Source organism: Bactrocera oleae, chromosome 6 (genome assembly GCF_042242935.1).
Source record: "Bactrocera oleae isolate idBacOlea1 chromosome 6, idBacOlea1, whole genome shotgun sequence".
Classification (NCBI taxonomy): Eukaryota; Metazoa; Arthropoda; class Insecta; order Diptera; family Tephritidae; genus Bactrocera; species Bactrocera oleae.
This window is the reverse complement of record NC_091540.1, coordinates 17,638,761-17,710,849: the sequence shown is the minus strand read 5'-3', so window position 1 is coordinate 17,710,849 and position 72,089 is coordinate 17,638,761. Positions and strand designations below refer to the sequence as shown.

General features: G+C 36.8%; 2 protein-coding genes across 2 annotated transcripts; both read right to left on the bottom strand.

Moving 5' to 3' along the window:
• Positions 1–18,562: 18,562 nt before the first annotated feature.
• LOC118680588 (uncharacterized) lies at positions 18,563–49,055 on the bottom strand. Its single transcript, XM_070111418.1, has 2 exons — positions 48,228–49,055; positions 18,563–18,592 (listed from the first exon to the last, which is right to left on the bottom strand). The coding sequence occupies exons 1-2, from the start codon at positions 49,053–49,055 to the stop codon at positions 18,563–18,565; spliced, it is 858 nt and encodes a 285-aa protein (XP_069967519.1).
• Positions 49,056–51,397: 2,342 nt separating this feature from the next.
• Positions 51,398–52,588, bottom strand: LOC138857734 (uncharacterized). The gene has a single exon (XM_070111417.1). It carries the CDS (start codon positions 52,586–52,588, stop codon positions 51,398–51,400), a length of 1,191 nt encoding a protein of 396 aa, XP_069967518.1.
• Positions 52,589–72,089: the final 19,501 nt, after the last annotated feature.

The window sequence follows — 72,089 nt, the reverse complement described above, 5'->3', positions numbered from 1 at the left end:
ATAAAATTTAAAAAAACAAGAACGTTTTCAATTTCCGTGTATACTCGTATGTTTAACCGAGAACTCTTTTAAGTTAATACGAGTTTTTATTTTCAATTAAATGAATAAATTAAGCGTATTTCATATTTTATCGCTTTGATATTAAAAAATGTTTTTTTTTTATTTAATAGATTATTAATAAACGCAAAGGTTTCTTTTATTTTGTATTTTATTTGGATGTATTATGTGTCCGTAAATCCTATAGGGATCAGCTATATATAAGCGGATCAGCTGATACATATGTACAAGTATATGCCAATATTTGCATATATTGGTCAGAAATAACAACTTTTTTTGTTTTGTTTTATTAGATTCCAAATTGCCGCCGCTTAATTTGTTTATTAAAGTATAAGAACCGTGAAAAAAAAGCAAATGTTGTACCCAGTGTCAATAGGGTATATATTTTTTTTTCGATGCTATTTCGCGTATATGTTTGTAAACCTGCGCCCGTATGTATGTATATAAATGCGAGTGTATACAAGTATAAGTTCGCAGTGCGAAAAGACCGCGAAAAGGAGAATAATTTATCGCAGGTATTCTCGTAAAATTTATGTATATATGTGTATCACGTTATACAGTTGTGCGGAATATATGTATATATAGCGATTATTAGTAAGATATGTATGTTTTCATACATGCAACATTAAGATGCAAACGGAGGTTTTCTCCTAATATAGTGTAAATATTTTTATATATGTTAAATATAATATATGTATATGTATGTATAGCATAAATTGGATTGGCCTTCATATATGTGTGTTTAAATTTATCTTGTAAGTTTTCGCTCTTTTTTTTTGCTTTTGATTTGCCTTTGCTTATTTTACGCAATCCTGCTTATACTTGATGAAATATAAGGGGTATTGCCGGAAATAGGTGCAAGTAAATAATTGAATTGTTTTGTTGTAGAGATATTTTTATGTGTTTAAACACAACGGTAAGCAGTTACGCAATCAAGAGTTCGTTATATATTTGGATATATATTTTTTTTCCAAACAGCTATTTCAGTTTTTACCGGAAAATAAACCGAAATATTGAAAGAGTTTGGTAACCGCTCTTTTTGTCTTTGCTTTTATGAAAACGGATTTATGCAATAATTAAACCGCAAATGCATAAATTTTACATACATATAATATTAGAAAATATACAAATACCTAAAGGAATCGATACGACTCACTTTGGGTTCCACCAAGGGGTTTTGGAGACAATATTGTATACCATATGTGTGTATGGTATACTTATGCGATGTTTTTCTGCTTGTGGCTCTCTCGCAGTCTCTGCCTGTGCTGATTTAGGCTGGTGTGGTTTATGTTGTATCCGTTGAGGTGATTATGTTTTTTTTTCGTTTTGACTCGCGCCCGTTATTTTTTAATTATATATGTACTTTTGTTGTTTTTTTTTGTTGCTATTCGCGCCCGATTTTTGGTGTTTTTTTTTTTTGGATAATTGTTGTTTTTCACCTCTTGTTTGTGTCACTCCCACTTTTTTTTTTTTTAAATCAACTTTTTAATTTTTTTTGTTCCTATGTGTATATGTACGTCACTCCACTTCACAGGACTTTTTAGTCACTTGTTTGATATGTATTTTTTTTCGTTTGTGTGTATATATTAACGTTTAGCCACTTCACAGCATTTTTCGCTTCACTTAAGTTACACTACACTAGTTATTTTTATTTTCTTTGTTGTCTTTTCTGTTTTCGGTTTTATAGGTTTTTTTTTGTTCACACCATAGTGCCGCTCACTATGGCTCGAAGAACCACGAATATTTTCTTCACTTTACACTCACCTTTTTTGCACTTTAGCACTTAAAATCAAGCGGACACACAATTCAAAATTTATTGTACCGGTTTATTGCAAAAATATATAAAATATAAAAAAGGCTTCCGATTAGTACTCGGGCGAAAGTTGCGGACGTCTTTACGGCTCGAAATTCGAACGAAAAGAAGGCCGTCTGGTCCTGTGTTAGTCCCTTTTGAGTATTGGATTGTGTAGAGTTGAAGGTCTAGATTGAATTGCATTATGTAAGCTTGAAAAAATATTTCCCCACATTTTTATCAAGGTAGCTCACAAATAGAAATATATATGTCTGCCAGGATAATGAAACTTACTAAGTGTAGTATAAGGAAGCGGGGGTTGACCGATTTAACAAATATTGAGCATTAAGCTATAAAGTATCCAGTATTAAAGTTTACATCATTTTCCTTCGACAACTTTCATAACGACCGATAAATGAAATATAACATAAAGCCAACAGAAAGTTTCAAAATGCTAATGAGTATACTAGGCATATGGATCAAGAGAAAGTATTGACTCGATTTCGTAAATTTTGGACATCGCGATACAAAAATGTTAATATTAGGTATATGGGTACAAAGGAAAGTATTGGCCCAATTTTACCAATTTTTTCACAAGGGCACATTATTATCAAGAAAACATGTTCTCGAATTTGGTTAATATACCTTACAGATTTATCGATATTTTCGTAGATAATTCGGGGGCGTGAATACATCTCGTCAAATGAAAAGGCTTTCCATGCAAACACTTGATTCCGATTGTTCAGTTGTAGTGGTGGTATATCAGCTGAGGAACTAGGCTGATTGGATATGGCGTGAATAAAAAAGATGAAGAATTCGGTTTATTGATTAGAATACGAATTGTAAGAAATTTAGGGGATTGCGAAGAACAGAGAAAGACAGAGAACAGTTATTTAGAATTTCTAAGCCATCTCTACAGCATCACTACTCTGACGTCAAAATCTTTGCGGATGGTAAAACCCAGTAAAGAAGCGTTGAAAACAAAATCAACCTATAAAGCAGCGTTGAAAGTCCACAAAAGACTTAGCTGCAAGTCTAACCAGACGAAGGAGGAGGAGTAGGAAAGGTTGGCGTGAGCTAAGGCAAAAGTGGAGGAAAGCCGAGCAATTTATACAAAACCATTGGAGCGGATACAGCGATTCGCTATTCTCTACATATGGGAGCGCTAAGAACCACTCTAAAGGCTGCATTAGGCAAGGCTACTACAAGATATAGAGGATTCAAAGTGACTAATGAAATTTCCGAAAGGGCTGACAGGTGGATCAAAGCGAGATAGAATGCCTTGAATACATGCAAGAACGCCAAGATCATGTGCAAGAGCCGGGTAGGAAAACTCTCATGCTTTTTACTCACTCGGTTTCGAAAGGATCGTCGAATGTTTGTTGACCTCTTGACAGGTCACAACCTACTACAAATCGTCTTAAACTAAGAGCTTCGCAGGACAAGACGAAGTATAAAACTTAGATTGCAAGCCCCTCTTAAAATTCGCAAACATGTATGACGAATACTTCACCCCAAATCAAACAGTACCTCCATCTGGCATTACTAAGGACCAGTAGGTCTTTGTATGGTGGGACTGCCGACCAGTAAAACCTAACCTAACCTTTATGGAAGTCATCATGCCAACAAAATAAAAACAACTGCGTTTCATTCTAAAGTAAATTTGTTTTATAAACAAACTCCGATATTCTTCCATTGTTTTCAATATTATTTTTAACAACTTAACCCAATCTCTAACAGGTAGACGAAATATCGAATTCAAATAACTTTGCAATTCACCACAAAGAGCTTTATGCAAATTTTTGCGCAAACAAATCCATACACCTGTGCGTTAATATTATTGTGGTTCTTATTATTGTTGGAAAACGAAATAACGGGAAATTTATTTATGCATTCATAGTATAACAACAAAACAATAACGATAAACTCCAAACTAAATTTCATAAACCAGCAACGAAGCAAAACGAAAACAAAGAGACGGCAATAAAATATAAATTGTTATTATACAACAAAAAAAAAGATTTGAGTGGATTTTAAACGTAAAGCGTTTAAAAGAATTTGAGGGTTTTAGGTACTTCAGATAAATCATATAAATTTCGTCGATTTAACCATAAACTTAGTAGTTGAGTGTAACTTGAAATCATGATCTCAACGCAACATTCTGCTGAAAAACATATTCATGAAGAAAGTATATATTTCCAAAGCATGCTTATAAACTCAGGTTCAAATATATACATACGTGTAGCAGTACTTCGTAATAATATTTTTTTTTCTACTGAGAACAAACATTTTTTAGACAAACTGACGTATACTGAAACAAAATTATGGTTAAATTAAAAGAGAATATAGCAGAACGTTTTTACAGACCACCTTTCCTATATGGTTCCGTTGTTTATATTTTCGAACAAAGAACTCTCCACTGAAGTCAAAGCGCGTTTCTCGAACTTTGTTAGTTTGTAGGAATTATAGGAAACCGATCACTTATGCATTTCTTACAGCAACAATATGTATGTATAACTAAATCTGAAAACGTAACCGGCCAACGGAAAACGTTTGCTAGTATTTTCCACCCATATTGCGTAATTTGAATTAAGCTTACATAAAAAGGAAAAAAATCGTTAAAAGAAAATTATCTTTATGTTGATTTTGATCGGTCAGTTTGAATGGCAGCTATGTGTATGCTATAGTGGAACGAATGCCGGAATAGTTCGTGTATATAAAAACAGACAGCTAAATCGACTCAGTACGCTGATCATTTATAGGGGTTCCCATGTTTCTGTCTGGGCATTACAAATCTCGTCACAAACTTAATATACCCTGTTTAGGGTATAACTAATTAGTAAGCCTGAGTATTTTGTTTTGAGATTTAATCTAGATAAGGGAAGAATTTATTTTTTTTCTTTTTTATGACTTCCGTCGTATAGAAATCCCCAGAAGTTTTCCTTAATCTCAAAATGTTAATGGATGTGCATTGCTACTGTTGATCTGTAGTTTAAAGCAAAACAATTCTTTGAAGCATGTGTTTTTTTATGTGAACTGCACGTTTGAACTCATGACGATAAATACACAATTCATTGGCAAGGTAAGATGTAAAGGATTCCTATTTCCTATTCTATTTCGTTTATAAACGGCCACCTTAACCACTTTACCTATATTTCTATATGACCTGTGCCTATATGATTGTGCCTGTGTCTACGCCAATGGAACAATATGGTTTTGGAATCATTTTGTATTTTTTCTTCTCTTTATGAAACGAACAGTTTTGTCAATAAACAGTATCAGTTAAAGGATAACTCTGACTGATTTCAATATTTGTGCAAATTTCATATACCTGTTCAGTAGGTAATATTATATTTTAGGGCGTGATAATTAAGTATTATAAAACTTGGAGAGAGTCCAAATTTTACCGTAATACATCACGCCCTGAATCGGCGGTAAACACCACGAACACAAACTGCTACCTGAAGTTCTAACTTATAAAGACCGCTTTGGTGAACGAAGCAACAATTACAACTTATTCGAGCCTTAGTAAAGTTGTTCTCTAGCTGTTAGCAATTACCTAAATATCTTAAAACTATGAAATGGAGTTCTTGCCTACAATATAACTTATACACATATCGCATGGAACTCAGACGTCGTCGGCGACGTGAAAATATATTAGAAACCACGAAAGCTGCTATAACGGACCAGCTGAAATTTTACCAACCAGTGCAAGACAAAGCCGTTCAAGTAGAGTCCATGGAGCGGAGATGTCATCAGCGGCATGACGATATATTACCAGAGACAAAAGCTGTTATAACGGACCAGCTGACATTTTACCAACTGGAGCCAGAGGAAGCTGCTCAAGTTGAAACCGTGAAGCTGGTGGAGACTAATGAACATGATTTTCTCGACAGCATCCCAATTAATGAGTTCAATGCGAATTTCGATAATGTGTTCAAAATTGACGCTCATTTAGCATTAGAGGAGTTCAATAGTTATTACATTAATTTTTGAACAATAAGAATTATTTAATGTAAATACGAGTATTTTAAGATTATATATTGTAAATTAAGAAGTACACTAGTTTATTTATTGTTCTAATAAAAAAATAAAATTATAATTCTGTAGTTTTTCCGAATATGCTATATATTGTATAATGTGTCTGTGACGTAAGCAATATTTTCTCAGTCTTTTAAATTTTATATTTTTATAGTTCTCTTTTGTGGTGTGTCACGTGTAGAAAAATATCGGCACTTCACACTCTTGTTTATTTAGTTTTTGTTTCAGTTTTTCCTCTAACTGTGTTTTAGTTTTGAAAATTTTCTAAACGTCACTGATTAGACTTTTGAGAATATTCATTTGTTTCTGTAATGTATATTACAAGAACAATATTATTGGAGGCGGAATGAGAAAGAGACACGTGCTTAACAAGAGATTCTGAGAGACTTCTCTGACTGACTAGGGGATGAGGACCCTCTGATCAATAGAAAAAAATATTTTGGAGAGTTAAGCTTAGTTGAGCCGCTAATTCACGTTTCTTTATTCTGGTGATTATACCCTGATGAACAGCGTGTATTAGGTATGCCACGAAATCTGTCGAACTAAGCCCACTTATCCATGTGCGTCTGTCTGACTGTCCGTTCGTCTGCCACTATAGGATAGCCCATACAATCTGATGGAATTGGTATCTTCACGACATTTCAATCTCCGAACACATTTTATAGTTCGGACTGAGTAATCTATGTCAAGATAAAGATCTTCATATAAGATATTTTTTTTCTGATTAAATAACTAAAATTCGACTTGAAGGCTGTTTATATCAAACAAAGTGGCAAAAACGAAGCAGCAAATCGTTTCCGGTTGGTTGAGACAGTTATTTTAGTGTTCTCTAGAATTGCAAAAAATATATTTCAACAACCGATAATATATCCAAACGACGTCCTCATTATAAATTCAACGTACACTCAGGTTCCATGTTAAAATTATTATCCGAATGAAATGTTTGCATATTCAAATGTTGGGGTTTAAGAAGAATATTTATGCTCTAGTCCCATTCTATGGTTAATACGCACAAGCATAACATTTCTCAGATAAGATGCTGTTTAAAGGTTTCAAAGGAAGTGTTGTAAAAATTGGGCAGTTGGCGTGTACCGCCAACCTTTAGACGAAATCTTATATTTTAGGAGCTAGCATTGATTGTGCATTCATAAATTGAAAAAATTAAAATTTATTAAGTTATGTTATTATCCCTACAATATATTATATTTGGTGAGAAAATAATAATACCGTTAAGTTCTCTAGTGGATTGATGTGTTTATTAAAGATACGATGAAGGCTTGCTCCAAGGTAGCAAATCAAGATATGGCAAATAGCAGCTTTGTAGAAATATTCGTATATACTTAAACATTTGTATTTATTCGGACGTATTCAGACAAGATTACATGTCTTTGCCGTATTTTAAATGCAAGAATAGCAAACTAATTACTTTCATTGCACTCGCCAGCAGTTTTCGCTACAAATCAGCTTAGGTTGCAGAGGCACGTACTATATACCTGTACATATAGATACTATATGCACCTAAGTATACGTATGTGTGACTGTGTGTTAATGCGTGTGCTGCATACCTCTGAGTGCACACTTGCATATAAAAGCTGTAAGTTTCCGCAATGCTCACATGCAAATTCTGTGCTTTTCCGCCTCTTTAACGCTTATCTCAGCTGCATATTTCTGGTGTGCTTTGCATTTTCATTTCCGTTCGCCACTTTGATGCATTTTAAGCTGCTATCGTGTGCCCAGTTACTCAGCATATTTTACTTTATTTGCACCTACAAGCACATACATACACACATACACGTATTATATGGGATTTCTTTAGTAATCTTGCTGCTGACTCCTGAAAGTATGCATTACAATTGCCGCTCATTGCCAGGTAAACACATTTTGCAACGCTTTATATCAACTTCCAGGTATAAAAGTATGCATATATACATAGCTATGCATACACTTTTACTAAAACTACTAGAATATCGCATTCGCTGGCGACCAAAATTTATTTGCTTTCACTTAAGTTTGATTTTTTTTTTTTGCGGAACTAGATTTGCAAGAAATCTGGTTTTAAGAGGAATTAAAGTAGCTTACACACATGCATTTACTAATTTGCATGCCATTTCGAAGGGTTTAATCTATATGTGAGCAAAAATGTATTTGGTATTCATCGCTGTAGTCGAGGGAGTTGAGTGGTGTGTGAAGGCCAGCAAGAGAGACGTGAGTGCAACCTTAAATTATGCAATGTTTTCGAAAAAATTTCTATAAAATCCATCGATTTTTATAAAGGAGCAATCCACTAAGAAATTTAAGATAGACCTTGTGGAATATATTTTATTAACCCTCTTTGGAATTCCGGACTCCTACATTAAAGTGCTAATATACTCGTAACAGACTACACTAAAGAAATTAAAAAAGACTTTCTAAGTTTAGTGGTGGTAAAGCAGACAGTAGACAGAATCTCTCAACACACAAATTGCTGCCCCGATAAAGATTATTTGATAGTCAATATAGAAAGTAATGTCTTTTCCAAAGTAGAAACGCTAATATTAATAAGAGGAATACCTGTTGATTTAGGACAGTTCCATTAACAGCTGCTCTTATCGTCACATGTTTTAAAAATCTTGGTAGAACCAAAGTACATACTTGCCTTGTCGTGCATACGTAGAAAAATGGTAAATTAGGGATGGAAAAGTTTTATATGGAAGTAACCACGATCTTTCCTTGGATTGATGGAGGTTATTACAACAAGTAAGGAAGGGCTAAGTTCGGATTTAACTGAGCTTGAGGTCACTATTTGGGCAAAGTATTTATCTGATTATATCCCACGATGGGTAAATTAAGCCCCAGAGCACAAAGTCGAACTACACGGCTTCTGTGACGCTTCTGAAAAGGCATATTGCGCAACTATATATGTTCGCACACAAAATGACACTGCGACCACATGCTACTTACTAGTAGCAAAAGCAAAAGTGGCTCCTTTAAAAACAATAAGTCTGCCACGACTTGAATTATGTGGAGCGCTACTACTAGCCAAACTCGTGTCCATCGTACAAACGCATTTAAACATGGCACAATATAAATTATATCTATGGTCCGATTTAGAAATTGTACTAGCCTGGTTAGAAAAACCACCACATGCATGGAAGACGTATATTTCCAATCGAACGTCTCAAATCCTTGACCTAGTAGGATCAGCCACTTGGCGACATGTAGCCAGTGCTGACAATTCTGCTGATCTAGGTACAAGAGGATGCAAACCCCTGCATCTTGCCACCACCACCCTCTGGTGGAATGGCCCCCGATGGTTAACAGAATCTCCCGATTCTTGGCCACAATCGCCCATGCGCAATATAATTGCCCCAGAAAGTCGAAAAATCGACTCTTTTCACACAACAGTGGATGATACTGACATCCTCGAACGATTTTCATCGTATCCCCGAGCACTCAGGGTAATCGCTTACATGCTCAAGTTCATAGAGCGACTCAAAATTAAACTTAAGGGAGTAACTTCATTACACTCCCAATGCAATACAGTGAAGACTTACAAAAAGCAAAGGTCGCTCTTATCGCATCTACGCAAGCGCGTAGATATATCACTTTTGAGAGAATCAAAACCTATTGACAAGAGAAGTCCCCTCTTAGTCCTAAACCCATTCCTCAACACGAAAGGTCTTCTTCGTGTGAATGGTCGGCTTGCCAATTCAAGCCTGACGTATAACGAACGCCATCCCATAATTGTTCCAGAGAAGTCTCGATTTGCCACACTACTCATCAATTGTGTCCACATATTAATGCTTCATGCCGAACATCGCCTCATGCAACATATGGTCCGTCAGGAATTTTACATTTCCCGACTTAAGCCCCAAATAAAGAAGTGCATTTTCTTGTGCAAAATCTGTACCATGCACAAGCAAAAGATGAGAACACAGATTATGGCAGCACTTCCCCCGGTACGCTGCAACTTCGCTCTGCCTTTCTCCATCACAGGTGTCGACTTTGCTGCGCCTTTTCAAATAAAGGCGTCCATGTTAAGGTCTCCCACTCTGATGAAAGGCTATGTGGCTGTTTTTGTCTGTTTTACGACAAAAGCAGTGCACCTTGAGCTTTGTACTAATCTGACAAAGGAGGCTTTTCTTGCGGCATTTGCTCGCTTCGTCGGTCGACGCGGGTTTCCATCGAAGATCATGAGCGATAATGGTAAAACATTTATCGGCGCTCAAAGAGCCACCGAAAAATAATTTGAGGACTTTATCAAACAAGTCTCACCTGAGATTGTACAAAAGTACGCGCCCCAAGGCATTAATTGGCAATTCATCCCCCGAGCGCTCCTCATATGGGTGGTTTATGGGAATCAGCTGTAAAAAGCTTCAATTCCCACTTCAAAAAAGTAGCTGGAAATTACAAATTCAATTACGAAGAATTTACAACATTACTAATCCGTATCGAAGCCGTTCTCAATTCAAGACCACTAACGACACTCTCGCAAGATCCCTCAGATTTGACAGCCCTAACTCCAGGGCATTTTCTCAAAGGAACACCCATTTTGGCCATAAATGAGCCAGGCGTGGAGTCGCTATCCTTATTAAATCGATGGGAAGGAATCAAAATTCTCCATCATGACTTTAGCCGTCGATGGAAAGAAGAATATTTAAAGGACCTCCACAAGAGGTACCGCTGGAAAACTCCAGAAAAAGCGCCAAAGCTTGGAGATTGCGTCCTAATCCATGATGATTGTCTTCCTCCTACAGAATGGCGACTTGGTTGCATAGAGAAGCTACATCATGGTTCCGACGGTCATATACGAGTAGTTGACCTCTGTACTCGAAACGGAACGCTAACCAGACCGCTCGTTAAACTATGCTTCCTGCCAGTCTCAAATAATAGCGAAAACGCATGTAGTAAACCATCCGTTCAATAATACCTTCAAGAAAAGAAATAGAAATATCCGTCTAAATAACCGAAAACAGAAATAAAAAACCGCAAATATAATATGACAAATTACAATCATATATACTAACAATATAATGGGTAGACTAATACAATCACCAAACCAAATAAAGTTGGTCACATATAGAAAGATATCCATACTCTATACCACTGAATCGTAACTAATCACGCCTCTTTCTCCATACAGATAGATATGGATACTGAAATACATTCCACCCCAAACGCCAACAATGCGATCGGCCATCACTGTGCCTCACCTTGGGATTATGCCAACCGCGGCGCCCCGAACACCAGCCGCAACCGCACCGTCAACCACCGCTCGTAATAGTATTCGAGCATCCGCAGCCGTTCCGTCTCCACCTGAGGCGCCCCATCGCATCCGATGCCCCCTTTGTTGCCATCCACACAAGTTGCAGCACTGTGGGCTCTTCAAGGGCATGTCGCCGACTCAACGCCAGCAGGTTGCCCAGGCGCATGGGCATTGCAACAATTGTCTGGCACATACACACACGATGCAGGAATGCGACTCCGGTGCTTTGTGCCAAATGTGTGGCAGGCAGCATCACACGTTGCTTCACCGTACTCCGAGGCGAGAGGTCAGTCGGCAGCCTGCCCCACGAATCCGCGGCGCAAACCGACCGCAGCAAACCAATCGTGTGGCACGTCGCCGAAGAACGGCACCCCGATCGGAGTCCCGTCCATGGCGTCAGCACAATGTACCACCGACTAGGCGTAGGCCGAACTATCGCCGCACGTCCGGACTCAGCAACGTTGTGGCAACGTTGCAACAGCTACAGCGACTGCTAGGCTGAACATTCGCCTAGGGGGGCCGGGATGGCCAAATGAGTTAAAATTCCCGCCCCGAAGAAGTCAGACACACCACACAAGGATCTCTACACAACACACCGAACAAAACATTTGTCCTCGAAGCGGACAGCTCTCTTCTCTCAGCGACTGTCGAGTACGAAACACCATTTCTTTGGCGTCAATTTCTCCCGGCTATCAACCACGTTTTACTACCTCTCCACTGGTATGCGACCAGGGAGTGCGTTGAGTTTGTAATTATCAAAATAATTTGTAATTATTGCAATTATCAAAATAAATAAAGTTTGTGAATAATTTTGAAACGAAGAAACATACGCTTCTGATTTGCGGAATAAAGTGACAAGTAAGTGGTGGTGTTAACAAATAATATTTGGGTAACCTCACGCACCAAACTTGGTTAAAATTGGTCAAGTTTCATTAAGATTTCTTAATTTTTACTCAAGTTATCGCTTACATGGACGGACGGACAGACAATCACTCGGATTTCAACTAGTCTCATTGTCCTGATCATTTATATATATAACTCCATTTCTATCTTGATTAACTCGATTTCTTCTAATTAAGACTCAACTAAAACCTCTTATATACTTATAGCGCCTCTGAAGTGAAGAAAGATGTGTCGTCCATATCTCAAAAACTGAAGAACTAGTTCGCATTTATGCAGATAGATGAACGGGTAAGGTATTTTATTTATGTATGTAAATTATATGGTATTTTGTGAAGTAATTTTATTTCAAATTGATTTTACTTTTATTAAGGTTTTTGGATTTAATTCTCCCCAAGAATATTTTCTTAATTCTTAATTAATTCATAAAGGGGCACACCTAGTGTGACTACCTAAAAAAGTAGATTTTTGGGAATTAAAAAAAACTACTATATCGATAGTTTTAAAATTTTAGGGTTTATTTATACATGTATCACATATACAAAGTGAGTTTTTTGAAAAGTCAATTATAGGACAGCCCGACAACTGTGAAAATGTTGTTCGTGGTATGTATTCGTAACTTCCTACCTTCCAACGAGAAGGTACAATATTTTGATATACTAAACCAAGATAGTATCAAATCAGAGAACTGTAGCATGAACGAAGTCTTCTACACATACTATGTTCAACTCGAAATGAATCTCATCAAAAACGTAAATTATTAAGTTATAGGTAAGTAACACTTTATTTAAAATTACAAAGCTACACTCTACATTTTAAATTCCTGCATACTTTTAAAAGCGAAAATTTTTTCTAAATAAATCTATTGATAAATACTATATGGATATCAATAATAAACTTTACGGTATTTACAAACAATATTTTTCTAACCCACATCTCTCGTCATTATATCGACTTCATTGGTAATTTGTGGTCTGAAAATTTTTGTTTAAATTAAAAGACTCCAAATCGATGGAATCGAGAAAGTGTAAATTCATGTCCATATCAACCTCCATGTCACAAGTAACATTCGTTCTGCCGCATAAATAATTTTGTTGCTCCAGCAATTTATCTCTAAACGTCAACTGCCTGCTGAATGCCTCGATGTCTTCCTGATCGCATTCCCACAGTTTCTTCGCACAATTAACGATCAACTCTTGCGTGATGTCGATTTTCATCTTGTTAAGGGTAATAACGTTATGCCGACGACGACAAAGCTCCTCACGGTATACGAAAATGTTATAAGGTAAATATGATTTTTCGGAAGTTGGGTCCATTGTTGTTATTTAATGCACAGCTTAAAAATACTGGAGAATTTAAATGGTTACTACTTCGGCTTTCTTGCACACGATTAATATCGAATGCACATGGTTTCAATATGAAGGCGTGATATATATAGTTTAATACAGGTAGTTTGTATTCGAAAGTTGATATACCTGTTCAAGGAGATTAAGTTTAAGGTCGAATAAAGGTCCGTTACCTGAGTAAGGGCTTAATTTGGGTACACTGCCTTTGTTAAACAAGTTTACTTAACGCTACCCAAAAAATTCCAAAATAAATTTAGAAGTGTTTATACTATTGAGAAACATAATTAAGTCAATACAAGAAAGAGTGGAACTATTTTAAATAATCTTCAGAAAAATAGAATATTCTCGAGTAAGGATTTGTTTGAAGATTGTGGTGACAAAATTAATAGTTCTCAAAAACTCTCTTTCTCTCAACGGTTTGCATACAAAATTTATTCTCATTCTTAATCAGTTTTTTATTGAAATCTATTACCGCTTATTATTTAGCGCATTAATGCTGACCTCTTTAGGTACCTAATTGCAGAGGCGCCGTAATTACCCAAGTTTTCCAGAAGTTTGTTCTTGAGCATTTCTTGAAGCATTTTATCTGATTTTTTCAATGACCTATTATTATGGAATGAAATAGACTTTATATGTTATGTGACTTCAGCATTATCCAAATTAGTGATTATATGGAAACCTAAATCCTTTTAAAAATCTTGTTTATTCCGTTATATTCTTTCAACAGTCTGACAATCAATAATTCCATTTTCATCTCGAAGTCATCTTAATTGCTCATTTGCTTAACTGATACTTAAAATACGCTTAAAATCGCAGAAAAATTTCCGCCAATAATCGGCGAGATTACGAGTGATCACAGGAGGAAAAGATATAAAATTAACGTAGGTATTATTAGAGATTAGAGTTCGTGGAATGTTCAAACGAGAACTACGAGAATCAACTAAAGATTTACGAAAAATATCACAAACATTAATTTTTTTTTTATAAAACTTTTTCATTACTAACTGCTTCGTAAAGTAACGATCGCATTCGGCACCCTTTGTGTATTTAACGAACCGAAAGCGAATTCATGTAAACTTTTGTAGCCTTCACCGGCAGTATCTAACAGCTGACATAAATGTATATAAAGGCTGAGTGACGACGAGGTTAAGTCAGTTAATTTATCAAACTTAAACGCGATACTTAAAAAAAAATACAATAAAATAAATATTTCACGATGGAAACAACTACAAAAGAATCTACACTCGCTTATAAAATGTTGCGTTATAGGGAGGAACTTCGACGCCCTCGATCTATCGCAAAAAGAATTATCGATACAAAGCTTGACTTGACGGTTGGATTAATTGGAGAATGTTGCAATAATATTGAGTATTGTGACTGGAATGACTTGGATGCTTTTATAAGACAAGCGAAGTTTCGAAAATTCCTATGTAACGCCAGGGAAAGCTTGTGGCCCACAGGACAGGTGTGCGATGATAACGAAATTGAAGAAACCGAGGAAAAGAGACAACTAAACAAAATTGTTTTGGAATGTCTTCAAAAAGGCATAAAGAAAATGGATTTTTTATAAATTGATTAATAGCTAACGCTTAATATTGTATAACTTGTTATTTTATTGTAATAAATGTTTGATTATGTCTAAATTTCGTTTTTCGCATCATTTAAGCGTAGAAATAATTCTTGACTCTAATTTGGCTTCAAGCGGCACACTTAATGACAGCTTAAAACAGGCGATATTTAGGAATTGAAAGTAAAATTGTTAGGGGTATATTTATACATTTATTTATTTATATAGTGTAAGAATAAAATTAATAAATAGTAAAATATTTGAAGAAAAAATTAAATATTTTTTAAATGGATGAAACAAAAAACAAAACTCTCTGTAGAAATATCATTTATGGTTGAAAAAAATCAAAAATTGATCAAAAGTTGAATTTTACCCAAAATTTTATTCGATTTAGGCCTGCCAAAATTCGACTTTTGATCAGATAAAAAAAATTTCAGGTGATCGGTTAATTTGTGTTCTAGTATCACTGCAGCAAATTCGAAAAATTATGTTTCGAGAAAAACGCGTTTCAAGATATGTCAGCTTATCTTTGAGCTGAGCGGCTACACTTTAGGAGCCTGTAACTCAAAAAATAATGGCAAAGGTATAGTATTTTTAAAGGTATAGATTATTGAAATATGCCTAAAACCACATATTATTTTTTAATCTAATACCGTTGTACCTCCTTTGGAAATTTTACGTTCGAACATCCACGTTTAAAATATTTGGTTTTTTCTTTTTTCTATGCTTCCAGCCGTGTGTAAATAATGACTGGTATAGACCCTCAGCATGTAATTTTCGTGCATAAAAACTTTCCAAATAATATTGTCATGAAGTTAAGGCTCCGAAAAGTATACTGTTTAATACTATAAGTTTGCTTTGGTGCTTTTAATTTTTCTTGAGTCGCCCTAAAGTATTAAAGGCACATACTTTTTAAGACTTCGGCCGCTGGGAGATCAAGAAAGCAGATAAAGGAGAACTGTGTTGTCATGATCAGTCTTAAAGAACACTGTAGTGGAAAAATAAGCTGAATTCATAATTGTTCGATATAAATTTTCTAGAGAAGTGAATCAAGAATATTGTCTGACTTAAATACCTCTCCGTTTTTCTTAAATGAACTAACCAAATGAGGAAAGTATTTTTATCCGGTATATAGGACCGGTATAGGACTAGAGGTAGGCATGGATTAATTGCACCAATCTTTTATTAACTTTGAAATTATAAACTAATTTTATTAGATTTCTTAAATACTAATACGCTCTGTTCTAGCAATAGTAAACATTTCTCAAACAATTTTGGGAACACAGCCGAGTTGTCAATCCTAGGCGGATAATTAATCCGATTCAAATAAAACTTAAACTTTAACTAAACTTTAAATATTATATATTTTAAATCAAATTGTTTTAAGCTTTCTTATTCCTAGTTTCATCTATACAATATATAATTTAGTTTGTTAAATACATCAATACATTTAATAGAATCATCACAATCATTTAAAAGCCCATATCCTCTAGAAATTTATAAATAATTTATAAATGAGTTGAATTCCTCTGTGGCTAAATACGTTTCTAAATCGCAATTTCTCTTGGAATCCAAGTTGGAAGCCAAACAGATTGAGGCATTCGGATTGGAATGTTCACACATTTTTATGAGCTGTTCGAAATTTACACTGAAATCATCATTTGTTTCGTTCAAGAAATCCAAATTAATATTAAAGTCATCAAGTGCAATATCATCGGCCCAGTCAGCAAATATAGTATTCTCATTTACTTCATCATTGCTACTAATATTGTTCTCCGAAACGACAGTGAAGTGGTCCATGAAAACCCCGCTATCATTCGTCTTCTCCTTGATGTTGCAGTTCACATCTTGGACTTTATTACAATTCGGAACTTCATTCGCTACTAAATTTTGATCCAATACGGCTTCGTTATTCGTAACAGGGACGACTCTAAAGTTATTTTTTGACACTTGGACGACTTTCAAATTAACATTCGCTGAGTCATTACTTTTCGGCATTTCATTCTCTGAGGAATTAGCATTCGTTGTGGCTTGGCTTTTCGGCACTTCGCTCGATATTAAGGGATCCAATACGGATACACTATTCGTAACGGAGACATTTAAATTATTGTAATTCATTTGAATATCACTGAAATTGGCACCATTGCTTTTAGGCAGTTCGTTTACCCAGAAATTTTCATTCACCGCCGCTTCGTTATTCGTAACAGGAACGACAGTAAAGTGACTATTATTCAGTCTAACGACTTTGAAATTGGCATGCGCATCGCATTTCGGCGTTTCTTGTATTTTCAAATTTCGATCCACCAAGGGCTCATCAATAATATCAAAATAATGTTTCAAATCCACACCATACTTCTCTTTGACGTTTTCGGTGCCGACGTTCATAACCGAAGTATTACTTTCGTGCGGCACAATACTCGTGGATTTAATTTCCGTCGAATGAGAAATGTTATTTTTTCTTTTATTCAGATAATATTGGTTCTTGGACTGTCTATCTTTTGTTGTCAGTGGATGGCTGAGAGTTGCAATGTAAGAATTTTGCTCAAGTCCAGCAACGCTAGCCGATTTGGGTTTGTTCATTTTATTTGGGCGTGTCTCTTTATCAATTGAGTTTACTTTTCGGAGTTTAATAATACTTTTATTTGCATCATTCGGGTCTTGTTTTTTACGTTTAATTCTATAACTCTCATCACATGCTACTTGCGAGAGGTATTGCTTAAAAGAGTATTCGAAATCAAATTTACTTTTCGGGTAAAATGCGTTACCTATTTTGCTGTCGGCTAACTTCATTTTGTTTTCAGCTACAAAGTTCGTCTCTTTCTCTTCCAAAACTTCGTTTGCAAGGCTATTTAAATTGCACACAGGTTCATACTCTTCAAGACATTTATTTGTTTTTTCGTGCAAATCTTCGAGTTGCACGGGGTTCACTTCAACCGGTGAGTGTGATCTTTGTTCGATAAACGTATACCTCAATGGCACACGGCGATTAGAGATTGTGCAGCTCTGGTGAATATTGCCACGAACATTACTCACACGTAGATTTTCGTGCATTTTGGTCAGGGGTGTCATGTACCGTCGTTTGTGGTCAATTTCGTTATGATAATTCAACTTGTAATTTTGCATAGAGCTCGTGGAATTGTATGTTAAAGTCATTGAGTTATTCTATGGTGCTGCTATTGACTAAAAAGTGATTGTTTGTCTAATTTTACTTATCTGTCTTTAATTTAGCGAACATTGGAATGATTTAGTTTTCAGAGTGGCGTCGTTTATATAGTAAAACTTTCAGGTAGAAATTCAATTTCTCCGTGATAATTTCCTGCAGATGGCGTGATTAGTTCTTGCGCGAAAGGTAATCACTATGATTCTTCGTTATTTTCTCAAATAGACTCTTTGTTCCGCCAGCAGGTATGCAATAAATACTTAAACTCCTAATCAAGGTGATTCCAAGTTCTAAGTACCATAATATATGTATGTAATTCAGAGCCGCCGGATAGAATTTTCTTTTTACATTTTAAGTAAATTCCCTAAACATCTAATAAAATCGATTCTTAAATGGATTTAAATATTGCCTCAACCGAGTTCTGAACGAAAATCTGTAGAATGATAGTCAGTCATTAACTGTCACTGACCTTCGGCGGCTGATACTGAAAATAAAAAGCAAGGGAAAACAATGAATATATCTATATCTCCCTCTCTCCTCTTTCTATCTAGTTATAATGTGTACGAAACAAAACATTCTCTCAGTCTCTATCTTTAATACGTTTTACGATTTAAGTCATCAGATTTATCGACATATTATATTAATGCTATGAGCCTTAACAAATTATAAAATTACAATATTAGATTTATGGGGAGTTTATTGAGTTTTAAGTATTCTTGTTAAGCAAAAGCACTCCGATTTCAGTCCTACTGGTAGTAATTTATTACTGTTTTAGCATACACTGAAAGGAGCATCCCCCAAATTTCAGAAAGTTCCCGTTGCTTCGGAAGTAGTCAACCAATGCTATTGTCCATTACTATCTTCATTACAGAAGTAATAGAGAAAGTAGAAGAGTTTTTCCTAGTTTCTTAGGGCCGCAACAAAATATCTACATTGTTTACGATTTTTCGATAGGACTTTCAGTTCGCTGTATGTTTTGCCCATTGACTCAAGTTCTTTTTCAATCGGTCGTTTGTCTTTAGGCCTTTAACGCTTCCTGCTACCTTGTGGGTCTCATCCTAGCATTCAGTATTTAAAGCATTCAGTTTTAAACCAACTTTGTTCGACTCGGCGATAGGGTCGTTGATTTTGCTCTACATGTCAGATTCTCTCGAAGAGATTAAGCAGATATCGTCCGCATAATCAAGATGCTCAGTGTACAGTTCTTAGAGGTTGTTTTTTGTCTCGCAAACGAAGGCTGCTATTATAAAATTAGTCGACGTCATTGTAACACCAACTTAAGCCTTTAGGATTCAGAAAACCATTTTTATTGTAATACAAAATAATCGAAGGATCGATATTCAAGGATTTTGATATGAACTTTGTTATTTATAGTGACTTGGCCAACACATGAACTTTGGATTTAGTTATATAATAAAATGGTAGAGGAGAAACGCAACGAATGCAGCACAGCTCTTCACCGCCTCCTTCAACATCCATACTTGTCTATCGGAAAAGGATAAGACGGCGTAATAATCGGTTCTTACTCACAAATATAAAAATTGACCTCACTGAACGAATGAACATTGCATACTGAAAATGATCTGACAAATCTTATTTGTTTCTAGAACTCTTTAAATTATATTGAATTCAGGTTTACAGCTTGCTATCTACGATTAAAATTCAGCGTGGTGAAAGTACATGCCTGCACGTAAAGGTTTTAGCACAATTTCTTCATAGTGAAACTGGGTGTAATAAGTAAATAATCACGTCCGTTTTCCAGATGCAGAATGACAAAGATTTTACAGTCTGATTTTTTCGGATCAGTTAAAAATAGTACAACAAGAGCGACATACTTTTAGGAGATGTTGAAAACGTCAAATGCTGCTTGGCGTTGATTTGAACCAAATTTGATAATCTAAATATCTTTTATAAAATATTTTAGATCAAATGTGATTAAGGCCTATTCTAGTTACTACCTATCATATTAATATTTATAATAACAAGAAGTTGTTTTCAAAAAACATTGTTTCCTAGTGGAAAAAACACCATAGATGCAAAGTAGTAGTATACTACTTCCAACATAATAAAAACATTCGATAAACAATATTATTGTGCAATATTGGATCGATTAGACGCTATGATCGCAAGACCAAAGATCTTTTAACCCATATAATAAGCAGACAACTCGTTTCGCTTAGTTAAAACAGTGTTTTGTGTTTTCTTCGTAACTGAGTTATGTATCTCATCGGTGTACTGTTTGGCCTCTGATTTATTTTGTTTCTAAGATAAGGCCACAGAAATAAATCTAATCACAATAACTAAATATTGACATAGATATGGGGTTCTCTTCTATGGGCTGAGTCCTATCTTTAAAAATAGAGTTAGTTATATTGTTTTCAAAAGTTTCGGAATATTTCCTTGTCCAGTATCCTACGGATAATTGGTTCAATTAACCGGGGAATCTATTAACCGATACTCGATAAATTGAACAATTCGTTCAATTACAGCAAACCCTCTAAATTCGAGGAGCATTTTCAATTAAAACAATTCATATGTGCACATTAAGTATTTATTTAGTTTTTTATAATGATTTTTAAATAATATTTTTTAACTTTAAATGGAAACAGAAGCACAAAAACAAGACAATGTACTTATATATTTAGAGACTATTGTTATAAAAAAATCAACTTAAAAAACAAAAAATGCATATTATTGTACGTATATATGTATGCAGCACTTGCGTTCACATATTTAAAAATCGTTGCTTACATTTTTTAAATGTTAGTTTTAGGAAGTCTGTAATTTTTGTTTTTATGTTGTTCTATTTACGTAAAATAACGTGCTATTCGATATTCTTTAATTTACACAAAAACTTGTTTTCTAAATAAAAATATATTTGAAGTTAACTTTCTTGTATGTATTTTAAAACTTCGAGAACTGACGGATCATATTCTTTCTTTTACTCTTCAACATCAGCACCATCTAAAATATTTTATTCAATAAACATATGTTATCAATTATGATTTGGTGGTTTGATGGTAACTGCTGCTTATCACAAATGCTGCGAAATATGTATGTGAGGCAATGCCAGATAATTTTTGTGCAATTAACCAAGGGAAATTAAAGGTATATTTTTTTTCAGTAACACATATTTTTAACCAATTAACCGAGTTCAATTAAGTGGGAAAATTTACACGTATTTTGAATGCATTATATTTTTGTTGTAACCGATAAAGTGGTTCAAATAAGCGGGAAAATCAATTTATTGGGAGTCAATTAAGCGGGGGATACTGTATCTCATCATCAGAGTCCCATGTGGATTACCATATATTTTCTTGTTTATAAATTACGTACGTTTAGGAATTGAGTCATGATCAGAAGAAGAACGCTAATAACATAGAAGCAGCCGCTAACTTCACCACACCTTTCTATATTAAAGGGTTAGTGTCAAAATTTTAGTATTGTATGTAATAATAATAAACACAGCATTGGACTCCTCCCCCGAGTAGCGTAATCCGCATACGTGCGGAATTTGACAAATCATGAAAGTATAAATAGCTTAACGTTTTTAACTAGAATTGAGTGATTTACTTTATTGATGCATTTGTATAGTAAGCTTATTCTGTCTAAACCCCATCGATTTTTTTTTTGCTTTGCTAGAAGTGTGAGCCCGGTGCTCCTTAAATTTAAGTTTTGAATCCAGTATTACCTCCAGGTACTTGAGTTGTGGTTGTAAAGTAATCTCTGCTATGGTGAGCAGTATTCGTACTTCAGTTTTCATGGTGCTGATGAGCAAGACCTCTGTTTTGTACTTAGTCAGTTCTAGACTCATCGAAGAAAACCATTGGCGCAGACCATTTATACAACTATTCCGAAGATTATTTAGTTGTTTAGCTCCTGCTCCTGTTCGCCCGTAATTGCGATTAGTTTGACTATCATTGATTGTTGTCTTCTTGACACCCGGAATACATTAGGTTTCGTAAGAGGCGGCCTTAAATTGAGCCTTGTCGTACTCCACTCAAAATTGAGTAGCTCTTGGAGCCTTCCTCAGTGTCGAAAATCAGTCGTCTGCTTTTACAATCGCTCATTATAATATTTATGAGGTATTGAATGTCGAATATGTATGTGATTATATTTGCCCATTTTGCTGAGTTGAATGGATTCTTCACATCCAGGGTATGTGTATGTGTATATTTTTTCATCTTTTGCCGGTTGTGCATCAGTAGTGAATCTCTGTTATATAAAACCTAATAGTCATTCTGATAATCCGCCAGTTTCCGGGACTGAAAACTCCAAGCGGGTTCTTGTTATGTTTTCATACACTATATTTATTATGTCGAGCATGATAAATGGTTTTATATGATTAAGGTTAGTCTAATCTATCTATTATTAAATCGGATTAGGGCCCGTATACGGATTATATTGATTTTAATTTTCTGTTTGATTTTACACTTACACCGAGAAATTTCGCTTCAAAAAATATTTCTCACCTTGTTTTAGAGTAGTGAACCGAAATAAAGATCTACCACATTCACCAAATTTAGCTACAAGCGAATATTTCCTTTGTCATATAAATGTCTTTACTATTATTACGCTAAAAACTTGTCAGCCCATGTAGTATTTAGGCCAAGCGCACAATCTATAACTGACAAAATATGTAAAAGTATTATAATTTCTATATGCTTTTATTTTATTACACACTTTTCGCGTGAGGCCTGATTGATTTCATACTTTCGGTAGATTTTCCTCGATTTTATGACTGCCTGTCAGTCTGTTTACGTCTAAGTAGGCGTTTACGAATGCGCAGAGTGGCCGTAGAGATGTGCGCCCGCCAATACCTAAAACAGCTCATAAACATATTAAGAAACATAAATGTGTTTTTTATGTGACGTCACTCCGCTTCTGACATCGCACGCTGACAGCTGTCAGCAGTCAGACAATTGCACGAAAATATGCTTCTTAATATGCAACAACACGAGCACACGCCATGAACATACAAAAAATGATTACACGGATATACTTGAGGGTTATTGTGAGTATGTGGATATGTGTGTGTGTGAAGACGTGCGAAATATGCGTTCTGTGTATTGACATATATTTATCCCCGGCGGGCAGTAGCGCCGACATAAATCGCCTGTCGAAGAGCATGCGGAAACGCCAAAAATTCACAGAGAACATCCAAACCAGTCGAAGCAAATGGTATGCTCACAACAAACACCCTTTGCAATAATATGCCCAAATATTATATAATACGAGTTATGCGAGACTTCTGCTAGCACAGCGGAGTACATCGTCTGTCTGCCGCATGACTGCTCAGGCACTTACAACACATAGCAGCCTTACATCATAAAATCGACGTAATAAACTTAAATGCGTGTGTAAAAAGTGGAATTATGCAACTTATTGGCATACTTGAAGATTTCCGCATTTTAGTGTGTGTGTGTTTGAGGGCCGTAAAATAAGTTACAGGAAGCTTCCGATTGCGTGGCTTTGAGTAAGCAAGTGAAGCTAGCACGGCATTTTCCGTTAATTTCGCTGCTAGGAGAAGTTGATAAACCAATAAATTCAGAAATGAAGAGTTACACTCGCACGTCACTCATACGCTGCCAATACAATCAGCCAATGGGATTTCCAAAAAAGGGCACATATAGGCAATATTCGGCTTAATATTGAGTTCATCAAGGATCTATAAGCAATTTCTACTTTTTCGTGTAAGCAGAGGGAAATTGAATATACAAAATAGTTTTGCATTTAATGGATCTAGCGGCGGAAGTAGGCATTCAAGGTTATCCAAGAAGGCTTAATGAACCCCGATCATAGACTATCAAAGCTTCCAAGTTGAACATGCAGCTTTCTCGAATACAAAAGTGCTGTAGAAAGTTTACTCTTTTTAGTTTAACGCTTTTCAAATTTATCAATGGAAAAGTGACCTAAGGACGAAAAGGTCCATATTGAATCAAATAAATAGAGGAATAACTTGCCAATATATCAAACCTAAGTTTTCTATAGTACTCGTATTGAAACTATATCATCAACAGATAAAATTTTACTTTTTTTTAAAAATGTTACAAAAAATTTCAAAATACTTTTAGTTGCGTTTGAAAGTTATCATGTAATATTTAATATATTTTATTAATTTAATTTAACAAAATAATTAGGCATATGGCACATCTCAAGAATATCTACGACATAACTCTTTTTCGAATCTGTATGCTTTGATAATTATAATTAAAAAATTTATTTGTTTTTTCGCAGGTAGCGTTCCTACAAAAATATCGACCCAGATGACAACCCTTCTCAACAATGTAATCTGTGGCAATATCTTTTATACTTTGAACAGGGTATAGTAAGTTTGCCACGAAGTTTGTAACACCAATAAGGAAACCTTGGACATCTTATATAATATACATATATATAAACAATCAAGCTAAGATGGCTTAAGCTGAAGCTGAACCATTTATCGAAAACACCATTTATTTGATTTGAAAATTTAAACTTCATTACGATGAAGAGTAAAAGGCTATGTTTAACACCAGGAAAAATAACCTCGGCCCAGGAAAAGGATACCCTCCGTTGAAGAGATCAGGCGAAGAAGGACCTGGCTGCGCTTGGTATCTCCGATTGACGCCAAATAGCGAAGAGAAGAACAGCAGAAGAACACAAGATCAGTTCAAAATCTAATAGCTTTATAAAAAAATACTTGTCATCGACTCGAAAGGCTTACTATATAGTGTCAAACATTTAACCATGAACGATGGACTCGTTTTAAGACTTATATATCAAAAAAAGTTCAGAACTTGCAATGAACGCTTCAGTACTTATACTTTAAGAGTTAAAAGCATTATTTTGCATATTGCGTAGATTCTTTACAAAATTATGTTCAAATAATTTACTGCTTCATACCAGCTAACTCTCTAAGTTAAGCTAATCCAATGGCTATAAAGTTTTTCTCATTGGTTTTATGTCGTATTTATTGCAACGACGTGTGTTTGTGTCATTTATAAGTAAGTCGGTGTATGTTTATATCTACACATGTTATTGCTTCTACACGAACGAAGAGCAAACTCAACCACTTACACCTTCATATGTCACATGATCATAAATTCTTTTATTTCTAATTCATATTCTTCTCTGTTATCTGGTTTTTCGTCTGATGCTCGGCCACTTCCTTCCGTTCATATATCCTTTTGGCAATTCACTCACTTGTCAGAGTTTCGTTTCGGTCTAGGCATTTCTTTAGCAATCTTTTATTTCCTCTTCAACTTCCTTTTCTCCTTAATACCTTTCGTGCGCTTACAAGTTTTTCTGTGAAATTACTATGTGTTCTACTTTATGTTTTATTAACCGGTTGGGAATTACACATCAGTGCATAGATTTTACATGGAAATATGTTTTATTACAGAAATGAAAACTGTGGCTGGTTTGCTTTTGAAAAAAATAATCTGTACACTGATAAAATATGACAATGAATTGACCGTATCGTTATAGAAAAAAGGTGACATTGCAACCATACCTGGTACACAATGAAAAAATGGTGGTATTGCGCATTGCACGGACTACAAAAATATTGAGGAATATAAAAAACTGTTATTCATTGCATCGATGCAACCTGTATAGAGCTTACTTAATTTAGAACGTGTAAATGAAAATTTAAACTAACTATTGATTCTTAATTACAAAAAAATTTGTCTAAGTAAGCTTTGTAATTTTCAACAGTTTTTTTTAGGAAGTGATCTAAATTCTTAAAAAGACCCAATGCACTCACAGATTCTTACTATATCCGAGGCTACTAAACATATTATGATATGGGTTTACACCAAAATGTGAGCGGTGCCTTCGTCCAATTTTGAAATCGGCTCCTATAAAACCCTCTTGTATCATCCAGGTTGTATAATTCGATTATCTATTTCCACACTGTCGGTAGGGGTTTTTAAAAGATTCGTCCTAAGCGAATGTGGTTAGGAGATACCTAAAGTGGTTTAGGAGATATGTATATGTATATATTTAAACTCTAAGAGGGCCCAGAAGTGCCACTTGTCATTGCGATCAGCTATGCCCAATTACAGTTTTATATTTTATTTATTTTTCGTTTACTGGCACTATGTGGGCATGGCAGTGGTCGAATTACGCTCATCTACGAACTTTTCTTCCTTTTTTTTTTAGCAAAAAAACAGTACCAAGTTTCATTACGATATCTCAATTTTTACTCACGCACGCATAAAAGTTTTCTGCTGCTCCCGAGAATCAACTAACATAAGAGCGAGCTAGCTCGCGCTCGGCGGGGGGCGGACGTAGGTGAGCGAGCGTCCCCGAGCGCAGCGGAGGGCGCCTAGTATATTATATATAAAATATAGATGTTTATTTTATTATTAATGGTACCAGGTGTGCCCTTTAAAGGTACTCTAGAGTCTTGTAATGCCATAACCCTTTACAATATTGGGCCAATATGTACCAACAATTTACATACTTCTGTATTTTTATTATTTTTAAAGTAATCGCTAATGTAAGCCATCCCAAAATCAGCTTTTAGTTATTTAGATACTATACTAATATAGTATTTTACAATGAAATTAAAAAAATTACGGTAAAACACGTATATGCAAGTTGAATTTCACAACCTCGGTAAAATTTCGCCAACTCTATCGCAAATTTTGATGATGACGCAAGTGTGAGCTTCAAAGTGCACACTTCTACTGTTTTTCAGTGATACAAATAGTAAATCTAGCATATAACAAGAAAAGATATTAGCTTCCGTTGCACCGAAGCAAACTTTACAAATACAAAGGCTCCTTACAAGTGCTTGATTCCGATCGTTCAATTTATATGGCAGCTATAAGCAATAGTTAGCTGATCTGAACTATTTCTGCGGAGAATTCATTGTTGCCTTAAGCAATAACTCGTGCCTAATTTCGTGAAGATATCTCATCAAATGAAAAAGTTTTTCATGCAAGTACGCTACTCCGCTCGTCCAGTTAATATGGTAGCTACATGTCATAGTCATCCGATCTATACAATTTCTTCGGCGATTAGATTATTGCCTTAAATAATAATCCGCGCGAAATTTCGTGAATATACCTTAAGCGATGAAAGAGTTTTCCATACAACACTTGATTCTGGAACTCTGGAAACGAATTTGTTTATGATAGTTTTGAATAAACAACTTCCATTTGCTAAACCAATTACTTGAGAAAGCCATCCAGATTTCAAGCCAAAGTACCAAAAATATGCAAAAACACTCTTATTGGACATTATTAATGAACATAAAAATTATACGCTGTTTCTAAAACAATTTTTGGAGCCTTTAGCGAAAAATATGATTTTTGAGGGCAGAAAAGGAATCGCACACCAGCGACGCTGTCAGGAAGGTAGAGGTTTCAAGCGCCCTATTACTGATCTTCTCAATATTGCGATACAAATAAGTTTGACAAGTTTATCCGATCGACTGAAAATTTTGAGATTAACTTTAGAAATAAAATTTGCACGGCAAGTATATTACGAAATTATTGACTAATAATTTAAATTTTCTGTACAAATGCTTATAGTTTTTTATTTTCAAATTTCCGTGGGTACTTTAACGGGTATTATTATGTAGATTAATGACTTTTTTTTTATTTTACTTTAGGCCGACAATTGTCTTACCGCGGCGCGGTTAAAAAAACGATCAAAGAGACATCGCATGATTTGTTTGTCATGGTCAACCAAATTAACCGAAAAAAATAATGTTTCACCTGCTTGAAGCTTAAACTTGATAAGTGTTATGTTTGTTCTGCGAGTAAATGATTATATCACGAAAAAAAATTGTATAAATCGATGAATTATTATCAATTACTTAAGCGAAATTCTATACATTTGTATGTGTGTATATGGATGTAGATATGTATGTATATGTATAAACATATTTATATTTACATATACATATATTTTTACGACTTATTTCCCGTGATTTTTCGTTGTCGTTTACCGCGTTTTATGTAATGCAGCAAGTTTACATTCTCGCGTGCATGCTCCCATACAAGCGCATGTCACAAAACATACATTTAGGCACACTAATTACCCATTTCAATGTATACAGGTGCGTGCATAAAAGTTCTAAGAAAATACAATATATGTGGCACACATGTGCTTGTATTTGTATATGTGTGTTTACTTCCCCAAAATCCCAGTGAGTATTAGTGGATGTCAATCTCTCTCCTTTTGATGACGATTTTATTTGCTTTTGTAGGATTTTGCGTTGAGATTTTTTCCGCTTTAACGCTGCGCTACACTTAAGCGATTTAAATGGTCAATAAAAGCATGGAGAATGAAAGAATGAAGTCCAATAAATTATTTACGCGCACGCCAGCAAGCTTGATGCTTTCGACAATAAGCAACAACAAGACCACAAAATAGGGAACACTTTCTTATATGAGCGGGTAGCTTTCTGCCGAAATTTACAGTTCTTTTTACAGTTATTTTTACACGCTTTCTAATTGGCATGTTGCCACACACACTTTTCACACGTTCTCAATCGAAAAAACGATTTCCAATAAAAAGTTTTACACGTTTTTTTATGAAACTTGGCCACAGCTTAAGCTCACATGGCAGGCATACAGTGGAGACGATTTGATTTGCCTTATCCCAATAAAAGCTCCACACATTCATGGAGCAAACAGTGTGATGTAGTATTGCCGTTAGCGGGTATATTGCTGCCAGGTGGCACACTCAATGAGCCAACATGCAAATAATGTCGAAAAAAATTCGTATTACTTGACAATATTCGCAATTGGCTAATAAAATTCATATGACCTGCATTGCGACTAGGGCCAGATGCAATATTTGCTTCAATTTGTAACAGTTGTTGATTGATACTTATTGACTGGGCTCAAGTAAATATTTTACACACTTTTATATTGGGTAATTTGGAAAATCATAAACATTTATTGGACGTGTTTCTTTTTATAACAAATATATTTTCAATACATGAGCTTCACAGAATCCTGGAACCTTCTCACACACACACGGGGGATTTGCGGGCGGAATGAAGCCGTTGGAGAAGAGGTGTAGTGAGCGTTTTCATGGCTGAATCGAAGTGAAGAGGGGGAGGAGGAGTTGGAAGAGTCTTCTGTCAGAAGCTTTCCATTAACTCTAGCTTCAGGCCACCAGATCACTGTAACGTCTTTCATGCGGATGTGGCTGCCATCAAGGTAGCAGTAAATGTACCATTCTAAAGTGCAACTTCCTTCAGAGAGGTGTGCATTCACGCCGATAGCAGAACGGCTATACTAGCTTTGAACTCTCTAATTTAGCGCACAACTACTTAGTCAAGGAGTTATTTGCCCGGTCGCAGCGAAATCACCGGAAACTACAAAGCCGATAAGCTTGCTAGTGAGGGCACCTTTATATAATTTTTCTCCGATTGGAAGCGAGTCGGTCGGTCAGCCACCAAAACTTGTGCGACTGTGAGATCCTTCTGGCCCAGAGTTAGCAAGTCAGTCCTCAAAGTCCATCTCGCGTAGTTGTAGGTGTTCCGACTGGACACTGTCAACAACAGTGGTTGAGGTTCACCGTTCAAATAGTAATCAGATCTGGTTGCCCAGATCTCATCATATTATATTATATACTTTATCCTAATTCATATATATAAAACATACACAGTTGTATTGTACATATCTTACTCATAACCTACTGTTCATAACGGTATTATATACACATATCTCAATCATAAATGTTCTTAACGGCATAACACAATTGTTTCTTATCTTATTATTACTTCAGGATCATTTCCAATATTTTACATAGCCAATGCAATATTGTATTGTATACCATTAATTATTACAGTCTCTATTCAATATACGCGAAAAGAACATTAATTTCAAGTGCTGCTAGAAATGGGTAATTGATAAATACATATCTGTGCTTAAGAGTACGTTAGCGTATGCTGGCGATAATGCACATAAATATTTGTAATACGATATCTGTTCATGTATAGATTTACAAAAATATGATATCTACATTTGCAGCCGTTAAGAATTGTTCACAAATCTGAATAGAGATTGAAATATATCGGCGGACAAACCTTCGGCTAACCAGCAAAGTGGTTGGGCCTAATAATAATCGCTTTAACAAATTCGTAGTAAGCTGAAATTCTTCGTCGATCTATGAGGATCTAGTGATTCATTTTTAGGAATTTATGGGTAACACAAAGGACCAACGTTCACAGGCATCCAAGGGAGACGCCTCGACATGGATCAACCACCTAACCTAAGATAACCTGTATGTGCTTATATCATATCATATCATGTAAAAAAGAGCTAAGTTTAATAATTTATTATTTGGTAATTATGGTCAACTGGAAGTTCGAAAATCTTTATATTAGGTATATGGGGGCGGATCAATACTTCCCAATCCGACTAAATCCATTTTTGATATAAGGGTATATTACTATCATAGAAACATTTTCCCCGAATTTATATATCTCACAGATTAACCGATATTTTCGGCAAAAAGTCAGCCTTACGCACTGGGGTTCACATTCCCGGTATGTAGGGGCTTGAATAGAATATGAGATGGCATTCCATGAAGGCACTAGTCGTATAAAGTTTTATCCCGATATATATTGGTGCTCGATTTGTATACTGGAAATTGAAAAAATCAAATGGAATTTAAAGTTCTGTTACATCGAAAGTAGGCGTTCAGTCCGATTTCGCCCATTTGCGTATTTATTTTCTTTTCCCTTACAGTATATAAGTCGAGAGCCAATAATGTTATCGAAATAAACTTTGCGATCTCACGTCCAAAAAATATCGATATCGGAATAAAAATGTTTAAGGGTGTACCTTCAAACATGTGTGCCTCAGTGACTACAGCTGACTTTTTCCCGAAAATATTGGTCAATCTTTAAGGTATCTTAAGGAAAATCAGAGAACATATTTTTTTAGAAATAATACGTCGTAATAAAAAAAATGTTAAATATCGGTTCCATACTTCTTTTAGCCCCTATATCGGTCAATATGTAGGACATCTTAAAAAAAATATGAGAGTGTCTGGTTCTTATGACAGTGTGTTTTTGTGACTAACATGGATAAAATCGAGCCAACAATAAGCCTAGCCTCCATATACCTAATATACGAATTTAGAACTTCCGGTATCTATAGCGTATACATATATAGAAAATAAACCTTTTTTTACTGTATGTGGAAAGTTTTAAGCTGGGTTTCTCTATTGATTTAGTAATTTGCAAAAGAAATAAGTTTATAATATTTTAACAAAGCCGAGAAAAAGGTATAACAGTTATACTTGTATTTTGTAGGTGCTTTGAGGATCAGTAAACAAACGGAGCGGAATCTTCGGATTTGGCTACCTGACTACACTCTATATTTTGTAACCTTCATGAAAATTTAACAACAAATATTAGAATGCAATTACGACCACACGCCAATTTTAAATCTTTTTTCATGCTTACATTAGTTACATCTCCAATAGAATTAATTTCTATTATATCCCACTTGCATGCGAACACTTTTTACCGCAAAGCAATTGAGTCGAGTTGTGTGGAACCTCTGAATTTTATGAATATAATTTTCCTCCTGAAAAAATTCAAGCAGCCTTTAAATACAACCAAACCATCTAAATTTGAAATGGTAGCGCCTGCCATGCAGAGTTTAGAGAAAGTGAGTGCGATGAAAGTAGAGTTTACTGCACAGAAAAGGTGACACCGTGAGCATTGTGGGTTGAAAAGCACTATCATAGAGCAGTCGTAAATTGAAAGTGTCGCGCATATCAAGTAGGTAAACAAATTTTATACGTCTAATGGCATACTCTGAGCATAAAGAAGAGAGAATGAAGGGAGGAATCTCATGAAAGTAGTTTATTGCGCTTGACTGGAAATATAATAAAAGTGTATGACTTTTGACAAGTGGGTATAAGGTAATATATGGTATATGTGTACATCGACTGAGTGGTAGTCGAACCTAAAGTGAGACTGTAAATTCAATATGAAAAATAAAATGAAAAATAATAGAAATGATAAAATAATAAAAGTACCTTCTGTCTTCAATGCTCAAAGATAATAAATATTTCGTATCTTTGAAAGAGAAAAAATTCTGTATTCAAAATGTTCGGTTGCACCAGAACTTAGGCCTTCCTTATTTGTTTAGCCGTAAATCAACATAAACCGTTTATGACCCCTAAAACTTAAACTACGCCACTCCCCTTCCTTTTTCCCGACCACAGATACCCCGTAAAATATTTACCCTTTCATTTTTTTATTTTATCTTTCGTTTCCAATGGGTTTCAACTAACTAAATATAAATTTCTTTGAATTTTTACCATTTTCAAAGGCTTCTGCACTATTCTAGTGTTGCATGTAAGTATATAGTGTTAAAGTAAATAAAATTTTATTACAACGAAATTTTTGAGTTTAATCTTGCTTGAGTTTGAATATAGGGGATTTCATCCATTCGTTATTTAATAAATTATTTCAGAACTCTTCCGGAGTTATTCCCTCTCCCTAGCTAAGATATGACATTACTATTATGACTATGATAATTGCTTAACCTTTTCTCCTAAAAAGAAAGTATAGGTTCTATTAGCCATAAAGTAAATATTATATTATGAAAATTTCAGAATTCACTTAGGTAAAATGTTGAAAAAAAATTAAAGAAAAGGAATCTAATCAAATTCAGGATAGCCTATTTTCTTTTAAAAGGTAAATCTTTTCGAATTTTTGAAGAATAGGAGGATAAAGTCCAACCAGCAGAGCTAAGGTCCAATAACTGTCTTTAGTTTTATTTTGAATAAGAAAATAGGTTTATTTTCGTGTTGCTTATTATATTGCTTTGCTCATGGAATCGATGAAAATGTCCTCATCGCACACATATCAAACAGAATCATTGTAATTACCAGCTTTCAAAATAATAATTATATAACATGTAAACAGTGATGGTGGTGACAGCGTAATGATACAGGTGGTAACGCTGCAGGCAACTATTGATAGGACCAGGAGTGCAGTTGGCAAGAGTGATCGAGCAGTGAAGTTAGTCGAAGTTGGGAGTCGAAATTAGTAGTCGAAATTAGGAGTCGAAGTTAAGAGTCGCAGAGTAGTCGTAAAACATCAGTTTTTGAGAAAGCGGATAAGTCGGTTAGGCTTTTTGAAAATCGTCAATCGGTCAAGTCAGATAGTCGTCGGAAGTAAGAGTTGCGTTGCGTCAATCAATCGGAGTTTGTTAAAAGAAAATCGAATGTCGTCAAGTTGACTTATTTGTATCATTTTAAAGAACCACCAACTATGTTCATTAAACAAATATTAATAAACAATCACATAGCACATTTGCAGCCCCGTCTCTACAAACGTTATTAGATCTCAAGATAATTCATGAAAACTTCTCCATGAGTTCTCCAAATAAAGCCTGCATAACTTTTCCAGCTGACTTGCGTCTTTCTACTACTGAATTCATTTCATCGCATCTACTCCACTCAGGCCACTCTCGATTGAATTACGGAGATGCAAAAACTCGTGATTATTACGACAAAATAGCTTCAAACTTTGGTCAGAATAATAAATTCTAGTTACGATGAACTTATTTAGTAAGGAGTCCTTGCTATGAGGTCTTGAGATGAGACCACTTTCATATTCGAAGACACTTATATTCTCATTATTCTATATTACCCAGCCTAAAAATTTTGTGAATATATTGTACAGCTCTCTCGTAGCCTGCTTGAAAATATTGATAAAAATTACAATTCTTAAAATTGAGTGACTTGAACAAAAACAAGTAAGGTAGGGCAAAGTTCGGGTGTAACCGAACATTTTATACTCTTACAACTTGGAGGGATCAAAGCCGGCGAAATACTTATAACTTTATTTTGAAGAAGTAAGGAAGAGCTTAGTTCGGGTGTAACCGAAGAAATACCTTCAGGGATTACAATCAAATTTGGTATTTAATTAAGTTATATTATAGGTCGTAGACTAACTTAGTGTTATTGTTATATCTTACTTCGTGACAACCAAAATTATATTAAAACTATCTTCAAATGACATACATATATGTGATATATCCTCAACCGAAGAGGCTAAACTTTACTCAGATGCCATCACCTATATATAAGGTATAGTCAACGGGATGTATGATACTCCTAATATTATTGTAGTTAACGGGGTTATGGGGGCTAGGACAAGTTTGCATCTGATTTTATTCATTTTAGCCACAAATGCTCACTATTACTAGAAAAAAAACGATTACTCGATTTCGTTAAGATAACTCACATATTCGCGATATATGCAGATAAAGTCAGCCGGTCGACTTCTTTCTACAAAGTATATGGGGGCTGAGAGAAGCCTTCAACCCATTTTTGATATACAGGCATGCTGTTATCAGGAAAGGAAGTAGCCTGAATTTCAATAACATATCTCACAGATTGACCTATATTTTCGATAAAACTTTCGCTGTAGGAACTGGGGTCCACATATTCGGTATCTGGGAGTTTAAAAAGTTGTGATCCAATATTCGGTGATAAGATGGCCTACTTTAAGCGCATTATTCAGGCAAAGTTCTGAGACAATCGTTGGTGCTTGTTTTGCATACTGGAAAGTGAAAAAATCAGATGGAAGTTTAAATTGTGTTATATGCGAAATAGGCGTGGTTCTTTTCGAATTTTGCTCATTTTCGCACTGTAACATGGGAATCAAAATAATTTTACAAAACGAATTTGGTTGAAATTGGTCGAGCAGGTCCGGAGATATGTGATTTCACCAAAATGTGAGCGGTGGTACGAAAATTTACCAAACTACAGTTTTGTATCCAAATTTGCTGCTTACAGCAACATACCGCTTCTGCCCATCTGCAATACCAACCTCCATCGGTGTCAAGGAACACGTGTACGAAGTTTCATCATGATAACTCAATTTTTACTCAAGTTATCGCTTGCACGGGCAGACGTACAAGCAGATAGATAGGCGGACAGACGGACGGGCGGACCGATATTCACTCGAAATTCAACTCGTCTTGTCAACCCGATCATTTATACAATCGTGCTACAAAAACAAACCGTTTATTGTTTTTTTTTTTATTGCATAGCAAATTTTATTTTATTTTATTAGTTATTTTTAAAAATTATGGACCGTAAATGACCTCCATGCTTAGCCACGCATATGTGACACCTAATTAGAAAGTTATTCATTGCGGCCTAAAGGGTTGATGTCGGGATTGCCACAATTATCGATTTAATGAACTGCTTCAATTCAGTCAGATTTCCGGGTTTTGGTTTGTATACTTCTTGCTTGACATAACCCCATAAAAAAGTCTGGTGCAGTTAGGTCAGATGACCTTGAAGGCCAGCGGAAAGTGGAGTTTCTTGATATTAATTTGTTTTCAAATATACTACATATATATCTCGATTAGCTTTAGGCAGAGTTTGTAATTTTTTAAATAAAAAATTTTGGATTATAGTTAAAGTTTTATATTTAAATCCTGATGTTGGGATTAAAATTAAAAATTTCATTTCTTAATCCAAAATGTTCAGGATTAAAAATTGAAAATATTATTTTTAGAATGAACGCGAAATAATGTTAATTCTATAACAAATTTTTTTTTAATTTTTAATTATTTGCTTGAGATTAAGCTTTTTCTTATTCATTTCTTTAATATTTTTAATATTATATTTTTCATAAAATAAATTTTTAATTCGGTTTTTGTTATTAAATTTTTTTAATCCGATATGCGGGATTGGAATGTTTTTTATTTTTTAACCCAGTATTTGGGATTACAAAATAAAAACAAATTTAATGCAAGAATTAATTAAATTATTTGATAACTATTATACTCTATGGCTTCATTTTGCTAGAGTATAAAAATTATACATGCTGTCAAACACGCATACATGCACACATATCGTACACATGCACAACCCGAAGTTATTAGGAGCTCAACACGATATTAAGAATTTGAAAAGGGTCAGTGAAACCCTTTCACTTTTATTTAATTATATCATCTCCATATATTTATTTAAATTTAAATAAAAGCTCTTATTTCTTTGTTTGCGAATTACTTTGAGTGCAACAAAGGATACCAAAATATTTTCGTTTCCTGTGAACAACAACAAAGAAAAGTAAAAGTGTAGTGACGTAAGTAAGAGATAAAATGGGCACAAGTGCGCATTTGTATTGGAAACTTACAAAAACAAAATACGAAAATAAAAAATTATAACAAAAGTAAATAATAAAATAAAGACAGTTACGCACAACAAATGGAATGGGCGAGCGTGCAACAAAGATAAGAAAGCTGAAGCCGAAGCTGCCGTGCAGAAGAATTGAAAAATGAATGAGAGTCAAGCGAAATGGACAGCAAATGCAAAGCATGCGTAGCTTAACAAAGAAATTTATATATATCTATATACAGTTATTTATCGGTGAAAGCAAAGTAGTAACAATAACAACTACAAAAGCTCAAAGGAAATGCGCAGGTTTTCACAAGAGCACAGGAAAGGTTCGAGAGCAACACGTGCCCCACGCTGTCACGCACTTCAATACATACATATACACGCTTGTGAGTGTGACTGTGCGCACATGAAGCCCACGCTGACCCTACTTAATCGAATTGTGGCTACAATAAACTCGAAAGGCAGGCGAGCAGAAGTATGTCAGATGTCTTTTTTTCTCCTTTCTTTAGGTTCACAAGACGAAATTCGGAGCGGAAGCACGCGCAGAACGGGAAGTTTGCTTGCATTATTTTAATATTAACTATTTTGTTAAATTTATTTGCACTTTTTTCTCGCCAACTTTTGTCGTGGGTGAAAATATCACTCATACGCCGTGGCGTTCGCTCGCTGCAGATCAAATTTTCTAGGTACTCTGTGTTGCTTGCTGCTGTTGTTTTTGTTGCATAGCATATTTTCTTTTGACATTTACTACCGTACAGTGTTGGCTGTCCACGTGGTTATTCAGCGTCAAGTTACGTCAGTGGCATTGTATTCATTTCGTGACAGGTTATATGCATTTATTTGCTTGGTTCAAGCGCTCACGCGCTCCCCTCGCGCACGACACTTGAATGCGGTGCGAATTCACATCGAGTTCATTTCACGTGACTTGATTTTCGATATGGAGTTGTCGGTTGTTGTGACTCTCACATTCTGGCAAGATTTAAACGAGAATACACAACACCACGTGGACTGCATGTTCGACACAGTGGTGCCACTGTGCCGACTTTAATGAAGTTTTTAAAAAGAATTTAGGTGGGTGCATATTAAAGGCCGACGATGATTGAAGGAAAAATTGCCTGAAGTATCATAGCCATAATTTTCAGTTTGATTCTAGTGGTATCGGTTCAACCTAGTTACGATTTGTACCCTGACAATCTTCGAATAAAAGCACCCACTTAATTGTTATTAAAAGTTTTATAAAAACAGTACAATTTAGATTTAGATAGTGCATTTTCACGAACAGATTATACTCGGCCCTCTGCAAACAAACTAAAAAATGTTGAATTAGATATTACTTTTAATCTTTAAATATATAGGAGGAATCTTCCGCCCGACAGAGCTATCCTGAACGAGATGATGCTGCCGAATCATTGAAAGTTTGGGTCATGTTTGAGCCTAAAATCTTCAGCTGCTGCACGAGCTCACCCTTATTACAAGCCTCAATCCCGTTAAATATCTCTGCCCGACTTTTCTTTATTTTTCTACTAGTTTAGCCTTCTTGTGTCTTTACAATATCGAACATTACTTCTTTAAAACGTTTATAAAATAAACGTTTTCTTTATTTCAACGCCGGTTTAATTTTTTAATTTTTCAAATACTAGTTTAGCCTTCTTGTGTCTTTACAATATCGAATATTACTTCTTAAAAACGTTTATAGAATGTTATTCTTCTGTGAAATTTATAACGTATCCTAATCCACTGAAATGACTATACCATCATATAGTATATTTTCTTGTTTAGCTATTGTAAAAATTTCGAAACGTGCTAGCTTTTGTTTTTACCGCGTGTGGAAACGGGTGTGTCTGTGATTTTTAGAAAAATACAAAAAGAGCAATATCAGAAATTTGATTCTGATTTCTGGAAGGGAAGCAGCATGTGAAGTCAGAGAGCGCTTTCGTTGGATTTTGATCAGCCATGCCCAGGACATAATTCTACAATCTCTTATTTGCAAACAGCTCAAAAGACTGCGTGAGTGACAATCTGCCTGAAATGTTAAGCATTAGAAAGCTTTCGGAGTGAATATGACGCGTTTAGTTACTCCGGACAACAAGCACAACTGCGACACCGATTCACACTAGTGTTTGAGGTTGTTTAAGCGCAATCCGAGAAAGCCTCTGCATCATTTCGTGAACGTCAATAAAAATTGAATCCGCTGGTAAACACCAGACATCAAGGATGATCGGAAATAATTGACTTCACCCAACGAACCTGCTCCGAAGAGCGCGAATACTGTTCCATCGGAAATTGGTCGTCCTCGCTTCCTGAGTTTCACAAGCTATTATCTAAGGGCTGTTTTTTTAGAAATGTGAATTTCAAAAAGCAATTAAACGCAAAAAATTTAATGTTATGCTAATAAAGCTTTGTTATAAAAATAAAGGTCCCATTTTTGACCACATTGTGCAGCAATTTAGGTCGAATATCAGTAATAACGCGCCGAATATTTTTTTCCAAGTCGTAGCGCTGTCTTCTTGAAATCCGAGAACATCCACATCAAGATCCTACACTGAGATCAATTGCAATCTCGTTTTGGGCCCATTCACCGAACATGCGACGCGCTTGATGGTCGTTCAGCTTCAATTTTTGCACGAGTTGGATTTTGTAAGCCCGAAAACAAAATTTTCATAAAGTGGATAGGCACAGTTCCTATTGTAGCGCGCGTTGGCGGAGGGATTCATGCAGGTCTTCCTCGATACTCTGCTCCACAGCAGAAATAGCGTCTTCATAGCGGACTGTACGGCATCTCTGAGGACGCGTATGATCTACTTGAGTAAACGTGGTGCGAAACCGATCCATGATTGCACGAATTACTTGCTCGGCGATTATATCGGTCGAATATTGAGCTCAGCCGCGATGCGTCACGCGAACCGAACCATTTGCACGATTTGCAAAAGTTATCAAGTAGTAAGTCTATTCATTGCGATATGGCAAAACAAACTGAGTATAAATCTAATAACAGCTGTCAAAAAGATCAACTCTGAAAATAGTATTGCCTTACTGAAAATCACACGTCAAAGAAACACCCGTTATATCGACTACCTGGAGAGGGACACAGAGGGTTAAAGTGTGCTATAATATATTTTAAATAAAAAATTTCAAATAATTATTATGAGCAATTTTACGGCACAACGTCACCACTGTGCGCTGACCACAATGAGCTGCCATAGCTCGTCATTTGACTTTTGATTCATTTCAAGTACAACAGCTGTGTTAAAAATGGGATAAATGCGCGAATAAAAGCCACAGTTGAACAAAAATGCTACGGCAAGCGGAAATTTCACATAAATAACACTGGTCATACAAATAGCGTTCTTACATTCTTTGTAAGCGCCAGCACCAACTTATGCTTACACAACACCTGCAATTGCTTTGCTGCTCCTGCGACTTTTGTTTGCGCGCGAAATGAAAAACTACAAAAGGAAATGACAAAGGCCAAACACCTCCACTGGCGGCGGATGGGTGGGCGGACGGGTGGTTCCCTGTGGTGCGCAAGGGGTCGGCGCTGGGAGAATAGCAAACTAAAGGTGTGCAATGGCAGCATGCCAGCGCTGCACTTGATAAGCTACGAAAACTCGTTAACTTAAATTGACATAATAATGACAGCAGCCAAATGGACACAGTGCCAAACTACAAAAACAACAACACGTTGACTGGCACTAAAGCGCACAAGCCAAAGCGGTAAATGAACAAAGGACTAAAAATGCGATAACAAATGCAATTCATTGCTTACCAATCTGGCCATTTTAGCTTATTGCTTTTGTTGTGTAAGAATGCTTTTTCATTAAACATCTCTTGCTCTTCTATCACTTGCTTTTTTACTTACTCGCCTCCCTTACAAATCCAATACAAATTATGTATGCAGATACTCTGCTGCTCTACTGCATTTTATTTAAATTACATTACTTTTATTTGCTTTTGAAATTTGATGATGAAAAATGTGCCGTTATTTCCTTCCTGTATGCTTTGCTGGTATTGCCGTTATTCTCGTCATAAAATACGACAAACGGAAGCACAGGCTCTCAGGCACAACGAAACAAATGTGATGTAAGAGCATATTATTATTCTAATAGGGTGCACACTGAGGAATCTCATTAGTAACGGTAGGTAATGTTTTATAAAATTCTTTGTTGGAATAAGAAGCAAGGTAAAAATGAACAAAAATCAAGCCCAAAGGTATTAAGGATCAAAGAAAAGAAATTTTATTAAGATGAAATATTTCTAAATACATATTTTTGTACTCTCGCTATATGATGTTAAAGAGTATAATAGTTTGGTTCATCTAACGGTTGTTTGTATCACCTAAAACTATACGAAATAAACCATTGAGATCTCGTCCCGAAACTTTGTACACGCGGTTTTTAAGGGGCACCTGTGGGCTGAAAATATTTAAAATGTGGGCCTCGCCGCGCCCTCTAATAGGTTTAATGCATATATGTATCTAAAAAAACTTTATACCATATAACGGCTATGTTGAGAACTACTAAATGAACGACAACTCATTAAATAAATACGCCGGAAGCAATTAATTTCACCAACTATATGGCATCATAAAGTTTCTTTGGAAAAAATTTGACAATCGGCGTTGCACCGCCCACCTAAAGGCGAAACTCCATACCTATGGACTTACTAGACTAACTTCATTTAAATTCATTACATTAAACTCCCCTGACATTTGTATATTACATCGTGAGATTAAACGAAGTCTATCGGGAAAAAAACTACGCCTACTTCCCATATAACACCATTATAAGTTCCATCTGATTCTTTCACTTTTAAGTACCCAAATCAAGCTACATTGAATAAATCGGTGTACAATTTTCCACATAATCGAACTATAACTGTTCAAGCACCTTCTGACTAACATCTTAACAAAAATATCGGTCAATCTGTGAGATATATTATTGAAATTCAGAACACACTTTCTTCTGATAACAGTTTACTTGTACATATATCAAAATTTGAATTTGAGTTTGGTGAACTTGATGATTATACCTAATATTAAAACTTTTGAACTACCGGTTGACTTTACATCACATATATCGGTCAATATGTAAGTAATCTTAATGCAATTAAGAGAGCTTATTTTTTAAAACCTTACCTTACAATATAATTATCATCAGTATTTTTAAACATCCCGTTGACTTTACTCATTATATATTGGTGATGGTACGTGAGCTATGTACTTTAATGAAACTCAGATAACATCATTTTGTGTTAATAATACGGCTAAAAAAGGTAAAAACGGGTCAATACTGCCGCTGTCTCCCATATACCTAATGAACGATTTTTAAACTTCCGGTTGTCTTTATACGAGTATACATTGTCGATATTAGAGATATCATAGCAAAATTAAATAAACGTATAATAGCGGATATACTATAGTTTAATGCCGAAATATGGAAATTTAGTCGACGAAGTGGGAGTGAGGTAATCCCATATACCACATGTGTCACATATAACGGTTTTCTTTATTCTAACAAGGCTTATAACGAATATTTCGTTCAGTGTGAGAGTTATATATTTTCTATAAATATTATAAAAATTAGTACAATCATATACCCTGTGTAGTGATTTTCAACTTTCCAGCTGACTTTAAACCGTTTAGGTTTGTAAAAATGTGTGATATTTTAATTACACTATATATATGTTAGAACCTGAAGCAGTTTAAGGATCCATTGAATTCTAATATTAACAACAGCTACCTGAATTGATTAAATTGGGATATATCACCTTTTTCAGTTATTTTTTTACCATGATTTTAAGGCAATTAAAAATTACCAAGAAAAATTAATTTACTAAGAAACTCACATTCTCTCACTCCTATATACTAGATACAAATATTAAATACAAATGTACATAAGTAATTCTTATCAATATATCTTAAAATGTGGAAACAATTTGAATACGTTTCTATGTATAAACAAATAATTTTAGTGCACAATATATCAAATGAACTCGAATCCGTTGCACCGTCAACTTCATATGAGCTAAGTTTTCCATAACGTTTAACAAAAAAATCAAATACATTTTAATAATTTCGGATTACGCGCGCAGTTTAAATGGCTCAGTCCAAATCAAATTTACCAGTGCCTAATTATTAACTGAGCTTTCATAATGTGAGACAGAATTTGAACCGAACTATTGTATATAGAAATCAAACAAGATTTTTTGTGTTGTTCTGGAATGAACCATTTCTTAATATGGTTGATTTAGAAATAAAAGGTGTGACATCCTCACCACCCATGAGATGAAATGGGCGACCCAAGTTAAAAATTTGGATTTTGTACCTAACCTACAGCAACTATGTTGTTTAAAAAGACAGTGAGATAGTACTAAATCCCGCTGTGCTGAATTACTCTATTGTCCAAATTTTCATAATGTTGCAAGCAAACAACATTTTTCTGTCTCTAGACCACGCCATGACTGAACAAAACGATTTTAAGACAAAGATTTACTCTTTGAATGCTTCAAACACAATGATAAGCTTTGTCCGTAAGTTAGGCTTAGATACAAAGGAGGCTCGTCTTAAAACATATCCTCTAAACTTCACCTCATAGTTACAGCTTCCGTAGAAAACTCCAAACTCAAGAAGATATGTACATCAAGATACATGTTTATTATCAGAAGTATGTACAAGTTCACAATAGTAAATTTGAAAATGATGTGTTAGTATACAGACAACCCCGACATTGTTTTGAAAATACCCTGGACTCGACCAGAGAAATCTATATTGGTCATAGAGGACAGCAAAAAAATATATAAGCTCAAATTTATATATAAAAAATAAAAATATTCAAATCCATTAGCTAATGCCTTGCTACATTCCTGTAATTAAACTCGCTTAAAAAGAACAGAAACTTTTCAACCCATATTTCAAAACTTCATCCTTCGTTGAACCAAAAAAGTGCTTTATAGCAATTCTTAGAAAGTAATTATCGATTCCTATTGATGCGCAAGAATTTTATATATATATAATATAACAACACCTTCAACTCCTGAGGACATTCCCAGGCGATCAACAAGGAAGCAAGTGCGTAAATATCAACACAGCTAACGGTAGATATTCAATATGCATATAATATTTATTTTATGTAAAGCAATCACTTGCATAAATTAAAATGTCAATTGCACAGCCAGGACGTCGTTTACTTATATGAACTTGTGGAACGGCAAGCAAAAGGTAGAGGCAAGCGTAAAAAATGAAGGAAAGTAATCAAAAGCAGAAATATGTATATTTTAAGCAAGAAATGAACAACGCCTTTCACAAACACGCTGCCTTTCACGTGATATACACACACATATGTACGCATCCAGCCGCACTTTGCTGTCATCCATCATAATCAAGAGAAGGCCAAGAAATTTGAATTCTTTCCCCTTATTTGTTTACTCAGTTTTCAAGCACAAAAGCAGCATATGTTCAAAAGTTGGCTTGAGTAAAAACAGGATATTTTTAAAACTTTCAGAGAGGTTTTCATGCGTGCAGTTATTTATATTATACGTGGGTATGTAATATTATATAAGTATATATACAAGTATGTAGTGTCTACATCCAAGTGTTCTTATGATCATATACATATGTTTCAAGACTCCCCTACTCTGCCTCTATGTGCACACTGGCCGCTAGTAACGTTGCCAATTTATTGCCTGCTTGGCGTCGCACCAAGAAATACGAATATTCTCCATTATATTACTTCCGTTCTTTTTGTTCCTGTGTTCTAATAATAATTACAGACAATAATTTGTTATGTTATTGTTTACAATTATTGCCACCATTCAACACATCAGAGAAACAAGCGCAGCAGTTGTTAGGAACAAAATTAAAAGAAATCTTTACAAAGCAAAATTTAGATGAGTACAGTAGTGTGTAAGAAAAAAGCAACTTTGAAGAAGAAAATTTAAAATTTTTCTTTCGAAATCGTAAAAAAACTACCCTTTAGCGTAGCATCTCGATAAAGATCAAAAATATATCAGTAACTTACTGATTAATGGCAGTGAGAAAATTAAAGTTTTCCATTTGAATGCATTTAACTCTCAATATGTGTATGAGAAGTTCTCCTGACGGGTGAGAAAAAGCAGTACTTGAAGCAACTTTCCTACTCAGAAAGGGCTCTTATATTGCATGATCTGGGAAGTTTAAAAAAATTGAAGGCTTACGATTATTCTTACCACAGTTTTGATCTAAACTACAGTTTCACCTTTAACTGAAATATTTCTGCAATTAATTAACTTTACATACTGCTAATGACGAAATTGTTAACCTATTTGTGATGACAGTCTGTCTTATTCATTCCTTAACTGACCTGTCTGTGGTAGTTATGCTTCGTTATGGTTTCCAAGAAAAGATTTGTTACTATCGATAAAGTGACGCTCCTGAAGAATCTTCTACAATTCTGTCTAGTTTAGTCACAATTTATGTCAATTTAATTTCTGCGTAGAGCTCGATTGAATAGAAGCATACATAATCTCTACTAATGGCTTTCAAAACTTTTAACCCAATATAATAAGCATATTTTTTGAAATAGGTCTCTTTCGAGACTCATCTTTGGTTATAAAATTTTTACGCTTTACTCTAGTTTTCGACTAGTAGCCTTTCATAGGCATCAACAATAATATCAGCTTCGAAATGACTGCATTCAATAATTTTGAAAGCAAAAAAAATCAAAATAGGTTTTATCCCATAAATTGAAAAAAGAAGATAAATAACAAAAAATTAAATAACAAATAATTAACGGGCGATCTAAGGGAAGGCGTGATTCAATTTTTACGGGGAAACGGCTTATCTCGATTTTCGGCGAAACTACGAATCCAGTGGGCAAAAGTTAAGTGGAAATGTTGGTAGTAAATAAAGATTTCGTGTTAACATTTTTTAACATAAGCTCAAAATTTTTGGGAAAAAATTTAAATAACCAAGTTTCTTATTTTTAACTTCTGCAAAAAAAATTTTACTTGCACGAAATTCAGGTGATGGTTTGGGATATGACTTTGTTTTTACCATTTCAAAAGGCCTAACATAGATAACTTCTCTAATTTGAAAATAATATCTGAATTAGATTAAGCTCCGTTCCTCTTCTAAATATATAATAACGCAAATAAAATATGAAATATTTCTTCAAGAATTCGTATGAATTCAGCACGTTAAACGAAATCTTCAAATAAAATAGCACAGAAATTCCAATATTGGAGTTTAGCATAACAAGTCTACATAAAATATTATGCCTTATTTCGTACAACTGTTAAAACTATCGGGTACAATTTTGTAAAACGTCGATTTTTCAATATTATAGCTTGACACACACTATAAATACCGGATTGTTATGTTCTTCTTGAAATTTGCCCCAATATTTACCATTGAAAACCGTGAAAGTCTTTTCCTATCCTTATACCTATGTACATTTGGCGGAGCAGAACTTCTATAATATAAAAGCAAATGATTCCGAGCGGTTAATAAATTTTTGGGAGCTCAAGCTAAAATTACTTGAGCTTCAGCTAAAGAGCCTTTAAATGACGCATTCAAGTCAGCCGACTATAACTACGCGAAAAACTAAGGGTCATCATCAGCAAACAGTAACCCTACAACTACTCAATATACAATAGCTTCCGTCATCTTCTAAATTACGTGTTTCCAAATTTTCATACCCTGAACAGGATAAATTAAGTTTGCCACGAAGCTTGTAATACACAGAAGGAAACGCCGGTGACCCTATAAAATATATACATAAATGATCAGCATGATGAGCTGAGTTGATTTAGCCATGCCCGTCTATCTGTCCTTTTCTCACTAAGAAGCTGCTCACGACCGATATCGGACCACTAAAGCATATATCTGCTATATAAACTGAACAATTGGAATCAAGTACTTGGTCTCAGAACTTGTATGGGAAACTTTTTTATTTGGCGTAATATCTTCACGAAATTTGGCATGATTTATTTTCTAAAGTAACAATATATTCTCCGCAGAAATTGTATAGATCGGATGACTATAGCATATAGCTGCCATACAAACTGAAAGATCGGATTAAAGTTATTGTAAGGAGCCTTTGTATTTGTGAAAGGTATTATAGCTTCGGTGCAACCGAAGTTAACGTTTTTCTTATTTGAAATAAAATAGTTCCGACCTGCTTTTTGTATATTAATATATAGATCACTTCCAATTTTTCCAATTCAAATACCCATAATGAGCTTAAAGCATACCGACAAAATTATCTGCAACAAAAAAAAAATTGGTAGCAAGTCTAAACCATTTTATAATATGTAGACTTTTTATTTATAAAACGTGACTCTTTGCAATGCTAATTTTATACAATTTAAATAAAAGCCTTGCCTACATCTGAAACGAAGGCATACTCAAGAATATGCCGACTGAAAGAGACGGACACAAAACAATTTTTACTCATTAAATGCAGAGAAAGGCTTCCAAACTAAAAAATATGAAACTTTCCGTGCTCGGCTAATGATAGACGCCAGCACATGCTTTGGCGGCAGCGGCAACAGTATGGTCTGAATATGAACGACAAAAAGCGTCGCAGCTGCAAAACAAACTTTCCAGCGCTTTTTGCTGCGAATTCCACGCTGACAACATTAACTTCCTTGCTTATTTTATTAGCTTTATTTTTATTTTCGTTTCTCTTTTCCATTGTTTTTGTTTATTTGTCATCGTTTTTAAGTTGGTTGAAAAGTAGAAAAGTGGAAAAGAAAATGTTTCTTTATTTCGTAATTAGCAGTGGAAAACAAAAATCAAATTGCAATTTTCGTCCAAAGTTTTCGTTTACAAATTTGTAGAGCTTAAAGCTTGTTTCCATTAAAAGGTTATTGCATTTAATTATTACTGAAATTGCTTATTTGTTGCGGATAGCCTCGAAGGTTACACCTAAACAACTTTTGCCAAGTTCTTTGTAACCAGAAAATCTACTTGAAAATTTATGGAAACTCAAAGCATTTGGAGTGCGCTACATCTCTCAAAAATTATTGTTATTAGTTATAGGTACCAAATGAAAAACGGTGAGAGCTGGAGTATTAGGACTCAAGGGAAAAATAATCAATATCCTTTAGGACAGAATTACCCTCGGGCTTGATAAAATTTTGTCCATCTCTCCGAAGCCTTAGTTTGGCACGAAAAATAATTACGTAAAATTCATTAGACCGTTAGTAGATTCCAAATACTGAGACTAAGGCGGAGACTAAGTGCTCAACCTGTGATGTAGTTTTGTTATATGTCTAGCATAAAATGGCTAGGTCGAGGCTATGAAGTTCTCTTGCTGTTTGTTAAAAGGTGTCTAGGCTTCATGTGAGCTTGATAGGAACTGGGTGCAAGGCGCTTTGACGGTACGTAAAAAAAGTTCTGCTTTCATAAAGAACTCTGTGTAGCATTCCCAGTGTGATGTTTACCTTAGAGATGAGCTATCGCAACTAACCTAACCTAATAAACCTAAAAGAATCGAAAAGTTGTGTAATGAAGGATTTATTTACGATAGTTTAGATTAGATTAGATTTGCAAATGAGGTATGCACTGCGACCTAGGGTCTATTGTGCCCTCTCCTCCATCACATGCATTCCCAAAGTCCCAGCAGCCTGAAAAACTCCAGATACTTGCTGGGTGCTATTGAGGCAATGTGATCCCTGGTCACAAAAATGGAACCGAGGGCCTTGAACCTGCGTCTACAAATTGCGGTGCAATCTAGGATTAGGTGTTCTGGTGTTTCCGGTCCCATGTCGCAGAATCGGCAGTTGCCACAAGAAGCTAAGCCCATGTTTGATAGGTGCTTCTTGAGCCTGCAGTGCCCAGTGTAGAGCGCGACAAGGAGACGGAGTTTGTCTCTGGGGAGGTTAATAATTGCTCTGAACCTGGCTAGGTTGAACCCTCCCAGTAGCAGTTTGGCCTGACGCATCCCTGCTGTCTGTTGCCAGTGACTGTCTCTGCTCGATCTCTCCTCCGTGCGGAGCAGTTCCTTTATTGTATGGGGTCCTACCGCAATGTATGGTTCTGGCCCCATCATTCTTGTAGTCGCAGCAGAGCGGGCAAGTTCGTCTGCCAGCTCGTTGCCGGCTACCCCTTTATGCCCCGGCACCCAGATCAGATGTATACGGTTGCAAGCTGCTAGGCGGTTAAGCCTTCCTATACACTCCTCCACTAATAGCGATCGTATCTCATAGGCCGATATCGCTTTTAGCGCCGCTTGGCTATCGCTGAGTATTGCGATACTCTTATTCCGATAGTTGCGTTCGAGATTTATTACTGCGCACTGACTTATGGCAAATACTTCTGCCTGAAAAATGCTTGGAAAACTGCCCATGGGAATGGAAAGCTTGGTGTGCGGTCCCGCAATGCCAGCGCCAATTCCTTCTGGTGTTTTCGAGCCGTCAGTGTACCACTGAATAGTGCTACCTCTCAGCAGTTGGTCAAGTGTGGAATCGCTCCAGTTCGCCTTACTGCCGAGAGTAACTTTAAACTTTTTCGTAAAGTTTACTCTCTTCGTTATACCGTCTCTTGGAAGGAGGGCCAGTGGCGTGTTATCTTCTAAGGCCCTCATTTGTTGAGACGAGATTAACTTCCCTTTACCATACCCCTCTGCTGTCATAAGCAGCATGGTATGCTTCGCAGTCTGATTGATAACCAAATGGAGTGGTGTGAGCTCTAGCATGACCTCAAGTGCTGCGGTGGGGCAGGTGCGCATTGCCCCAGTGGCGCAGACGCAGGCAAGTCTCTGCAGCTTCGATAGCTGAAGGCCTATCGAAGTCTGCTTTGCTTTCGATGCCCAAACCACCGCTCCATAAGTAACAATAGGTCTCACGATCATGGTGTACAGCCACCTGATGATACTAGGTTTGCAGCCCCAGGATCTGCCGGCGAGGCGCCTGCACACCATGAGCGCCTTTGTGGCCTTGGAAAGCGTTAGCTCCACGTGCCTATTCCACCGCAAGGTGGAGTCTAGTGTGAGGCCTAAGTATTTTACTTCCCTCGACACTTCTAGCTCTCTGCCCCCAAGGGATAGTATTCTAAGGCCCGGAAGAGATCTTCTTTTTGTGAAAGGGATGACGGTTGTTTTTAACGGGTTAATGTTTAGCCCTACCGTGTCGCACCATCCCTTTGCTAGGTTTAGGCCCCTTTGGACTATGTCGCAGAGAGTGTTCTCAAATTTCCCTCTTGCCACTATGACGATGTCGTCGGCGTACCCCTGGCACCGGATTCCATTGTTCGTTAGCAACTCAAGGAGTTCATCTACTACGAGGCTCCATAGAAGGGGTGACAATACCCCACCCTGGGGGCAGCCTCTCGTAGTACCAAGACGTATCTTGCTCTCCCCCACCGTAGTTTCTGCAATCCTAGTGTGCAGTACGGCCTTAATCCATCTGCATATAGGAGCTTCCACGTTCCTCTTCTCCAGTGCCCTGATCACGCTTGCGTGAGACGCATTATCAAAAGCACCTTCAATGTCTAGGAAAGCACATATCGCAACCTCATTATTCTCCAGCGATTTCTGGATCTCAGCCGTTAATTGGTACAGAGCAGTGTTAGTAGACCTACCTACCCTGTACGCGTGCTGATTTGCATGCAGAGGTGCGACTTTTAGTGCTTTCGATCTTATATGGTTGTCTATAATCTTTTCCATACCTTTTAGCATGAAGGAGGTGAGACTAATAGGCCTGAAGGATTTGGCTAGTGAATAGTCCTTCCTTCCTACCTTAGGTATGAAGATTACCCTAGCTATTCTCCACGTTGATGGGATGTACGACAACGCAAGGCTATCCCTCATCAGCCCAACAAGGAACGGCAATAGAGCTTGCCCTCCTTGCTGTAGAAGTGCTGGGAAGATGCCGTCGGCCCCTGGTGACTTGTATCTCGAGAAGGAAGCCAGTGCCCACTTGATTGAGTCTGCATTGAATAGATTCCTTGCAGCTGTCCAATCTGAGCGATTTGGCTTATGTGCGACCACTGGTGGAATTTGGTCGTCCCGAATAGTCTCCGGGAAGTGCTCAAGCAAGAGTGCCATGGCCCTCTCGTCTGCGTTGGTCGTATAGGTCCCATCGGATCTTTTAATGGCTAATGCTGTGTCAGTCTTACCTCTTGCCAGAGCCTTATGCAGTCTTGCAGCCTCTGGAGTAGAGGAGACATTTTCACAGAATTTTCTGAAACTACTCGTTTTTGCAGACCTAATTTCCTTATTGTAGGTTGTTAGGTGTTGCCTATATTCCTCCCAGTTGCCCGTTCTTTTGGCTTTGTTAAAAAGCCTGCGAACTGATTTTCTAATCACTGAGAGTTTACTTGTCCACCAAGGACAGCCTTGTCTTTTGGTGGTTGACTTTAATGGGCAAGCGCAATGGTACGCGTCTGTTATGAACTGGTTAGTCGCAGCCAGCCTGCTCTCTAGTCCTATCGGCGTAGCCTCGCTTTCTACCTGCCTCACTCTACTAATATTTAACTCTAGGGTCTCTCTGAAAACATCCCATTTTGTGTTTCTGGGAATACGGACTGGCAGGAGATCCTTGACCTCCACTTTCATTGCGAACCGTAAGATCCTGTGATCTGACATGGAGGGCTCTTTCGAAACTCTCCATTGTGAGATCAGCCCGGACATTAGCTCATTGCACAAAGTTATGTCGAGGACCTCCCTTCTGGTACTGGTAATGAAGGTGGGTTCGCACCCCACATTCTCAATGCTTAAGTTATTACTAATAATGAATTCAAGAAGAGACTCACCCCTTGCATGGTGCGCATTTGCATCGCACCCCAGTACGAGGGGGAGCTTATTTCTCCTGCAGTATTCCATTAGATGGTGAATTTCGTTGGGGGGTGCTGTGGTTGTCTCCCCTGGGAAATATGCCGCTGCAAGGACGAAGTCTGCACCTTCCTTGTCCTTCACCTGCACCGCGACCAGATCCTGCGTTAGGAACTCTGAAATACAGAAGACATCAATATCGTTCCTAACCACTACACAAGACCGGGGTCTCTTAGATGAGAGATCCCAGATTACCTTGCTTGCTTTTGTATTGAGGCCCCTGACCTCCCCTCTATACACCCACGGCTCCTGGATTAATAGGATACCCAGGTTATCCGAAAGGAACCTACTCGCGATAACAGCCGAGGCTGCTGTCGCGTGGTGTAGGTTCACCTGGGCAACTTCTATGTTGGTAGTGGCGGTCACAGGACTGGTTCCAGGAGGGACAGATCATCGTCATCGCTGTCCTTGTTGTTACCCTGCTGGTCCTGCTCCTTCAGCCCCTCTAGGAGCTCCTGTGTGGAGGGTAGCTCCCCTTCACACTCCTTAGCACATATGTTCGGTGCTCCTTCTGCGGCATCTGTAGCATCCTGCACCACCGTAGCAGTAGCAACCTGCCCGAGTGTGCCGGTACTGGACTGAGTGGGCGCCTCATCCACCACCATTGCTTCTTCCGCCGTTCCTTCCGCCGGTGTGGTTTTGGGCCTCCAAGGCCTCATTACCACACTGCTGAACCTAAAGTTCAGCCTGAATCCCTCCTTCCGGATGAATTTGTAGGACTCGTCATCTATGGTGATGTTGAGCCTCCATCCAGCGTCCTCAATGTTGCTGTCCACTACCCTCCAAGCCGATGTACCGAGCCCATCGTTTTGGTTTCGTATGAGACCAAGTGCAAACTCGTAGGGTTTACCTGCGCTCCTGGGAAGGAATACCGTCATGCAGTGCATAGGCGGTATGTCTTCACCCCTCTTCGCGCATAGGACCGGGCCTCTCCATCCGTTTAGCTTCGGAGCGATCTCCGCAAGCCAGGTGGTCGTCCTTTCGTCTTTACAGTCGACTAGCAGCATTCCTGACCTGAAGTACACACCATGGAATGAGCCGGTGTACCCACACCCATTGTAAACCTCATCCATGATGCTATCTTGCAGTGCTGTTAGTTCCTCTGGCCCCAAGACCTCCGCCGGATAATTGCGAGGCAGCACGGCCATCCGGATGCCTTTAAGGGCTTCCGAGTATTTGCGCTGACCGCCATCACCCGGGTTGGGATTTGGAGCAGGACGTTGTCCTCCGATCGCCGGTGGCTGATTCCCCTTTTGCCTTTTTGAACTTGGGGGTTCTTGAGGCGTTATCTGCCCGCTCTTCCTTTTCGCGGATTGTTCTGTGGCGTTCCGTGGTTCCGCCTTTCCGCACCCTTGTTTCCCAGGCTGGGTTGCGTTTCCTCGGCTGAACGTCTGGTTCCCGCGTCCCGCGACGGACGCGGCGTTTGCATGCTTCTTCGCAGCCGGAGATGGGTTGCTGCCCCTGCTCCTGCTTGTGGCGAGTCTAAATGCTTCTTCTGGGGATTTGCCATCCTGCAAGTGCCTGAGGTACCATTTTAGGGTGGCACCGCTCATGCCTCTCCTGCGTGGATCATCTGGGCCACCCGGGCATCCCGCTGCTGGTTCAGGGGGCATTCTCCCCCCCCCGCTTCCTCTTCCTTTTGCGCACTTCTGCCCCATCCCGTTTGGATTCGTCCTCCTCCGAGCAGCTGAGCCTGCTTGAGGAGGTTGCTGCGGGTTCAGCCTTATCTGCACTCGTCGCAGTAGCCGCCTTTCGAGTACCGCTGCTAGAGGGCACGTCGTCATCATCACGTGCGTGCTCCTCAAACAGTGCGCGCTCTTCTGGCGAAAGAGCGTCCAGGAAGCTGAACTTGCGCCTAGCTCCTGGGCCACTCTTACCTGCAACGGTCGCTTTGCAGTTTGATGTTGTTGTCGTTGTCAATTTGGTGATTGCTGGTGTCGTCGTCGTTGTTGTTTCATTGTTTAGGGTTTTTTGTGTTGGTTTGTTGTTGTTGTCGCTCATTCTGTTTCGTACGACCCTTAGCTCAGCAGGGTGAGCATCCGGGTCTATTCTGTTAAAGGGGGAACGGAAATGTCCGCCGCGCCAGAGCCCCTTGACGCGGTAAGGCCACAGTTACTTCCCAAGGCGGCCCGGTGTTGGGAAGGCTCCGTTAAAATACAGCCGAATTTACCTCCTGGCTGCAAATCGTCCAATGGGCACGGGAGTCGCATAACACCCTGGATTAGGAGGTGGCAGCTCTTGGTTGTCGCACGCATGCGGCTTCTAGCAACCCGTGTGAGAGGTGCTGGTGCTAGACAACACTTCTCACCCCGGTTGGGAGATGCCGAGAATGCCTTGCGACCTAAGCCCCTGCACCACGGCAAGGTGCCTGCCATTCGCAGGAGTTTACGATAGTTAGAAAGATCTTATTTATATTAAATGTACACAGTTTGGTTCGATAACTTGTTGCCGTTGCGAAGATAATTTTATAATGCCACTCTCATAGAAATACTCGTCCAAATTTTTAAAAAACTGGGACGATCGTTTATTATGAGCTTCTGTTGAGACAAATTTTTGATCAGCCAATTCATTCGCCGTAGACGGGCGCAAATATTAATCACTCCATGCCAGGTCAGGAGTATAAAGTGGATCCATAGGAATCTCCCAACAAGGCTTCCGTAACTTCCGGTGTGTCATTATCGATGTGTGTGTGCTGGGGTTGTCCTGATGGAACCGCATTCCTATCATTTTTCATCATCAATCAAATGTCATCAAATATCAATATGCAAATCAGTGTTGCATACTGGATCCTGTTGTTAATTCCGATGTGTCAAATTCATAAGGAATTAATGAAATATGAATCGTCAAATTTTTGTTCGTCATATGAAAGACCCACGAAAAATTAATGTTGACTCTCATAACAGATAATTTCAAAAAAAAATGCTCGACAATTCAGATGACGGATCCCGACCGTGAATCTTCAAACTTTCTCGTCCTAGTAAGACTCTCTGCCGCTGGTTCGACCAAGCAACTAGTAAGGCATCTTGTTATTATATTGCTATGTTATTGTTGATAAAACCTTCACTTTCATTTCACTATAATTTCATTTTCATTATTCCAACAGTTAATGAAGAAAAATAACAAACTAATGAGCTCATCAGAGGAAGTAAGTACGTAAGGTAAAATTGTCTTTGACACACATCGCGTCTATGTTACTAGGAATAGGAAAAAAATAGTATTAACCATAAAATGGCAGGGCTGCACGAAACTCCGACATCAGTGAGACACACATACCGTACAACATCAACGCTTAACGGTAATTAAATCAATTGCCGCAAAAAAAACAACACAGAGTACAACAACAATAAAAGATGAATTTAATATTAGAAAATTCAAAAAAAAATAATTTGAGTATACAAATTATAATTAATGAGCAGCGCCAGCATCGACACCTGCAGCGAAAGATGTGCTACCGCGGCAATTAAATGCTTTCCAATCAAGGCGACAAATTAAATTTTCCGCACGAGAGCATTATGTAAAATGGAAAAAAGTAAAACGCACTACTACGAACACAAATGAGCGACGCAAGTGAGCTAGCGCACTGAGAAACGGCAGAGAATTTAATTATGACAACATTGATTAAAATTTAATGGGGAGCGAAAGCGCAAACGCGTGATCCAACTAAACAGAGGTGTTTTGAAACGACACAGCGCTCGTTAAGTGGGTCAGCAAGTTTCTAGCTGCTGGCAGAGATGTCTGACAGTGGCAACTTTCGCACGGCTGCTACTGTTACTACTGTCGCTGGATACGTCTTGTCGCTGCTACTGTAATTTATCTTGCATCTTTGATGGTCCAGCTTATTTCCTTCTTAAAAGCTGCCTCACGCAGCGATGGAATATTTGAGTTACTACAAGTATTTTAAAGACGCACACAAGCATATATAATATATCAGAGTTATTTTATTTAAGTGGTCACGTGGTATAATATAAAGGTACTTGTTGAACTGGAAAGTAAAAGTTTATTGAAGAAGTCTGTAAGTAGAGACAAAACATGCTTTGTACAAGATCGAGTTATGAGAATTGTATTATAAATAGTAAGCCGATATCTGTTGGTCTAGCCAAGGTCGACTACTTATACATTTTTAGTTGATATAACGGCAAAGACAAAACACAGTTTCCTGCCGAGCTGCCTAAATATAAATCCCGCTTCACTAAGGTAAATAATCGTGAATTATCTATCATGCACACATATAAAAACGCTTATTGTAAGCTATTTTTAAGAGAGTGGGAACACATTGTTAGTAATAATTAACATCAGAAAAGATATACTATCCACATTTCTATTACGTTATATTATGAACTACTACCCATTTAAACGTTCCTGGAGTGAGCTCTCCCTCGTCTTGGGTTAAGATCAATATGTTTAAATTTGATCCCTCTTGATGACTTTCACAAAATATTACTAACTGCTAACCAACGCCAAAACTTTTTTGTTTACAGCGGTCCTCCTTTCATATTTTAGCCATTAAAATTAGCGATAAAACTTTTAAAATATAAATTAAATAAAAAAATTTTTTTTTGATAAATATGGCATATTTTTGTAACACGATTAAATCTTAAATCACGTCTTACTAATGTTATTGATAAAGCTAATGTGCAGTCGCCTATCGGCCTATCTTCATCCTGATCATTTATATATACAATATATAACCCTATATCTAACTCGATTAGTTTTAGGTGGTACAAACAACCGTTTGTAGCAACATGTTGCCAGAGTATACACATTCGATTAGCAAAAATTAGCATAATGCAAGAATAAATGAAAGTTTAGATAGTTTAGAAAGTTTATTAACAAACAAAACGGTAAATAAAAGATGTTTTTGAATTCAATGATATACATATACTCGTATATCTTTTCTTTGGTCTTTTGTATTGAAGACGTGAGTAGAATTGGATTTAATTAATTATGTTGATTGGATTAAGTGAAAGTATGCAGTTTTATCCCGGTAAGTGATAGCTAAGCTAAATTATTAAATATACCGTATTTATAACCGTTTTGCAGCAAAGTCACCTTTTATTCCGGTTATAAATACGGTATATTTAATAATTTAGCTTAGCTATCACTTACCGGGATAAAACTGCATACTTTCACTTAATCCAATCAACATAATTAATTAAATCCAATTCTACTCACGTCTTCAATACAAAAGACCAAAGAAAAGATATACGAGTATATGTATATCATTGAATTCAAAAACATCTTTTATTTACCGTTTTGTTTGTTAATAAACTTTCTAAACTATCTAAACTTTCATTTATTCTTGCATTATGCTAATTTTTGCTAATCGAATGTGTATACTCTGGCAACATGTTGCTACAAACGGTTGTTTGTACCACCTAAAACTAATCGAGTTAGATATAGGGTTATATATTGTATATATAAATGATCAGGATGAAGAGACGAGTTGAAATTCGGGTGACTGCCTGTCTGTCCGTCCGTCTTTTCAAGATGTAACTGTAGTAAAAATTAGGATATCTTGATGAAACTTGGTACACATGTACCACACCCACAAAACTACATTAATCGAAAACATATAAAATGCCATACCTAAGCATTAAATTAATATATGTAACTGTAATTTAGTACAGAGGACTGCAGTAGCAAGTGGCACATGTGCGCACACAATTTTTTAAAAGTGGGTGTGGCCCCGCCCTCTAATAAGTTCAATGTACATATATCCAAAACAATTGAAATCAACCAAATTCCCTGAGATTAAATTTCTAAAAAATCCTAAAAAGTAAAAAGTGCCCTGAAGGTATTTCATCTTATGTTTAAAAATTGTCAAAATCGAACTATAACTTTTGAAGAACCTAGACACCAAATATATGGACTCCGGTGCATATAGCTGACTTTCTGCCGTAAATATCAGTCAATCTGTGAGATATATTGTGTAAAAATAAGCGGGGAAAATGTTTCTTTGATAATAATATACTTTTGTATCAAAGAGGGGTTGAATCGGGTCAATACTTCCCTTAGCCCCATATACCTTATATTACGATTTTCGAACTTTCTGTTGACTTTATATCACTAAAATGGCTAAAATTGAACGAAAACTTGCCTTAGACCCTATATAACTGATATTCACGATTTTGAAACATGCGGCTAACTTTACTCCATATAAATGTTTATATTTATATATTTATCAAATTGCTTGAAAATAATTTCTCAAGTATACCTTAGCAATGTCAAAAATTGATGAAATCCATTTCTTCCCTTCCATTTCTCTGTCCCCAATGATTTTAGTATAATTTTCGCTGACGGGAAGTAAAATATAGTAATATAACTAAGAGAGTCTATGACCTTCAAAATAAGTTAATATGATACCAAATTGGGTTGTAATCTATTTACTATTTCGTCGAACAATGAAGTTGAACCCTTTCGTAATTGCAAGGGTATAAAATGTTCGGTTACACCCGAACTTAGTGCTTTCTTACTTGTTGAAGTTGCTATTTTCCCAAAAGAATGTAAGGATTTTATATATTTATATTCGTTCCTAACCAAAAATAAAAAGTTTCGAAAAGGCTTCCAGAACTACTAACATTTATCGATTTTCGTTATATTTCGTCTAGCGCACTAAACGAGCTTCAAAAAGTAACCGTCAATCAATTGCTTAAAGTATTAATTTCCATAAGAAAGTTCGTATAAACGATAATATGGATATGGGATACATTAAAGTTAAAGCCCAGAATTTTCAATTATCGATGAATCTCCAACTTGTTTATCGAAATTTCCCGAATAATTCTGAAGTAAAAGTAAACTATATAGATGCCATAAACCCTTAGCGAATTTCATCATCACACTAAGAGGTTGCTTTTCCATATTTCTCAATTTTTATCTTATGATTGTCAGTTTTGTTTTGCTGCCGTTTGTATACTCATCAAGTCATCATTTTCTGTGTCCAAACCGATTTAATTACGCTCTTTGGATATATGTTCTTCTATTTACGAATCACTTACATTTTAGCACATAGTATGCTGAAGAATAAATTTTATTACTGTTTTTTATGTGAAAAATGAAAGTAGTAATCGGAAAGTGCGAGGTATACTTGTATACATATAAAAGTAGTAATCAGCACGACTGTTTATTTTTGAAAACAAAACTCTTTTAATTTAATGAGCATTCACTTTTAAAGCATGATGCTTCATCTGGCGAATATCTGAGGATAAAGAAAGTAAATGCTGCTTGAACTGCAGTAGTTTTCATGTCTGCATAGTACCTTAATTCACTCTCGATGAAAGGAATCATCTTGAAGTCACAGAAATATTGTAACGATTTTTACGAAAGGCGTCGGCATTAAAAACTTTAATTATTATAAATTAAATCTAGAAAGCTTCTGTCTCCTTTTCTCTCTTCTCTTGAGATATTCCTTAGATATATGACTGCGAAAATTTATATAAGACTCAGAGAATCTGGATAACTTTGAAGTCCTCACATGATTTGACTTCATTTTGGATTATCCTGCGACGTCGAGGCAAATTCTAGAGCTCTTTTCGGTAAAATCATACCTGCGAGGACGGTGTGAAGTCATCGAGCCGCTGGAGGAATGTCAGCTCTAATGCGGTTAAGTCAAAGTTGTGGTGAAGATTGGTGAAGCAGTTAATTGTCGGGAATTGTCCAATACTTTTTGGCTTTCAAGTCACTGTAATGCCTATCAAACAGAGATCGCTCCCATTGAGGTGTGAGCAGATATATTTCTCTGGACCACTCTATCTTTCATTAGAGAAACCAATAGCAAGGCGTCTAAATTATTTAAGGAATACGTATATAGAAAAAGTTTCTATATAATAGAATTATTTCATGATATGGCTAGTATTGGTGGTAATTGTAGAACTAATGCGTTTGCTAGGAATGGCACTCGCTATTAGCTGAATGGGAAGAGATCGGAGCTCCGCTTGCAGTTTACTATTAGATGGCTAGGCCTCACATAAGCTCGATGAGCGCTGGTTAAACGATATTCAGTTAACAAAATTGCCATGTCAATCTTTTCTTCTTAAATGTAATGACAAGAGCAAGGATGAAAAATGTTTGATTTCACAACTTCAGCCATTTAAGAGAACTATATAAATAGAAGAAAAGTTATCTTGATAACGAGATGGGAACGAGCAAGTTCTTGCCAAAATCAAAAATTGTTGAGTTATTGATAAGCCGAATCTGAAATCCGACAAGGGTTTGAATCTAAAATTCACAATACTGGAAAGCAAGGTACTGATTTCTGACCTTAATCTCATTAACTGTAAAAAAAATGAGACATTAATAGGAAAATCGTTGACTATTGTGCTATCAGCGACTAGCCAACGTCAAACAGTCAATTTGGACTTACAATCTTTTATCAAATATTTTACAGGTTTAGATATTAAAGGCGAACAGCAGTTAATGCTCTCGTTAAAGAGAGCCAAAAACATCTACGAAAGTTGGATTAACAGGAAAAGGTACTATGCAGCCAACTGAGGCTATCACAATATTAAAGTTATATTCAGTTAATTGTGGAAAGGCTCCATTTGTAAGTCTCCACCTTAAATTCTCAAAAAGAAACGGTCATATGGATCACCCTGCACTGCCATTAAAATAATTTATTCTGCACCAAAGCGTTTGTTTTCTATTATTATTCAATTAAGCTTTCGCAAACTAATTTATAGTTTCAACAAAACATATTTCACTATACCATTAAATCAACAACAACAATACATCTGCATACGTATGTATGTATACTATATATTTTATTGCGTGCTCTCCGCCGTCAAATGTCGCACGATATGTCAAATGTTGAAATTTCAAAAACTTTTTCTCATGCAATTTTCGAATGAAAATTTATTATGAAATACTTAGGGAGGCACACACATACATACACACAAGCGGGCTCCGACGGAGTAGCATTGCACATGCTGCAACTTCGGTGTCACTCGCCACTTAATTGGGGACATTCGCATGCCATGCAGCGTCAGAGGGCGATGTGCGCCGAAAAACGGGACATCGGCATAAAGGAAGAGAACACCAAGGAAGGTGCTAATTAATTTAATATCGTGCAACACGACAGCGAATACAAATGTGATTGCGAAATTGGAGGCCGACAAAGCCGAAAGTTTGCACCAGCATACATACGAGTGGGTCCCAGGTCCACCATATATAGGCGTATATGTGTATGTTTTCAGCAGTATGTATGGCATGCACGTGACGCAAAACAAATGAAATCAAAACAAATAGTCGAAGTGGTAAATACACCCGTGAATTGGCAAACAATGCAATGACCCGTTCGAAACACACGAGTGCTGTGGCACGGCGTGAGTTGCCGCTTGTGCAGAACTTTTCGAAGAAGTGTGCAGTATATATTGCATTAAATAATTTTCAGCAGATGAAGGCAAAGTGGCAAACTTGCATTGAAATGCGACGCCTGTGCCACAAATGAGCGCGTTCGTGTTGCAAGTGCAGAAAGAAAGAAACGAACACTTAGTGGCAAGTAAACTAAAAATATTAAAGGAACTTTACTCGAAGGCATGAAGTGAGTGTTTTCTGGGTTGGAGATCGTGTACGGCGATAAGTCAAAGTGTGCAGCAAGAGCAAAGGGTGTTCGAATAAGGGCAAAACATTGTAATGTGAAAAGAGAGTTGGGATCACACTTGGACAACTAAAGACGGTATTTTGTGAAGTCAGAAAAATTTCTAAAGGTAGATCTTAGATATATCATTAACTGTGATAGTTAATTCTAGACAGCAGACTCCTACAAGACTCAGCTCCTAAGGTATATTTCTTAGTCGCTCGTAGACAAAAAATTAAGGGAGAGTGGATCATCTGCCTTCTAAGTGTAGAGTTTGCGTAATTGCCACCTGGGAATATTTTCCAGTACTTCCAAACTTTACGCCAATTTGAACCCAAATCTCCACCCGACTACATACTTCTAGGTGATATGTTTCCTTACCACTTTTTCAGTTTTTTTTATTGATCTTGTCAAGAGAAAGCTCATCCACGTTACTGCCAGCGAAATTGAGTATTTACTCCAAGTATACGTATTAAGTCTCTGCTGCTACAATGACAACGGATTATCGATTTGCTGATTATTTTGCAAAAATCAGTAAAAACAGAATGGGCAGCAAGTTTAGGAGGTCGTTAACCAGGTTGTGTCACTTAAATAATTAAATCCACTTGTTGTATAGCTTCCATGGGCTGTTAAAATCGATACATTATATTATATATTAAAGAGGACATTTCTTAAACTAAATATTAGATATTGCCCTCTTTCATCATAAATAATTACATCTAAGGCTTCAGAGCTGTTTTCTGAACTACACGCTTAGAAAAGGAACCCACAGAGCTTATTTCTTCAAAGAAGCATTGCTGCAAGTTTTCGGAATAAAGCCGGAAAACATAGGAACTCGATATTTCATTGACTTAAAGAATTGTAAAAAATTCGAACAACTATCCCACAAAGTGACACCGCCTTAGATGTAAAGTAAGATTACTCGAAAAGCCTGTTGGATATTTTTCTTTGCATAGACCAGACGCTCTTCTGTCAATAGTTTCACAACTTTAACTATTTCAGTTTACCACTGTATGACTGGGCTTCATGGGAACGTTATGAGCAACTACACAACTATCAGCACTTTTGCAGTGAGCTCCTTGTCTTTCACCTTTCCCAAGTTCTACCTTGCCATTTGCGAGGTCAAGATTAAAATATCCTGCCTCTCACATCTTCAGCTACCCACGAATCATAGAGAAACATTTGCAACAACACCTAGCTCAACCTACTTTCGACTACCCAGTTGAGAGTTCAAGACCTTTCGATATCATTTTTATGGACTTTGATACGAAAATCATTTTTATTCATACAACACCCTGTTCAGTTCACAGTAACTAAAATATTGCACCCATGAGTAATGTGAGTCTTCATTTCCAGAATATCCCACTAAAAATACGGGCGCACAAACTCGTCGGGGTGCCGCTGTTGGCTGAACATTGAAATGTGAAGCCATTGCGGTTGCCGTGGCATCGTTGCATGTTAAATGCAGCATGCAGAGTTATATGCGCTCAATAAGGAAAGGTAACACGCTGATTATTTGCACAGCAAACCAATGAATATGGCGCGTGGGTGGAGAGCGCGGGCGTTGCCGCGTGGCTAAAGTGCAGAAATTGCTTGTGGCACTTCAATTTATAGCAGACGCGCGGCGATTGCATGAACGGTGTTACATGTGCCGCTGATGATGATAATGATGCGGTTGCTAGCGGGCGCCGATGAAAAGAATGCGAAGAGCAGAGTGGTGTGAAGAGATTGTACAAAGTGTGTGGGCGTGGCAGCGTGCCAAATTGAAAGGCAGGACAAGTGACTTTGCCAACAAACTGAAATGATTTCTTTTGCGGCGCGCAACACGAAGAGTGTCAGCCAGAGAAAAAGAGAAGGGAGAAGAGAGCGGGTGTGAGTTGAAAACACTTAGTCACACGTACACAAAAGTTGATTTCAAGTGAAATTAGTGGCAGACGCTAACGATGTTAAAATCAGCATTGTGCCGTTGGTGGCAAGCGCTGGCGTAAAGCGGTATAAATGGGGTGAGCGGTTATATTAGAGCTGCCACAGCACGTACGTAGTGGCGCGCACACATGCCATGCCGCCAAAGGTGTATGCATATGTATGTATATGTTAGTCGCTTGCGGCCACAATGATTTCATTTTATTTTCTTTCCTTTACACAATTACGTTCAGCCGCAGCATGGCATTGTGGCAAGCGAAAAAGTAATAAAAATGCGAAATTAAAATAAAATAAAACGAAAGACGCCACTTGCTGCACAAGTATTTATATGTATGTGAGTGTGTGTTAAAGTATGCGCTACACGTAGCAGCGTGGCTGGCAGCAAGTTAGCGCATCAGGTGCGTCCAGCTGTGGCAACTGCAGTGAAATTCTTATGTCGGTCGCGTAACTGCAAAATACACGAGTTGTTGCCACAAAATGCAGCAGCGCTGTGTTTGAGGGAACAGAGCATGGCAGCTTTGAGGCAAGTGTGTGAAGGTAAGCGCCAGTTAGAAAAAGTATGTGCTGCGCTAGGCTCCGAGGGCAGCTAGCATTGATACAAATGCGCGCTTTCCGGGGAGTCAGCGAACCTTCGACTGTCCAACGAATCTCGCCTAAGTCTGCGCACTAATATATAGTTTAGTTATCCTTCTATGCCCTTAGGCGCTAGAGTTTCCCATGTCTTTGCCTCGTTTAGTATGATTATGTTGACGGGCAGGGCCACTGTACATGCTTCAGTCTACCGTATATTCTGGTCGGCCTGCGGCTGCTCTGCGCATTTCAACACGTTCGCTCAATTCCAAGTACATTTTTCTAAAAACTTTATCACCGCAATTGTGTCGCTTGTCTCCTTCATCTATTTGCCATTTCTTTTATTCCGCTACTTCGCTGTTTTTCGCTTCTACCGCCTTCAGCGCCACTTTTTCGTCGCCCTAAGTAGGGGCATACATTGTGGTTAGGTGAATATTTATGTTTTTACATGCGGAAATCTCTGCATTCTTTTGGGGTAATTTCATGGCGAAGTGAGCTAGTAATTTTAGACGCCTTATTGTCAGGCAAAAATCAATAAGTTATCAAGAAGTTCAAATTTTGGTATGTCTAAGAAAAAATTATAAAAGCAAAACTCACAAAATAATAATGTTTGGAAGAGGAAATAAAATAATTAGTGTTTATCTATCGCATTATGTTATAAGACGGAGAGGCTCATAAAGAGATAAAGAAAATAAAAATAAAAAGTTCCAGGACATATAATTAAAGTCCTTAATACGCCAAAATCAAATAAACCTAGCTTACGAAACAGTCGGTGTTATCGCAAACTAAACGCACTATCCTTTATTAAGCCAGCTATTCTTGGAAACAAGAATCTGAGGAATACACAAAATCTTATTAGACACTTTTGAAAAAGATCAACTACTTTGTTTCAAAAAGCGGTAATTTCAATAACTACCGAATCGGTTAACGAAAGTATTTATGTTTTCATCACACTTGTTTTAACTCATAATTTAGCCTCATTTGCATTGAATATTCGTTTGTCCGAATTGTTTTTCAATAAAATTGCTGTTATGGACTCACTGTATACATATTTTTGGATATTCCGAAATATAGGGTTAAGTAAGCTGAAGCAATAAAACAACAGAATGAGGAATACCATTAAACTTTTAAATTGACTAAACATTTAGACATACTTGTGGTATGCATTCTCACTACCCAATTTATAGCCTGGTGATTTTATTAAAGGCTTGTAGCTACTTGTTAAAGTCAAGAAATAAAATATTGTTTTTTTTACATATCGAATGCACATACATATAAAGGGTGTTTTTTTAGACACATAGTACAATTTAATGTTATGGTGAATAATTAAACTTTATTATAAAAACAAGGGTTTGCCAATATGTTTTAAAAATAATTTCGGGCAAATGACCATCGCGGCTGGCTCGAATGAATTCCTGGCGAGACTCCTAATTTTCGACCACTTATTGCAGCAATTGAAACCGTATATACTCTTTTAAGGCGTCAATTGTTTCTGGCTTATTTGCATAGACAAGCAACTTCCTAAATCTCTTGAGGTTGGAGACCACGCCACAGGCCCACGACCCGAGTTAATGCGCTCACTAAAAGTTTCCTTCATTAAATTGATTGTTTTGCTGGATGTATGTTATGTGGCAAGGAACATCCACTCAATATAAAATAATAATCATGACTCTATAGCGTTTGCCATTGACTGTAAAGTTATGGCTGGCTTCATTTTTGAAGACATATGGAGACTGCGTCTCACCAATGGCTTGTGGGCTATCATAACTCGAGATGTGTCATTAACAAGAAAAAATGTTAACTTTGCACCGAAGATGTAATACTCTTCACAAATTCTAAAGATTCCTTACAAGAACATTGATCCGATCGTTCAGTTTATATGGCAGTTATATGCTATAGTTATACGAGCTAAACAATTTCTTCGGAGATTGCATCATTGGCAATAATACGTGCCAAATTTCTTAAAGATATCTCGTCAAATGAAAAAGTTTTCCATAGAAGCACTTGATTTCGATCGTTCACTTTGTATGAACAGCTTCTTGGGGAGTAAAAAACGTGTGCAAAATTTTATATCGATATCTCATAAACTGAGGAGTTAGTAAACAGATGGACGTGGCTAAAACTCAGCTCATCACGATGATCATTTATGTATACACTCGTATTTTATAGGTTATCCGAAGTTCCCTTCTAGGTGTTACAAACTGCGTGACAATATACCCTGTTCAGGGAATAAAAATATACTTTTGAGCTGCACCGAAATGTGTACTCTTTATTGATATTCCTAAGACTAACTTCCTACATAGACCTTACTGCTTTTTATACTAATAAGAGTATTTACTTAATACTAGATTATTTGACATATTGTTTGATTTGATACATTCTGTTCATTCACACATAAAGTTGGTATTATATATTTTGTTTACTGAAACATGAGGTTTGTTTTGATGTTTGTTTGTTTAGGATATTTTGGTGATGTAATGTAATAAGTACTACTTTCCATAACACGCGCGAGTGGGATGGACTCAATCGGGTCTTCTTCAATACTCTGCTCCACAGTATTTGTAGGAAATGTTAAGTTAGTATAATATTGTAAGTATAGTATTCAAGGCTCATGTTCACTGTCACTTTTTTATGATCTACTTGTGCAATTATGTGAGCATGATTACAGTGGAATCTTAAGGAACTGTTGAGCTTGCTTATTACTGCACGGCTTGTTCCCATGTGGATACTTGTGCGTTTATAAAATTTTTTTCAGCCCAGAGCAGATCACAAATGGTTTGTTGAACTCTGTGATTTTGTGTCTTCATCTGTCCCGGTCATTGCACACTAGGCAACCATATGGGGAGGCATAAAATCTTAGTAGATACCACCATCGAAGTTGTATATAACAAGCAAGATAGAATTAACTTGGCAATGTCATCTGAGTTGTCTAACTTTCGTAAAATTAAGGTCGTAACACCTTTAACCTCATGCTTTTAGCGATACAAGTAAACCAGATGCAATCCATATCAATCACGTCAACAGATTTGTATTGAGTATTTGTCGATATATGAAAATTTAAATCTATCTTTGGGAGTTTTGATTTGAAGTTTGCTGAAACATTTAATAAACAATCAGAAAGCCATCATATTGATTTGGAGATTATTGAAATACAAATATGTACCAATAATTGCATGTTGTCATTTCATTGCTACATACTAAACCTTCTCTTATATTATGCTTTAGACTCTTCCTGCATTCATTGGCATAATATCGCATACTTGTCATCGCGTTATGCCAGCGTAATCTTCTTATGTCGTTTCGATCCACATTTAACTAACTACCAGAATCGCACCATTATCGCTGCCATCAAATCTTTACTGTAATCTCATTACGTTACCACAAAAGCACTTAAGCAAACGATAAAAAGAACTGTTCAAATGTATGAGGATAAGTGCAGCGAAGTGACGCTTCGAAAGAAGCAGAAGGTTATTGCAATGCAATAGAATTGCAGCGATAAAGATCTAAAAAAAATAGCGGCGCAAAGTGGGCAATGCAATGAAACAGATGTAAAAGATAATTTGCACTCAACTTTGAGGCATATCAATGTTCACAGAAAGAGAGAGCGAGGAGAGGGAAAAATAAGCACAAATATAAATGGAAGTGGAAAAATTGGATTTACAAAGCACAATACTCGCAAAAAAGATTACCCGCCAAGCGAAGAAACTACGCCCACGACAATGCATATGGAGGTTCGTGAGTATGTTCGACTGCAATGATGCACACAAAGCTCTATGCTGAATCGAAGTTTTGCGGAGAAATTGTCAAATAGTAGATTTTAGCGAATCTAATAAGAAAATTGTCAACACAAACTGTGGCGTCAAGAAGACATTACAATAAATGCTGGCTTTTTGTGTCTTTTTTCGGTGGATTGTGTAGTTTTGGTGGCGCAAATGCAACTATTGGCAGTACTTGTTGTTGTTTGGGAAGACCTAATCCACGCGTGACTGATACCAGCTGCTGTTTATTGGCCAACGACATATTGTGGCAAACTAGTTTTATCAGCCACTAGGAAATTTATTTTTCTGAAAATTTATGTAAATTTCTTTTAGGTTTTAGGCCTCCCCATATATTTGTTCGTCTGGGACGGAGTCTGGGGGAGTTCGAACATTAACGCAAGAGGAGAGTCACTTTTTTATTTGTAGTGTAGACCTTTCTATATGCAATACGATAACTTCCCTCCATTTGTGACAGCTTGCATGGCGGAAGTCTTTGACGTTACGCTAGCATCTAGGGAAATTGCTCCCTTTATCTTGGAATGAAGGGTTCTAGACGACCACTCCTTCTCCGATTATAAATATATTCGTTTCAGCTTAAACGCCTCGCACCCAGAGCTCGAACCCTATAGAAATTTCAGAAATACCAACTGGGTCATGTACTGCAGGAAACTTCGATCAGCTTTTCCAACCGCACCTGTCAGGGATTCGATCCTATCGCGGATGCGATTGATAAGCTCGTCGAGGCTTTCAGCTCTGTTAGTAAAACCACTCGTGAAAGCTCCTGTCCTCTGAGAACACAGAAAAGAAAAGGGTCCTGGTGGACTTCGGAGCTAACGGAGATCAGATCTTCGTGCAAAAGACTTTTCAACAAAGCCCGTTAAAGTGGCTCTAGTGACGACTGGACGTTGTACAAGGCCGGACTGGCTATTTACAAGTTCGAGTTGAAGCTAAGAGAGCCTCGTGGAGAGCCTTCTGCGGTAGTCTAGAGGGTTATCATGAGTCCTCATGGCTTAGGTGCATTCTTGCAAAAAATTCTACTCCATTGGAGTATCTGAGAAATGCAGATAGTAGTTGGACAACGAGCAGCGAGAAGTCATTGAAGCTACTCCTGGACGCTCATTTTCCTCTAAGTCGCTCTGCTGACGAAGTACCACTGGGGAAGCTTCAGAAGGGCTACAACCTTTTTGGACCCTCTGGATGAACGACACCTTACTTGGGCATTGAAATCTTTTCAACTCTTCAAGTCCCCGGGATCTGATGGCATTATACTGGCGCAAATACAGCGTACGGTCAGGATGTCATGCAGCTGGCTGGTCCCCATCTACGCGAACTATGTTAGATTGTGTCATGTCCCGAAGGTCTGGAGACAGGTTAGGACAAGGTAACCCATCAGCTTAACCTAGTTTCTGTTGAAAACGTTGGAGAGATTAATGGATCTGTACATTTGGAGCAAAATACCGAAGGATAATCTGTTACGGGCCCAGCATGCCTACCTACTGCTTTACATGATGTAGTGTCATGGGTGGAGATAGCTCTCAGGCACTAGAATATTGCTGTGGGCACCTTTCTCGATATCGAGGAGGCCTTCAATAACGTGCGGCCAGAGGCAATGGTTAAAGCCCTTAACCGATTTCAACAAAATTCGGTACATAACATACTTCTCATATTTTTATGATTACAGTGCGAAAATGGGCGAAATCGGATTACAACCACGCCTATTTCCCATATTACACCATTTTAAATTCCATTTGATTCTTTCACTTTCCACTATGCAAATTATGCAACAATGATGAAACGGGGTAAAACTTACTACTGAATATGTGGACCCCAGTGCCCATAGTTGACTTTTTACCGAAAATATCAATCAATGTTTAAGATATATAATTGAAATTCATATAATAAAATAAATATGTGATCCTATCTTTTTAATACTACATAGTATAACTCGCTCTCACTTAGACAGTGCAAGATACAGATCACAACAGCAATCTACGGAAAAATAAGGCATTTCGTTTAACTTGACTTAATAGTAACAGTGGTAATATTCAGCTGCAAAGTCTGTGTCGACCAAAAAAACGAACGAAAGCGATCTCTAAATTTAACTACTATTCTGTTGGAACAAATCCAGCGCGCTCCAACGTAAACTATACCTATTGACTATAAGGAATACTAAGATCTTGCAAAGCTGCAGCTAAAGTATCTTGGGCCTACTTGGTTAGTTCAACATATAATATTATTTGATGCTATTGTTTTAGTTTAACCAGTGTCGATTGTTTGAATGTCATTAAGGAGATATTTGCAAGTATCTACTTACCAATTCTTTCGTTGAAAGTAGATATCATAGTATAATAGACCCACGTTAATATAATATTCTTCTCCACAGGCGCGTGATCAGTATAATAGCCTGGCATTAAGTACCGAGACGATGTTTTAATTCATTATTGCTTTCTACTTTTCCGATATCAAATATATATATATACAGTAGAAAAAATTTCGTCGTACATCCGACTCTGAAAGGTGAAGCATTTTCAACATAAAAAACAAATATGGTCGGATTTTAAGGTATGATATAGCAATTTTTTCTTTGTCGTGAGTTGAATTTTGAAAACAAACCACTTTGACTAAACCTTGGACACACTATCGATAGGCGTTATAAGGTAAACAGGCTTTCCAACACGGAATAGTAAATACAAATAGTAATGAAAGCTTCCACTTGTAGCCGCACCTATTTTAACACAGTTGCTATAAGTGTGCTCCTTTCAATGAAGAACAAAGACCGTATAGTTGGGGCAATCTTATTAAAAAATTCAGTTTGCAATGGAAGAATCTTAAGAATGGACTTTATTTATATTTTCTGTAAATTTCCATATTTGCTCTTTCGCAATATTTTTTTTATCAACTTTGCTTTTCATCTTCCGGCATAACGCAACAACTATAAAATATGTTTGCAAAAATTGACGAAAATTTCCTACTTTGCATCTTGCCAACAATATTTTGCCAATTTGGTCAACGGTGAAACGCATCGACTCATAATACATACCCAACCCAGCCTATTCATCAGCAGATGTCAGTTGAAGGCAATCAAGTTTCGTAAGTTCTACTTGTATCTTCTTGCAGACACTCTTTTGTCTCCTTTTCACGCGCACTTGTGTTGACTTCCTACGCTCAAGTGTCAGCTGACGGCATCAACGGCAACGTTTTTAAATATTTTTTTTCTTTGGTTTTTTTTTTGTTTTTGGTCATTGTATTCCAGTCAAGTGGTTGCTAAAGCATTTACAGCCACTTTACTGGGAGTGTGAAGACTCGTGTATGGATGAGTGTGTATATACACCGAATATTTGTTTGTTTCGGTTTGTATGTATTTATGTTTTTCGCATTCATGAATTTCTTATATTTGGCGCTCTTGTGTTCCGCCTGCAACTCTTCCACGCTATTTTATCCCCAACCACTCGTTGTCGTCTGTGCGCGCTTTTGTCTGACACGCGCTCTCACACACCTACTCGCTCGTCAAATTCCAAACAATAGCCACTTCGGTCTATTATCCTTCTTTGATTTGTTTACCTTTTTTGTTTACTTCTCAAGCCTTCCTATAACAACTGCATTCCTCAGCCAGCACTAAACTAGTAGCGTGTCTAAAATATTTTTTGTAGGCAAGAATAAGGTGCAAAGCAGGCTCGAAAGAAATACGCGCCTATTGTTAACACCTTCACTGCCAGCAGCAGTATGCTTTGGCGGCGTAGTCTGCATTCAGCTCGCTCATGAATCATTCACGCATTCTTTCGTTCAATTGTCATTTCATTTGCAGCTCTATAGCACTGTACATACACACATATTTCTATTAAATAATGTTTACGACAACCATTTATTATTTCGTTGACATTGCGGCCGCCAACCGCGCACATTATAGACAGGTGCGCTTAGAAATATTTGTTAAACGTATTTCAAAGGCAAAACAGCGAAGGAGGTATTGTACTGAGTTTTATTATAAGAATGAATTTATGTAATGTCTGATAATAATTGTTATTTTACAACTAAAAATAGCAATTTCGATATTTATATTTACTTTAATATGCTTTTCTCTTTAATAATCGCAAATTGTTACACTACCTTCAAAACAATTTAGCAAATAGTAAGAAAAAAAATCAAGATTGAACAGTTTTACTTGCCTTTATCTACATTTAAGTCCACCACCTCAACTTTAAATCAACAAAAACACAAGTGCATAGTTGCTTCATAGTGGTGCGCCATGGCGTATGCGCTATAAATTGGCGGCTAAGCTGTCATTATGCAGACTAAGTTACAATATATGGCAAATTAGGCAACGAGCGATAAACATCATTGCAATTATATATTACAGTATATACGTATATACATACACGAAAATATACTTACATTTATATACCGCACACACAAAAACACTCTCAAAGCCACTGAGCAACAATTCATAAAAGAATTATTTTTAGGCGGCGGCAGGCAATTTCACAACAGCTTGAGATTTGAATTTTATGCGTCAGCTTTTCGTTGAATCATAAAATTTAGCTTATTATATACATAGCAAATACGATAATGCGCTTACGTGGTTTCACTTTGTATTTATGTCTTTTGACTTTGCCGGTGCTAGGCAGATAACAGATTTTTTAAGCTGTGAGACTATGTTAATAATTACGGTGCTCACAATTACTCTAAGTGAAACAATTAATCGTTCAAATCGTTTTTTGCTACTCAAATTTTAAATGCATCGCGTAATCATTAACAGGACATTTTATTGTCAATTATACCCTGAACAAATATATACGTTTGCCAACCAAAAGAAAACGTCGGTGACGCTATAGAATATATATAAATGAGCAGCATGACGAGTTGAATCTGAGTCATGTCCAACTATCTATCTGTCCGTATATTCATCCGTATATAGTACTACTCTCTCAGTTTTTGAGATATCGATTTGAAATTTCGCACATCTTCAAAACGATCTTCCATCCGATTTCACATATTTTCACACTGCCGTTGGACAGTTTTTTACAAGGCGAAATCATTTAGTATAGTTATGGGTTATTAATAAACTTTATGTATTATTATTAATCTGCTGTATTGTCACATTTTCATAGTACTTCCTTTTCAATCATACTTACTTCAAGCTTTGAATTATAAACACTCAGTTATCACTTTTCCTTACAGATTTTTACATACATTTTGTTTTATATTCTATAAAGCCACCTATGATGAACTTTT

Bases quoted from the DNA above. Each gene is read 5' to 3' on its own strand.
- LOC138857734 (XM_070111417.1), bottom strand. From the start codon at position 52,588: ATGAGCGGTGCCACCCTAAAATGGTACCTCAGGCACTTGCAGGATGGC.
- LOC118680588 (XM_070111418.1), bottom strand. From the start codon at position 49,055: ATGATCGTGAGACCTATTGTTACTTATGGAGCGGTGGTTTGGGCATCG. The intron at 18,593-48,227 runs GTAGGACCCCAT...TTTTATTTTCAG, and splicing joins GGCCAGAACCATACATTGCG to TATCAGCCGCCGAAGGTCAG.